This window comes from the organism of the source record quoted next, unplaced genomic scaffold, assembly GCF_019419815.1.
Source record: "Pyrus x bretschneideri cultivar Hongxiangsu unplaced genomic scaffold, Pyrus_bretschneideri_v1 Contig36, whole genome shotgun sequence".
Classification (NCBI taxonomy): Eukaryota; Viridiplantae; Streptophyta; class Magnoliopsida; order Rosales; family Rosaceae; genus Pyrus; species Pyrus x bretschneideri.
This window is the reverse complement of record NW_025999679.1, coordinates 15,561-78,838: the sequence shown is the minus strand read 5'-3', so window position 1 is coordinate 78,838 and position 63,278 is coordinate 15,561. Positions and strand designations below refer to the sequence as shown.

The 63,278-nt window shown below is 36.9% G+C and overlaps 9 protein-coding genes and 1 long non-coding RNA gene across 11 annotated transcripts; 5 read left to right on the top strand and 5 right to left on the bottom strand.

The window, feature by feature from the left end:
- The first annotated feature begins 9,206 nt into the window (after nucleotides 1–9,206).
- Nucleotides 9,207–11,623, top strand: LOC103948668 (eukaryotic translation initiation factor). The gene is made up of 5 exons (XM_048591890.1): nucleotides 9,207–9,535; nucleotides 10,096–10,264; nucleotides 10,632–10,757; nucleotides 11,143–11,208; nucleotides 11,280–11,623. The coding sequence occupies exons 1-5, from the start codon at nucleotides 9,303–9,305 to the stop codon at nucleotides 11,325–11,327; spliced, it is 642 nt and encodes a 213-aa protein (XP_048447847.1). The 5' UTR covers nucleotides 9,207–9,302; the 3' UTR covers nucleotides 11,328–11,623.
- Nucleotides 11,624–12,083: 460 nt separating this feature from the next.
- Nucleotides 12,084–13,424, bottom strand: LOC103948669 (protein PROTON GRADIENT REGULATION 5, chloroplastic-like). Its single transcript, XM_009359713.3, has 2 exons — nucleotides 13,028–13,424; nucleotides 12,084–12,381 (listed from the first exon to the last, which is right to left on the bottom strand). The coding sequence occupies exons 1-2, from the start codon at nucleotides 13,289–13,291 to the stop codon at nucleotides 12,277–12,279; spliced, it is 369 nt and encodes a 122-aa protein (XP_009357988.1). The 5' UTR covers nucleotides 13,292–13,424; the 3' UTR covers nucleotides 12,084–12,276.
- Nucleotides 13,425–14,400: 976 nt separating this feature from the next.
- Nucleotides 14,401–17,810, bottom strand: LOC103948671 (pentatricopeptide repeat-containing protein At1g80550, mitochondrial). The gene is made up of 2 exons (XM_048591889.1): nucleotides 15,650–17,810; nucleotides 14,401–15,217 (listed from the first exon to the last, which is right to left on the bottom strand). Exon 1 carries the CDS (start codon nucleotides 17,660–17,662, stop codon nucleotides 16,301–16,303), a length of 1,362 nt encoding a protein of 453 aa, XP_048447846.1. The 5' UTR covers nucleotides 17,663–17,810; the 3' UTR covers nucleotides 14,401–15,217; nucleotides 15,650–16,300.
- Nucleotides 17,811–19,064: 1,254 nt separating this feature from the next.
- On the top strand, nucleotides 19,065–19,931 carry LOC125468043. Its single transcript, XM_048591922.1, has one exon. The coding sequence runs from the start codon at nucleotides 19,065–19,067 to the stop codon at nucleotides 19,929–19,931; it is 867 nt and encodes a 288-aa protein (XP_048447879.1).
- A 1,676-nt stretch (nucleotides 19,932–21,607) lies between these two features.
- Nucleotides 21,608–25,477, bottom strand: LOC103948672 (actin-related protein 2/3 complex subunit 2B). The gene is given in 11 exon segments (XM_048592027.1): nucleotides 21,608–21,966; nucleotides 21,968–22,053; nucleotides 22,353–22,431; nucleotides 22,577–22,633; nucleotides 22,755–22,846; nucleotides 23,022–23,154; nucleotides 23,354–23,431; nucleotides 23,536–23,702; nucleotides 24,118–24,325; nucleotides 24,476–24,542; nucleotides 25,322–25,477. Coding segments are annotated over 11 exon segments (1,122 nt in total). The 5' UTR covers nucleotides 25,411–25,477; the 3' UTR covers nucleotides 21,608–21,900.
- On the top strand, nucleotides 23,696–25,177 carry LOC103948673. The gene is made up of 3 exons (XR_007261085.1): nucleotides 23,696–23,996; nucleotides 24,181–24,392; nucleotides 24,776–25,177. It is a non-coding gene; the product is annotated as an uncharacterized LOC103948673 (long non-coding RNA).
- A 6,674-nt stretch (nucleotides 25,478–32,151) lies between the features above and the next one.
- Nucleotides 32,152–35,401, top strand: LOC103948674. 2 transcript variants are annotated; one of them, XM_048591907.1, is made up of 2 exons: nucleotides 32,152–32,795; nucleotides 34,294–34,909. In XM_048591907.1, the coding sequence occupies exons 1-2, from the start codon at nucleotides 32,554–32,556 to the stop codon at nucleotides 34,301–34,303; spliced, it is 252 nt and encodes an 83-aa protein (XP_048447864.1). In that variant the 5' UTR covers nucleotides 32,152–32,553; the 3' UTR covers nucleotides 34,304–34,909. The 2 variants fall into 2 exon arrangements, with proteins under 2 accessions (XP_048447864.1, XP_009357995.2); XM_009359720.3 differs by lacking the exon at nucleotides 34,294–34,909 and adding an exon at nucleotides 34,917–35,401 and having other exon boundaries at nucleotides 32,160–32,795.
- Nucleotides 35,402–35,799: 398 nt separating this feature from the next.
- On the bottom strand, nucleotides 35,800–37,323 carry LOC103948675 (histone-lysine N-methyltransferase SETD1B). The gene is made up of 3 exons (XM_009359721.3): nucleotides 37,083–37,323; nucleotides 36,867–36,955; nucleotides 35,800–36,766 (listed from the first exon to the last, which is right to left on the bottom strand). The coding sequence occupies exons 1-3, from the start codon at nucleotides 37,164–37,166 to the stop codon at nucleotides 36,112–36,114; spliced, it is 828 nt and encodes a 275-aa protein (XP_009357996.2). The 5' UTR covers nucleotides 37,167–37,323; the 3' UTR covers nucleotides 35,800–36,111.
- A 10,621-nt stretch (nucleotides 37,324–47,944) lies between these two features.
- LOC103948677 (heterogeneous nuclear ribonucleoprotein 1) lies at nucleotides 47,945–50,848 on the top strand. Its single transcript, XM_009359728.3, is given in 4 exon segments — nucleotides 47,945–48,281; nucleotides 49,323–49,818; nucleotides 49,821–50,198; nucleotides 50,201–50,848. Coding segments are annotated over 4 exon segments (1,398 nt in total). The 5' UTR covers nucleotides 47,945–48,059; the 3' UTR covers nucleotides 50,503–50,848.
- Nucleotides 50,849–52,171: 1,323 nt separating this feature from the next.
- On the bottom strand, nucleotides 52,172–60,048 carry LOC103948676. Its single transcript, XM_048591893.1, is given in 26 exon segments — nucleotides 52,172–52,349; nucleotides 52,432–52,537; nucleotides 52,639–52,719; nucleotides 52,814–52,950; nucleotides 53,060–53,153; nucleotides 53,231–53,301; nucleotides 53,406–53,567; nucleotides 53,655–53,714; nucleotides 53,813–53,875; nucleotides 54,002–54,125; nucleotides 54,232–54,287; nucleotides 54,373–54,468; nucleotides 54,603–54,705; nucleotides 54,821–54,969; nucleotides 55,161–55,189; nucleotides 55,471–55,651; nucleotides 55,818–55,865; nucleotides 55,867–55,942; nucleotides 56,116–56,263; nucleotides 56,683–56,761; nucleotides 56,861–56,920; nucleotides 57,271–57,372; nucleotides 57,690–57,795; nucleotides 58,059–58,276; nucleotides 59,228–59,435; nucleotides 59,799–60,048. Coding segments are annotated over 25 exon segments (2,589 nt in total). The 5' UTR covers nucleotides 59,402–59,435; nucleotides 59,799–60,048; the 3' UTR covers nucleotides 52,172–52,283.
- Between the last annotated feature and the right edge of the window lie 3,230 nt (nucleotides 60,049–63,278).

Below are 63,278 nucleotides of genomic sequence, written 5' to 3'. Positions count from 1 at the left end.
TTGTATTCCAAATTATGTTATGACAATTAATGAATTTAGTAAATATATTAAAGTGAGTATAATAACAAAAAAGTTTAATATGAAAGGGGAATATAAAAATTTGTGTATTAGCTTAATGTATATTGGTAAAGTGTTTGATACATATAATCATAAGTTTAATTTAGAATTTTAAAATTTAATTCAAACATTTGGTAGTAAACATATAAATATGATAGAGGTAAAACCCGTAGATAATAGTTTTTTAAAAGGAACTCAGTGGGCATGACCTAATTTACAAGTAGCAAAAAATAGACAACTAGATAAAGTATAAATATATTAAACTAGTATAGGTCAAGCAACAATTAGGTTTAGTAATTACAAGCAACTAGAAAAAAAATAGAAGAGGATGAAAGTAAGATCGAAAATGAGAGTATTCATATGGCTTTTGATAATTTAGATATTAATTTAGTTGAGCAAAATTTCGATCATATTTTAGATAAACTTATAGAAGATATTGATCATTTAGATGAAGAGTAATACTTAAAAAAAAATATATATAATACATATGATTTAGTACTACATAGAATTTCAGATGAAGAGATGAAAATTTTAATTTTAGAAATAGGAGTATAACATATTTTAGGATCAAAAGAATATAATAATTTATTAGAATTGAGAGCAAAATGCAAAGTAGAATGTAATCCAGCAGAAGAAAGTAGTACATCAAGAGTAGAAAATCCAAATCCAGGACACGCAAGTAGAATTGGCCAACAATTTTTTAGACCAACAAATGAACACTATAATGAAGGAGCACGAGTAGACCACATAGAAGAAAGCATGATAAAACCTAGAAAAAAAAATAAGATTCCTTTGAGAGGTTTAGAACAAATTAATATAGCATGTAATATATTAAATTTAGATAATGTAGATCCACAAGATTGGAAAAGAACGATTGAGAGATGGGAAAAAGGTTGAGTACATGCAACATTAATGTTAGATTTTAGTAATTCACAAAATATGTTAAATTATTTTGAGCATACTTTAGATGATTTAGTTTTTTATTATTTCCAGTCATAGAAAGTCCAAAATCCAGAACAGCATCAAGCGGCTAAAACACATTTTAATATTGATGGTTTTGTTACTTTGATTAAATAAGAATTTTTAGATCATAATAGGTTAGATTGCAGAAGTGAACAAGAACAAAAAAGAGCAATTAGAAATTTAGAACAATTACAAATTTGTGGTTTACAGTATATAGCTGAATATACCACATATTTCTTTAAATATTTAGGAAGAACAGGTAGAATTAGTGATATTAATTTATTAGACACTTATTTGACAAAAATAAAAGGATCAATAGGTGAAAAGATTTGGAATGAATGGTAAAAGCACCCAAAGAAAAATGATATTGCAATAGGATCTAGAATTCAACATGTATATGGTATATTTAGACAAGAGTGTAGTCAAATAAAAGCTAAAAGACAAATTAGGAAACAATTTTACATGAGTTGTAAAAATATAGATTTACCACAAAAGTATCATTGTCATAAGAAGAATAAGCATAAGAAAACATACAAAAAGAAATATAAATCATACAAACCATACAAACAACATAAGAGTTTTAGCATAAGACCTTCATGAACATATAGGAAGAGAAAATATATTCCAAAATAATTTAGGAAAATGAGTGGTAGAGCTTGGATTAGAAAATATAAAGTACCAAAGGATAAAAGTAGCTGTAAATGTTATTCATGTGGAGAAGCTGGACACATTAGATCTAAATGTCCAAAATTAGGTAAACAGCCGAGAGAAAAAGTATATTTAATGGAGTTGTTTAAGTTAGAAGAAGATGAAGACATACAGTTAATAAATAGTTTAAATGATTTGAGTGATAATGAGAGTATTTATAGTATAGAAAGTATAAATATGATAGATTCAGACTCGGAAGATTCAAGTAGCACAAATGGTGATTTAGAATAGTATATGTGTGCATTCATAGAAGAACAACATGAAGTAGAATATAAATACATTAATTTAGGTTGGTCAGAAAAATGTTATAATTGTAGTAAATTGGTTGCAAATAAATACTATAATACATATTCAATATTGTGCGAAATGTCATATCCCGGCCCGGGTGGGACGACTTCCCGGGCCCGCTCCATTACCGTAGCACGATATTGTCCGCTTTGGGCTTACCATTCCCTCACGGTTTTGTTTTTGGGAACTCACGAGCAACTTCCCAGAGGGTCACCCATCCTGGGAGTGCTCGAGCCCTCTTCTCGCTTAACTTCGGAGTTCCTACGGAACCCGAAGCCAGTGAGCTCCCAAAAGGCCTTGTGCTAGGTAGAGATGGAATATACATATAAGGATCAGTCCCCTGGGCGATGTGGGATGTCACAATCCACCCCCCTTAGGGGCCCGACGTCCTCGTCGGCACATTTCCGGCCAGGGATAGGCTCTGATACCAATTGTCATATCCCGGCCCGGGTGGGACGACTTCCCGGGCCCGCTCCATTACCGTAGCACGATATTGTCCGCTTTGGGCTTACCATTCCCTCACGGTTTTGTTTTTGGGAACTCACGAGCAACTTCCCAGAGGGTCACCCATCCTGGGAGTGCTCTAGCCCTCTTCTCGCTTAACTTCGGAGTTCCTATGGAACCCGAAGCCAGTGAGCTCCCAAAAGGCCTCGTGCTAGGTAGAGATGGAATATACATATAAGGATCAGTCCCCTGGGCGATGTGGGATGTCTGATACCAATGTCACATCCCGGCCCGGGCCCCCACCACAACCCGGGCCCGCTCCACCACCGTAGCACGATATTGTCCGCTTTGGGCTTACCATTCCTTCACAGTTTTGTTTTTGGGAACTCACGAGCAACTTCCCAGTGGGTCACCCATCCTGAGAGTGCTCTAGCCCCTTCTCGCTTAACTTCGGAGTTCCTACGGAACCCGAAGCCAGTGAGCTCCCAAAAGGCCTCGCGCTAGGTAGAGATGGAATATACATATAAGGATCAGTCCCCTGGGCGATGTGGGATGTCACACGAAAAATGTTATAAAAATAAGTTATTATAAATTAATTCAGCATAATCACAAGAAAATACTGAAATATTAGGAAACATTGTTTATAGTATAAAAAAACGAAAAAATAGTTCCTTAATTACCATAAATTGTGAAATAGAATTAGCAAAAGAACATAAAATACAAACGACAGCTATGATAGGTACAGAGAGTACAATGAGTGTCATAAGAGAAGAATTAGTACCATAAAAATATAGACAAAAATTAGCAAAACCAGTGAGAATAACACAATTTGATGAGAGGTCAGTTTACTTAACACATTGTATTAATAATGAGTCTATTAAAATAGAAAAACAACAATTTAATTTACCATTAACATTTGTTTCGCCAGTAGGATCATACCCATGCATTTTAGATTTGAATTTTTTGAAAAGTTTACAAGGTTTTTTATTTATGAATCCTAGCATAACATTTTTCAAAAGAAGTATTACAATAACAGACCAAAGTAATACTGTAGAAGCATATAAAAATATAAGTATAGAAGAACCTAATAGTCAAGATGGTTATTATTTAGAAAACTCAAAAGAAAATGATGAGCATAATAATATAGAAGAGTTTGATGAAGAAATATTTGAACATGAATATCCGATTTTAGAAGAAAAAACTCGTATAGAAATATTACTGTTAGATAGACCAAAGAGTTTAGAAGAATTATTACAATTAGCAGAACAAACTAGAATTATAGGAGAAGACCCTTAATTGCATTGGAATAAAAATAAAATATTAGCAAAATTAGATATCAATCAAGATTTAACCATTAAGACAGCTGATATGCCTTATAGCTTATTAGATAAACAAGAGTTTGAGCAGCAAATAAAAGAGTTGTTAGATTTAAAAGTAATTAGACCTTCCAAGTCTAGACATAGATCAGCAGTACTTATTGTGAGAAAACATTCAGAATTAAAGAGAGGTAAGGCTATAATAGTTTATAATTACAAGAGATTAAATGATAATACATATGAAGATAGTTATAAGTTACCAAATAAGGATGAGCTCATAAATAAAATTCAAGAGAGTAAATATTTTAGCAAATTTGACTGTAAATTAAGATTATGGCATATACAATTAGCAAAATAATCAATTGAGTGGACAACTTTTACTTGTCTAGAAGGACATTTTGAGCGGCTTGTTATTCCATTTGGACTTAAAAATGCTCCATCAATCTTTCAAAGAAAGATGGACCAAATTTTCAAGAAATATGATAAATTTTGTAGTGTTTATGTAGATGATATTTTAGTATATAGTAAAAGTAGAAATGAACATATGAAGCACTTAGAGATAGTTTTACAAGAATTTATTGAAAATGGAATTGTAATTAGCAAAAATAAAATAGTATTAGAAAAGCAAGATATAGAGTTTTTAGGAATGTATATCAAGTCAGGTACAATACAATCATAAGATCATATAATTAAAAAGGTCTTAGAATTTCCAAATAAGTTAGAAGACAAAAAACAGTTACAAGCATTTTTAGGATTGTTAAATTATGCAAGAAATTTTATCCCTGATTTTGGAAGAAAAAATAGCAGTATTACAAAGTAAAACTAGCAAAACTGAAAAAAAGTATTTTAATAGTGAAGATATTAAATTAGTTAAAAATATAAGGGAAGAAATTATTCAACTTAAGCCATTAACATTATCATTAGATGATAGTTACAAAATAGTTGAAACAGATGCTTCATCATTAAGATGGGTAGGTATACTATACCAGAACAAGCATAAGGATTCACCAAAATCTGATGATCAATTTTGTAGATATTCATCAAGAAAATTTAGTGATGTACAGTCAAAATTACCATCAACAGACTTAGAAATTTTAGGAATAATTAACTCACTTGAAGCATTCTCTTTATTTTTACATAATGAAGTTTTTACGATTAAAACAGATTGTCAAAATATAGTTTCTCATTATAACAAAATACATGCTAATAAACATGCAGCCCGAAGATGGACTAATTTTGTTGATTCAATTACAGAAAATGGTTTTAAACCAATTTTTGAACATATAAAAGGTAATGACAATACATTAGCTGATATCTTATCAAAATTAATTCTTTGAACAGAAATGGAATATCGTGAACCATCATCCTCAAATAGCACAAGATCACAAGGTAGAAGAGCACCTCTCAATAGCATAATGATGCACCATGGACCTCCACCATACATTGGATTCCAAAATAGCATAAGCAGACTAACATCACCACCAATAGCCACTTTCAATTTTAATGGCAATATTGTTGAAGGAATCATAAATCCAACTCTGAGATATAGGACAAGGGTACCAAAACTCTCTGATAAGCAACAGGTTCTCTTAGATAATTTTTGGAACATCCAAATCAAATAGCCAAGTATGAGGTTAGGTCATAAAAAACTAATTAGAGCCTTAGAACAAGAGTTTGATCATTTTAATTTCAATTTCCATCAAAACCAGCATTATATTCATTCCCTTGAGCACAACTTTCAAGTCATTTCTAGAGATCATGAGTCATTACTTAGTAAGTTTACCAAAATGAACCAAGAACTCCAATCTCTTAGAATGCAACAAAAGGCAAGTGACACCCTGAAAAGAGAATTGAAAATAGGTTTGAAAACAACTGATCAGCATAAGAATAAAGAAAAAGAGATTATTGAACCCATAAGACAAGAGGCTAATGAGTCCATAGAAGAGATTAAGATTGAGCTCTTAGAAGAAGACATTGAAATGAATCAGCATCAAAATAATAAGCAGCATTAGCATCTGAGTAACAAAGAAAAACAAGAAAAATATGAAAGTTTTCTTAGGAATTTACCTTTAGACTTAATATTAGATGATAGTTTATTAGAAGAAATTTCAAAAGCAAAACTAAGAATAATACCACCAAACATGCAAAATGAAATCCTGAGTAGAGCATCACAGTGCATGAAAGAATTACAATTACAATTACAATGTGCTTTGTATCAGTCAATCTTTGATCCAAAATCAGGGATGAACATTATTACAAATATGTATCCATCATGTCTTTGTGATAGTACAGAGAATTGTATTTGTAAACCAGAGATTAGCATAGATGTGACCAGGATTAACATGAGAGATTTTAGACCATGACATTTTAGTTATGAGCATCAGAAAAAGCATAATGTAGTAAAAGTTACCTCTGATTTACTATTAGAGTTTGGCTATCTTGATAAAATATTCATTAATCATATTTTCTAACTAGAATAATTTCTTGAAAAACTTATGAAAGTAGCAGAAGATTATCTGGAAAAGTGGAAAGAAATTTGCATAAGTTTTATTAGTAGTCATCCAGATTGGTATGTATATATGCATAAGAAGAAAGTTAGGCATATAACCATGATTAATGAAGAGTCCTTTAGACTATACCCTATCACTCCACACAGGTGGACTCCTTCATACAACAATATTCTAAAATTTCGAGGGATCCAAATGTTTGCCTTAGATGAGTTTGAAGATTTTAGGTATGATATGATATTAGTAGCAAGAAGAAATGCATATTTACAGCAAGTCAAAAATCTATCATTAGCCATACTGGAAGCCTCAAAATTTCAAAAGAGAAACAAAAGATATGTAGTACAAGGTGAAAGAAAATAGAGAAAGAGACGCAGAGCTAGTAGAAGGTGATGAATAGTACTGGAACAATTTGACAGAAAAAGAGCTGCATAACATCAACAATATGATGGAAGCATGAAAAGTTAGCAGCAAATTAGCATAAGTTGAATAGCATCATGTAAAATAATGTATTTCCAAACAGAAATGTCAACATTATTGTGGACCGCTTTTAATGGCATAAGAGTAAATAAAGAAAAGAGATTGATCCATTATAGACTTTTCATACACAAAATGTCCTTTTGATTAAGAATGAATAGTGTCAAGCCATTTTCGTTAAAACTCCCAAGATAAAAAGAAGAGATAAAAAAAAAAGATAAAAAAAGTTACCATCTTCTTTCCCATGCACGCCAACTTTGCAACAAAAACATTTTCAAATTCTGGCATTCTCCACAAACGCTCCCCTAGCATCTACCCAACCCTGTCCAGACTTGCATAGCTCCATCTAGAACAATGGCCGCATAATTGCAACAACAATCTAGCAGAGAAGCGAATTCTCGCTCTTGGAGTCAATTTTCAATGACCTAAGGTATGGTCGCACTTCCTTGCACCAAGTAATATAAAGGTGAGGAAATAAAAGATGGTGGGACCATTTTAAGTGTAAGAAAAGGGATACGAGATTAGTTAAAGATAAAAAATAAAAATAAAAGAACTGTTATTAACATTCCAAAAATTTCGTTCTACATTCTTTACAAGTGTATTTTTCTTTCTAATTACAGAAAGTTTGGAGTGTAAAATGAGATTTTTGAAGTGTTAATAACAATTCCCAAAAAAAAGGATATCATCTTCTTTCTTACGCACGCCAGCTTTGCAACAAAAACATTTTCACATTCTGGCTTCTCTACATACCCCCTAGTGCCCGTCCAACCTTGTCTAGACCTGCATAGCTTAGCCTAGAACAATGGTCGCATAAGCCCAACAACAGTCCAGCATAGGGGCGAATTCTTGCTCTTAAGGTCAATTTTTGATGAAATGTGTGCTCAAAACAATGGTCGCATGAGCACAACAATAGTCTAGCAGAAGGGCAAATTCTCTCTCTTAAGGTCAATTTTTGACGAAATGTGTACTCACACCTCCTTGCATCTCAGTAGCTTCACCACTGCTCACCATTATGCTATCCTAATAACTAAATAGTATATATTTTCGAATGGGCATTTTAATTTTTTATGGTCAGAAAGCTCTTAGTGGTGGAATATAAATTATTCATTTTCGCCCAAAGATGTAAATAAAAATTTATGTTTGCATGTTCTTCTACGGTGATGGTTTTGATGATCAGAACAAGTTGCCATGTTTTTCTCTTTGAAGATGAGTTGTTGGTGATTTCCTTCTCGGCTTAGTTGAAGTTTGTGTTTATTTGTGCCACCCAAAGGTTGTGTGGCCTCATTTTCGTGATGGTTTTGTGTATTCCTCGATTTGGGATTTGTCACTACTGATCTATTGCGGAAGATTTACACCGCTAGTTCTTCTGTATTGTGCTGTTTGTGGTGGTTATGTAGAGAATGTACTTATGTTTGTTTGTTGTGCTTTGCTCTTTTCAGATCAAGGATTTGATCATTGAAAAAATACACCCAGTTTAACGTACACCCAGATGAATGTACTTTCTAAAATCATGTTTTAATCCTTAATGAAATATCTTTGGATAAAAAAAAAACCCCAATTTTCTCATTCAGTAACATGGACGAATGTCATCACCATTAAACGTCAACACCACACTAAGTGACAGACACCTCATCTATTCATAAACAAAAGAGAAGAAAAAAAGACTCTATGCGAGTCACGATCGTCCAATACTATGGCCATCACACTGCATCCAACACCTGCCACCAGATGCAAAGTGGGTTTGATTTGAATGGGGTCAATAACCATTGAACGATGAACGTTGATTAAGTGAGAGGGTTATGTGATGAGGATGAAAATTTTCAACCGTGATAAGAATTGAGAGATTTAAGTGTCATTTTGCTCCAAGTGCCTTTAATCTAGAAATTTCATCAACTATCAAATTTATACTTCAATTTGCCTAGTATTTTTATGCCACGAATGTTTGATTAGCATCTTCTTAAAAGACAAATGCTAGGCAGATTGAGGCTTTAAGAAGATTCTAATCAAACAATTACGGCATATTAGGCATATTGAAGTACTAAATTTAAGAAAATATGATAATTTTTTTATTTAAAATTTGGCAAAAAGATTGTACATACATCATCTTCCAAGCTTCATTCACCCGCTCATTTTGTGAGAATTTAACTAAATCTCAACTGTTGCCGCGTTCCACTCTTTTAGGCTTTTGTTTGGGATAATAATCTTCTTTCTTTGTACTAAATTGTAAGATGTTGAGTTTGAATTTGATGATTTTGAGAGTAATTTATGGGTACGTTACTACAGCGACATTTTGCATAATAATACAATGACGTGTGTTAAAAATTTCTTCAAACAACATTGCATTGTTGTCGACCCACCTAGTTGGGCTCATGCGAGCCTACCCATCGGGTCAGACCAGGGGCACATAACATAACAATGGCCCCGCGGATCCTCCAAATATAAGGACCCGATTCCAAAACCGTGTGCTCTCTCCTTTCTCCTCCTCCTTCCAATCAACAAAACCCAGACGCACAGACGGCTCAAAAGGTTTTCACAAGTGACAACAATGGCGACAGAGGTAGCAGCAGCGGTGCCGCGAACAGAGGTGGACACACAGGAGAATATTGCGGCTGAGGCGGCGGCCTCTGATACCAAGATACAGGCAAGCAGCGGTCCCCACAAGCTGGAGAGAAAGTGGACCTTTTGGTTCGATAACCAATCCAAGCCCAAGCAAGGTGCTGCGTGGGGCTCCTCGCTCCGCAAAGCCTACACCTTCGAAACCGTCCAGGAGTTTTGGTGGTAAGAATTAGATTACATGAGCTAAACCTAATGCCCCATTTCTTCCCCTTTGTTAATTTGGGATTTTCAATTATTGGGTTTGAATATTGAATTAATTTTATTTCTCTGTATTTTTTTCCATTCGGTTTTTGTTTTCGTATTTATGATATGTGGGTGTTTGCTGACTTTTGCTAGTTTGTTTATTGGTATGTGATTTGTAATTAGATCGTGTTTGGTTGATGAGAAAATTTAGTGGAATTTTTCTGTAAATCCAAGTAATGTACCAGAGTATTTGGTCTTTTTGTTTCAAAAAATTGAGCTTTAACGTTTCTAACTTTGTAATTAGATTATGCTTGGCTGATGAGAAAATTTAGTGGAGAATTTTTTTAAGTCTAGACAATTAAGCTACCCAGCTGCATTTAGTTAATTTTTTAATATTTTCGGTTCTTCTCCATCCGAATTATAGTTTCATTGTGGACCTACAAACTCTGATTATATGCAACTTCACTTGAATCAAGTTCTGAATTTTAATCTGATTCCAATCCGGAAATTTGACGTTGAGATGCAAAATCTGTTTGCAGTCTGTATGATCACGTATTCAAGCCCAGCAAGTTGACAGTTAATGCAGACTTCCACTTGTTCCGGGCTGGGGTTGAACCAAAGTGGGAGGATCCTGAGTGTGCTAATGGAGGGAAGTGGACTGTCACCAGCAGCAGGAAGGCTAACCTTGATACCATGTGGCTAGAGACTGTGAGATTTCGATTTCCTTATAGTTAAACATTATACTGATTCACGCGCACTTACACAATACACACACATATAGAGGAATCATAGTTTAGGATACTTCTTTCCAGACATTGAATCAAGACATACAATTAGACTTGATTTCACCTAATTAACGGTTTTGATTGATATTGCCAAATAGCATGCTAAACTATATGGACACTGAATATTGCTCTGTATATAATCTTGATCTCCTCAGCAGTGAGAATGGTTGGTTCTTGCTCACTGTGGCAGAAGATTATTGTATGCATTGGGCTAGTCACTTAGGTTGATTCATGTTACGTTAGGGTTTACTTGAAAATTGATACTAAGGGGTTTCTATTTTATTGGATAGTTGATGGCACTGATTGGAGAGCAATTTGATGAGGCTGATGAGATATGCGGAGTGGTAGCAAGTGTGCGCCTGAGGCAGGACAAACTTGCACTATGGACTAGGAATGCCGCAAACGAGGCTGCACAGGTGTCATTCAAACTTTCACTTTAAATAGGATGTTTTAAGCATTGTGGGTTTGCTTGATCTGTATTCCTGTTTGGGTGAATTTTAATCTGCTCTGATGTTAACAATGATATAGTTAAAGCCCCAGCTTATCTGTGAACTATGATATAGATCTCTGCATATCCTAAGAAGCGAAACCATCCATGAAAAATTGCTGATCTTTATTAATCAACTGAAATATGATTCTTAATACGAATTTGATTTTATATTATATACTCGATTGACCTCTGCCCTATTAGCAATAGGTGGATCCATTAATTGTTGATTCTATTTCCTTGAATTTTTGCATGTGATCTGTTGCAACTTTAAGATGTGGGCAAGTGGCTGAATTTTTTATCTTGTCATGCAGATGAGCATTGGGAGAAAGTGGAAGGAGATAATCGATGTTACCGATAAGATCACCTACAGCTTCCATGTAAGTTTCAGTTGGTATTATTTGTGTTGGAGTTATCTTAATTCTACTTCTCACTTCTTCTGTCATTGCAGGACGATTCTAAAAGGGAAAGATCAGCAAAGCCTCGATACTATGTGTAATTGATTTGGTGCCAGGTCTTCACTCTTCATTACCAAAGTTGTGAACACCATCACAAATTTTCTGTTGAGAAAAGCTAGAGGAGATGTTTGTCTACATATATTTATTACCATAGTATGATCTTGTTCTTTATGTTATGATTTGGAAAAATTTTCAAGTAGGCAGAAACTAAGATTTGTTTGTAACATTCAAAATTTCTCAGAGTACACCTAAAATTAAGTTTTGTTTGTAATACACCCATGCTTTACTTGAGTTGACAATCAAATGATTCAAATCTGCATGATTGCTAGATTTCTTATTTCTCGCTCTTGTAGATGGATATTGTGTATCTGATTAGCCATAGCGTTTGATTTCACGAATGGTTAATCGAGGTTCAATTACAAGGTTAACTTGCAGATTTATAGCAGTTTCAGTTTGGGAAGATGTTACTTGTAGGGTTCTGTTATTGTTCCAGGTTCTATCCAATAGGCCAGGCAGATACTATTGGGGTGGATGTCTTGACTGCCAATTTCCGATACTGGTGGTATCGGTGGCTGCCAGTTTTAATGTTGAGGTTTGTAGTTGCCCTTCCTTCCGCTTTCTTTATATTTCAAATCGATGTTGTAGGAAATCCGGCATTTATGCTCTATTGAAGGCCGATATTGGGGAAATTTCGAGGATACGGGTGAAGAACTTTGGTTTACAGGGGCGGACACACGATCCTAGCCAACCGGCCCAGCTCAGGTTTAGTAATGAAACAGTGGAACTTGACTGAAGAATGATCATGAAAAGTGCATATGTTATGGAGAGCAGACATCAAATTATACATTGTGGTGATGTTGAAGGAATCCCAGCTGGTGGGGAGTATATGCATGTGGAAGTCGTTTTGGAATGAAGTATGAAAATTACACTATAACATCAAATTTCTACTTGTGACAACAAAATGGAGGTGTCCATGCTCTACTGATTCGATCATGCCAGGAACCCCAGCCGTTCTCCGTTCTTCTTCGCCAGCCGGATCAGTCCTTGCCTTTGTTTCGCGTCTGCTCCGATCGATTTGCAGAATTCGGTAATCACCTGCAGGGAATATAGAGTTTCTTAATAATTCAAGAACATCTATATAATACCACCCCTTTTCTTTTGGTTCGAATGAAGGCTAAGATCTTGGAGAGGGAAAACTTTATATGCTTATAAAGGTATACAATTCCATAATTCCATAATTTGAGGGAACCGAACGTGAAACTATCACAATCTTAACTCGTTACCATACTCTGTCTCTCTCACCACTTGGTTTTGTGAGGTAAAAAGAGAAGGTGAACAAAAAGAACATAATTGAAATTACCTTCAAACAAAAACCCTCATTTTTTCAACTATTCGTCTTTTTACCTACCAATTATGTTTTCATCTTAAACAATTGAAAACCAAACTGAAAATTTGATATTAACAAAAAAGAAAAACTGAAAATTTGATGGTTACCAATTTAAAGCATTTTCAAAGTGGTATATGTGACTTTTTTTCTCTTGTTTTGAACAGTATTCTAATTATTTTTAAAGTAAACTATGAGAAAGGGTTTTCAAACTTGAGTTCGTATAGAGACGCACGCTGATATAACTAACTATACCCAGAATTGATCATCGACAATACTAATGGTTGATCAAGAATGACACATTACTTAACCAAAGTTTAATCTTAGACACAAGGGGAAGATTTACTTATTAATTACCTGCGAGTGCAAGGCAATAGCTTTGCCTCTAATCTGATTGAACCTCTTCTTGCCAACAATGTTACGTGTGACAACAACAAGAGGTGCAAAGACACCCTTGCCTTCATTGACGTTCTTCATCATCGGCTGCGCTCTCACTGCCTTCCCAACTCTCACTTGGCTCGGGACCGCCTTCACCAGCGTCCCATAATCTTCTCCGACAACCGAACTCCCCCAACTTCCATGGAACGACGAACTCAAACTTGCAGAAACTGAGGTTGCCATTGAACCAATACAAAAGAAACAGAAAACCGGGGCTCTAGTTTCTGAGAAAGTTGCGGACTTTAATGTTTTTGTGACTCAACTTGTGATAGTTGTTGTGTAATTTCGAGAGCCTTTGGTTTATTGTATTGGATAGCAGTTAGGAGCCACATATATTTATGGCCTTAGATTTTTGTTCAATTTTTTTTTTTTTAACTTTCCACAAATATGTGTATTATTTGCAGTCTTTTATGGCACTGACGGTCCCTATTTGTTTGGAGGATCTGAATCTGAATTGGGTTTGGTCCACTTGTCACCTTCTTGGAAGCCACTCTGTCATGCGTGGGATGATCCTAGCGGTTGGTTTGAGAAACCCTTTTTTGAAACTTTTCAAACAGGGACATTATAGAAAGCAAACTTTGAATTAAACAGAATGGTGCATAATAACCACGAGCTTCATCGGTTTGAACTAGACCGTTGAAATATGTACAGGTAGGTGAAGGGTTGGCGCGGACAATGCGTCCGGCTCCAACACTCAAGTTCGGATTTCCTTCTTCATTATGTAGAGTAGGTTAGATTACTGTGTTGTTAAAAAGAACTAGTCTGTTGAAATTGAAAGGAAAAAAACTTGGCTACTGACACGTAAGAAGTTGTATTCCAACACGCAAATTGACATACAGCACAAGATTTTTGTTGGTTTTGTGATTCAATGAGATGTTTTTGCCCGTGACTGATTGACTCTCCTTACATATAAAGAATGAGATGGTGTTTATTGCAAAATTGCATGTCAACAATTCAACTAGTTCCTAGTAGGTGCATGTGAAGAGCATGAATTTTCAACCTTCGATGGTTGAAGTCATAAGAATAAGAAGATTCTGGAGAAAGGTTTCAAATTTGCTTCCTGCGGACGGTGCTTGAAGCACATCAGAAGTGTCGCTATAGGTAAAAAGTGGCAAAAGCTTTAACAATGAGGAAAATTAGAATTTGGAAGCCATAAACAAAAACAGCATGATTCAAAAACTGCGAAAAGTATTTCTTCCACGCATGTTTTTCTTCGATTAAAATGATGTTTCGGAAGCCTAGCTCCCTAATTTCGATTCTTCGAAACAAGAAAATCTACAAGCAAAGAAGAATTTCTAGAACAGTTGGTCATGACATGAGTTTCTATTATTTCTTTTAGGAACTCTAATTGTATGCCTGAAAGGCTGAAAAGAGAAGAAAAGGACTGAAGAAGAAATTAGACTTGCAGGAAGGAGAATCAAGAAAATTGAACAGTTCGAATAAAGACCACTTCAGGCATGAGATGAACACTGAATTTCTGGAACTCGGTAAACCATGGAAGATATAACCGATGGCATTTCACAAGATGAGTTCTTCCAGCTCGTCCTGCATGTTGAAGAACATGTACCGATCATATGTATCTACAGTCACTAGAATTCAGTTTGCAACCAAAGATAATCTCAGGGGATAACACCACAAAGACATGATATCTTGCCCATCTCTTTAGAACGGACACGCAATGGTTTAAAGTTATCACTAGTTCTTTAGGTGAGAACTATACATTTTGGTAGCTGAAGCTGCTAATACTGATTGCTTCTGATAGCTGGTTCATTTGAAAATTGTAGTGTTAAAAACAATAAAACAGAACACACAACAAGTGAAGAAACCCAGCAAACATCAGTTTCCAAGTCCTTTTCCCGCACGAGTTAAAAGGATCAAGATTCAAATTATAAGTGCAGGGTTGAACAAACTGCAGCATAGTACACCTCAGGGTGATAGCAGCTGTAGAGTATGAGATGTGTGAATAAAGAAGAGGAATGAATATCCTTTGAGAAAGCATAGCAACATATGTTCTTTTACATACTCGTCAAACTGTTCCACCACAATTGCACCCAACACTACGTGCAGCAGCAAAGTTTAAGAATGCATATGATGACTGAACCTGTCTAGCTAAAAGAACATGACGACAAGAGTCAATGGTAACCTGCAACTGCTAAATAACATCAAGGGAATATATGCCAGTTGATGGGTTTTTGTTTACTACCGTGACTAACTATTTTGAAGTCTTCCACTATGGCATAAACTAGTGTGATTGAACTTTTGAATCATATATAGGAAGACACAACGATGTAGCAAAGATGTTTTCTTCAAAAATTATATTTGCCAATATTAGCGTTGCTTACATGGAATCATGTGGCAAACAATCAAGAAAACCTCATGTTTTATAAAAAGAAACATAGAAAGAAAATATAAGACAGAATGATGTAATATCAAGGCATCATCAATAGTACCAACAATCCCTAAAACTTTCAGCAACGCTTTTGGGCCAATACCACCAATGAATCTCCAACAATTTGGAAGTTGGGGGCTAAATACACTTACCTGTATGGCATTTCCCAAGATCAACCACACCACTCCCCGAAATTACATCTCCATTACAAAAATCTTTGATTGCCTGCATTTCAAGCTGCAATGAACCATGAAGTGGAAGGGTAATACCGTAATAGCATTGATACAAGACTCTTCTTCAAGGATTCCAACTCTTCCTAACTCGTGTATATGATCATTGTAAAATAACACTTCTTTAAGTCAACAGAAGCATTGTCTGGACTCTGGACAACCAATACAATCAACATTTTCAACTAACAGGCAGCGGTCACAGGTGCATTGGATGCATGCAATGTCCTAAATCAAAAAGGTCTTCAACATTTAATTTTCATATGAGCAGGAAATAGGTGTCCATTCCATATCAAGCCCAGCACAAAAGGTCATCAAGTGATATGCAGTTACCACCCCAAACTCTTTCCTCAACGGCTAATGTTCTCGACTGCACATCTTCATAGTATCATCTGTGAGCCATATATACTATATACTTTGGTACAGAGTGCGCTTTTCAGGTGGTATTCCTTAGCTTCCATTTGCATTTCAATAGAAAGATGCAGGTGGAAAATTGTGTATTCCAGATACTCATGTCAGTAATTTAGATGATGTAGAAATCATATTGGGATTGCTGGTGTGGAAATCATATTGCAACTACCCATCATCACTGGTCACAAGTTTCGTTCCCAACTCCTTCCTTGGCTTAGCTGAAAGCCCCCTTGCTAGCATTTCTTCCTCATAATGCCTAGCCATGTCTAACATACCTTTGTCCACGAGAGCATCAATTAAAGCATTGTAAGCAGACCCATCAGGACTACACCCAAGTTTAACCATCCTATCCCACACAAGAAACATTGGTCTGAGGAATCCCCATCTCCCAAACTTCCTCATAAGCATCACAAAAGTGTCCATCCTTGGTTGAACCCCACTTTCAATCATCCTGTCAAACAGTCTAAGAATCTCATTTGGCTTCTCTAGATGCTTAAAAATGCAATGATAAGTGATCACGTCCGGAACACAACCCAACTTAGGCATTTGATAAAGCATCAAGAACGCCTCCTTATATCTCCCATTCTCGCACAAAAGCTTTACAATTGTATTATACGTCCCAACATTGGGTTCACACCCCAGTTCCTTCATCTCCCTCAACAGCCGCTTTGAAAAATCAACACCGTCAGAAAGACCAATGGCACGAATAACTGTATTATACGCCACCACATCCAGTTTGATCCCTTTGCTCTTCATCTCCTTATACAACTTCACAGCCTTCCACGGCTTTCCACTCTTGCACAATATATCCATATATACTGAATACGAATGCAAATCTTTACGCACACCTCTCCGATCCATCTCCTCCCAAAAGTCCCTACACTTGCGCCACCACCCCATTCGAAACCACCCGCGAAGAAGTAAATTATGTATCTTAGTACTCTTATCAAAACCCAAATCTTTGTTCTTCCAAAAACACAATTCTTGGGCCTCAATCACATGCTTATACTCGCAAAGCGCATCAATAAGATTACAATAAGAAGTCTCATCCTTCAAACCAAACTCTTCCAATCTATTATAAACATCTATAGCTTCATTCACAAGGTGGGCAGACACATATCTCTTAAACAATACACGAAATGTAGTATAACTCGGAACAGTTTCTGGGTTGTGCTTCATTTTGTTAATCAAGTTCCATGAAAGCTCGAATTCGAAGAACTTACCGAGAATGTCGAGCATCCGATTGTATGTCTCGGTGGTGTGCTGGAAGTGGCAGTCAGTTTCCAGCCAGGTGAAGAAGTCCAGGGCTTTCTTCCAGTCGTTGCAGTAGGAAGAAAGCGTCTCGCGGACGGCGGTGTGGTCGTATATAGTGGGTTTTGATTGCGGTTCCGGGTCGGTGGGGGTGTGATTTGAAAAGGGTTTGGAGGAAACAGGGTGAGGAACTGAGGAATGCAAGAGGATTTGAGCTTGGCGGAGACGGAGGAGAAGGAAAGGTCTCAGGCGTCGAGAGGTTGCTGAAGAGAGCATTTCTGTAGTTTTCGGCTCCAAAGGTCCGAACTTTGTAGAGGGATTTGAATGGGAAAAAAAAATTTCAGGGTTTTAGGAAATTTTGAGCTGTTTGTTCGTCAGGGAAAAGAGTGAGCCGGAGTGAGAAATTGCAGACTGACTTGGGGTTGACGATGAGTATGTGGGCCGAACATGGGCTTTTATGTTGATATTGTCATAATGATGAGTAAGTGGGCTGTATATGAGCTTCGAATTGGTTCGGTTTGATTTGGTTTGATTTGAAACGGTTTTAATATAGAACCAATAATATTATTGGCTGAACCATTTCAATACGATTTGGTTCAGTGCCAAGACGGTTCGACTTTGTAGTTTGATGCGCACCTTTAATGTAATTTCGCGAGAGGGAGCAATGGAGTAACAAACTTCATTTGCTATGTCACTTAAAGTAAAACTCTCTCCAACTTGAAGTAGCAATTAGATTATACTCGATTGGAGATGTTTATGTAAATTTATGTAAAAACACTCTATGTATAAACGCTTTTATCGAAAGCACAAGAAAAATTTATCAAAAACCCAAGAGAGTACTTTTATAATTAAAAGCACTTCTTTTTCTACTAAAGCATTTTTAGTTATGTAAAGAATTTCAAGCTCTTTTGGTAAGTAGTTTCAACTTTGAAGTCAGTAATACATTGTCGTCTTATGTAGTATTGAAGCTGTATGAGGAGGAACATTAATTGGACATCGATTTTGGTGAGATATTAAATAATAGGCACTTCCAATTCAACAAAAAAAAAATACAGAAAATGATGAGAGGTCTTTCTCAAAAATGGGACTCTCTATAGACTCTATGTCACCTCATGCTTTTGACACAATGTTTTCTAATGTTGGCACATGAACTGACGTTAAACTGCAAGGTGGTAGAGAATCCCACTTTCTAATGTATAACTAAAAGGTAATTAAATTTTTAGTTTTGGGTGCTAGTAGAGTATACTTGACATGAGTAGAAGTGAGAATATTAAAATGAGAAGTTTAGTGAGAAAGTTGATAGCACTCTCCTTCAATATAAACCAACTTTCATTGAAATAAAGGAAACTAGGAAAGCTAAAGTGAAAAGTGTTATTTGGCAGCGTGATTTATTAAGACGCAACTTTAATTTTTGATATTTACGTTTAAATTTTAGATTGTTGGAACTTGGATGGTTTAATAAAGAATCCAATTGAATTAAAAAAAAAGAAAAAAAAATTCTTCTGTGAGAGTAAAGGATAAGGGGTAAAAGATGTGTATCTGAATTTCACAGCTTTCCTCACAAGTTCACAAGAATCACAACGTCAACGAACGGAACGAAACGAAACGAAAAAAGGCACGAAAAGCAGAAACAAACACATACCAGAAGAAGCAAACATCAGAAAATTCATAAATTCAAATGGCATCACTAGCAACCCATTTCTCCGCCTTCGCCCTCCTCTTCCCCATAGGCCTTCGCCGCCTCATCTGCTCCTCCGCCCTCTACCTCAAGAACCCATCTCTCTACCGATCCAAAGCTTGGTACTTCTCAGAACCCAAATGGAAAAACTTCGATTTGTACTCTCTCACCATCGCTCTCCCCATCGCCTCCTTCTCCGAAATCTTCATATTTCTGGCCTTTTCCGGCCACCCCACCTACCGCTTCGCCTTCTTCCAGCAATCAGCCGCCATTTTTATGTTCTGGGCACTCGTCCTTCTGATCATCTTCCGTGAAAACATCGACCCTTTGAATTTCAATGAAGGGTTCGTCTTCGTTTTCGCAGCGGTTTCCTTTTTCGTTGAGTACTCTGTGATCGGCAAGGGAATTTCGGGTCTTGGTGGCGCTGTGTATGATATGCTAGCTGCATTGACTCTAATTTGTGCATTTTCTTGCCTGTATTTGTCGATTAGGCCATGTTCGTTTTTCGCCGAGTTTTTCTTGTCCTCTGGATTGGTTTTTAAGGGCACTTGGATTTTGCAACTGGGGTTGTCCTTGTACACTGATGCATTTGGGTTAAACGGGTGTAAGAAAATGTCAGTGTGGCCTAACCAGGACAATGCTGAGTGGAAATGTGACCTTGAGGAGGACGGCTTAAGGGGTGTTGCTGTGATGATGCTCTTGTTCATCGGCCATGCGATTGCGGTCTTGGTATTGAGTTTTGTGTTGTTTGCTTTGCTGGCAAGTAACTGGAACTTGCAGGGTGGCGAGGGCAGTGGTCCGTTGCTAGCACAGCTAGATTCGGAGCATGTGTTGATGCCTCCTGGCGGTGAGATTGACCTTGAATGAAATGCTTGTTCTGTTTTCGTTAACTGTCAATTTTGGTACAAAGTTTCAGATATAATGGAGATTTTATTCTTTTGTTCATTCTTTCACTTCAGTTTGTAGTGTTTTCCTCTTTTTTCTAATGGCATGCCGTCATTTGGTTTTTAGATTGTCTCCAGTTGAGATTAATTATTATAAGGAGAACTTGGTTTTTTTCGATGTATCAGTAATCCTCATAAAGAGTTTACGACCTGTATTTGTGTGCATTTTCACAAATTAGCGCTAGTTGTGCAGCTACAACTCTATGGTTCACTTACTTTTGATATCCCTTTTATCTTCATCATTTTGAACCACCTTCAAGATCTTCCTTTCTGCAAGTGCCAATTGCAGTGTACAAATTGGTTTTTCTCTTTGGTGTTTGGAAATAAAACTGCTTCAATTTAAGAGCATGATCTAAGTGAATTCATTGATGACAGCTACCTCTTGTTCCATTTATCAAATTTGAATTGGTTTTTCAAAACAACATATCAAGCTTTTGCAGTGTTTGGATATTCACACTCAGGCTGCAATTTTTAAGTAACAGAGAACCAAACAGAAATATTTTGTCAACTGAGGACCAGATAAAAGTGAAGATCTCACATTTGTTCAATGATAAGGGAATAGTATCAGTCTATTTTGTATTATTCCACATCCATAAAAAATGAGATTTCCTCGATTCTGGTTGCATCGTCTATTTATCAGTTCAACATACCATGTTTTGGTTGATCTTCAAGCTTTAGGAATTAGGATCTAGAAGAAAAGGATAGGTGAAGGCTAAAAACAGAAAAAAGTAAGACTCTAATGGTTATCTTCTGAAAGTTAACAATTGGAGAGCTCAATGACAATGGCGTCAAATGGATTTAAAACAGCAGCTTTTCAGAAACATAACAAGCACTGTAATCTGTCTTGTTGATACTGTTCACCTTGTGGCTTCAATTTTGTTTGCTTCTCTTTATAAGGTAGCTTACCAAGACATGTTTTAGTATGAAATAAGTATTGGCAATGCATTTGGTGGACTGGTTGCCTAATGTTTGACTTTTAGAATCTGTACTGTTGCATCTTGGCTACATATGTGCCTTGGTACAGAAATCAGTTGTTTCCATAGTTTATCAATAATTTACTATCCACATACAATGTTCTTTCCCTCCTTCAAAATGTACAGTGAACCACATGCATTTTAAGGGAGGAGAATGAAAGTTGAAATTTGAAAGGATTCCTTAGAAGTTGGAGATGCTATTAACAACTGCCAGTTTAAAGGCCTCCTATGATCAGGATTCATTGTGGAAGCTGGTAAATTCCCTGGTAAGTCAATCCTCAACCTTTCAATAGTATCTCAGTAATCCAGCACAAAATAAGGTATTACTATTTTTTTGCTATTTATTTTCACATCTTTCTGTTTAAATGTTCAGAACACACAAATTACTTATTTCCGCAGCAAGTAAACCAGCTACACCAAACTTCTCTAGCTATCATCTCACTTGTTGATTCTAATTTTCAAATTTATGACTATACTATTGATGTTTCAAGTTTCGAATTTATACATAACTGCTGTCTTGGTGCTCGTTGCTTATTTTTCCTTTCATGGATGTTGCCATAACTTTGTACAGAAAATGTCTGTGAGTACTGTCTTATTTTCTTAAATTTTAAAACAAACTGAATCATTTGATTGTTTTGGACAACATGTTATCAATCTGGTCTGTTTATCTGACTTTCACAGAATTACATATTAAGACATACAAATTAAGCTACGATATAGTTCCAGTTTAAAACACATGAAGGTTTATAAACAGTACTCACTTGGTATCTACAGTCTTTGTATTGTTTCTGCATAAGTACCATTATAGGGGGCATTGTTCATTATTCTAACTGCTGTCATAAATAGCTAACATATAAGGTAGGGAAATAACTTATTCTAATCTGATATATCCCTTTGAAGAAGAAAACTTTGGCATTTTCAACCATCGACGACGAAAACGCCCAAATCCATGGATTTTAATCCGCCAACGGATTCTCTTGATTTTCGTGCTCAAGTCATCATACCTTCGCTGTAGGACTTTAGGTTTTGATATCTTGATCAGTTTTCTCATGTTCATGCATCCTGCATTTGCTTGAAAGCAAGCAATGAGAGAGTTATAACCAGGAATCAAGAAAATATGAATTGTTGTTGGTCTGAAATAGTTTGCTTACAGAAGTTAATAAGAATAATGTAATGACCAGTCACTTTATCATTGTAAAGCTTCTATTTTGAGAACTTTCTAAAATACTCCATTCCATGGATTGCATGGAATCTGTTGTATGAATTTGTGAGTTTGTGAAATTAGTGAGTGGTAATGAAATTAGCTAAGTTCTTTTTATATACTTATAGTAGTTGGTGAGTTTGTCAAAGTATACAGGCTTAAAGCACACCTGGAACCTTGTGGTTTCCCTCTTTTTCTTCTTCCTCGTCTTTTTCTTTTTCTTCTGTGTTTCTTCGCTTACCCAGGACCTGCAAGCATGTAAAGAATATTAGTTTTCTCATCTTGTTGGGGTATTCCTCCAAAATGACTTTTGCATATGAGAGAAGGGAAATAGATTGTTTACTGGTAAAAATTATTCTTGAGTTGATTTGGTATTTCAGGGTTTACTTTTACCTCAACTAGTCCTTCAAGATGCTTTCTCATCCTTCTCTGAATAAAACTTCTGGTGCTCTGCTTGAACAAACTTGTTAACTAAATATGTAACCATGCATTGGTTGAAAATTTCTAGAATAAGGCGAGAATTTTCTCAACAAGGAAAAGTAGAAACCCGATAAAATAGTAGAGTTTTTACCTTTACATGGTATTTAACATAGGCATAGAAATTCAGTAAACTCCATACTGTCTTGTCTAGTCTTTTACCTTTGACATGACGTGAAGAAATCTCTGTATATAAGTCAATACCAAATGTGTTAGACTGAGTCTAGCTGATGTTCATCTCATATGTGGAAAACCAACCATAAGCTAAGTAAGCAGCTTCGTTACTGGAAATTTTAAAATCTACAGTGATTAAGAGGAAAGTTTATACTTTGAGTACTTAGATTGGAGTCTAAGACGATACCAAAAGAGACAAATCCTCCATTCGTACTCAAATCTTCAAAAGTTTCTCCTCTTAACTCTGGAGGTGGAATGGGTGACCAGCAACAAGGAGGCGCTTTCCTCCATTTTTCAGAACTTCCGACATCCATAAGCTCCTGTCTCCATTCCCCAGAAGGAGAACAAAATAGAAAATCAAGAAAAATAAAATGTAAACCAGTTATTGTAAGGAATAGCAGGAAGGGTGAGATCATTGACTGTACTAATAAGAATCTTTACATTAGCAGGAATAGTATGATTTCATTGACTACTAATAAGAAAATCTTTACTTCACTGCATCAGTCATCAGTCACAAACCTGAAAGAATGCCGTTGCAATAATGACATCTGTTTTGTCTTTGAAACGTATCGGGAATACTGCTATGATTTTCTGTGGCTGTTAAACATGAATATCTTCATTGTACATTAGAACTATAGAGTAAATTAATTAGAATAAGTTCAGTTGAATCAGCACTCTTCTTAATTTTGCTAATGATTTACCTGTCTAATAATAAAGAAAGGCTCTCTTGGGTGATATTCGAGTTTGAGTGGCTTATAGATTCCTTGCGATGTATCTTGAGGGTTAACATTCATCAACATTTCTTTCAGCTGAGAACTTAAGATTACTGCTTGCACAGCAGCAATGTCTGCAATTACCTTCACAGAATCTAGAGAGAGAAAAATGCATGCATAATTACAATGTTAGCATCAACAGTACCGTACGAAAATGGTTTTACTATCATACTGATTAAATATGCAGGACGTAGCTGCTTTCCATACTATTCAGACTTGTTTTGAGACGTTCACTGCAGCTCGTGGTGTGTTGCCGTATTGACAAGTTATGTCATCTTTATTTATAGGGATGGGAGGAAAAAGAAGCTTGGAATTCAAGAAAGCATTGTTAGCGTAATGGGTTACGGAGTTTCATTATTTTGTTTCTTTTTGTTCCTTTGGCTATCAAGGTGAGCAGTCATCTAAACAAAATGAAATTTGCAAGCATCTTGGTAACAAGCTATGTTTGACATATATGATATGACTAAATTTTTGTATATTATCGGGATGATGTATGAAAGAATATCGAACCTTTTCCATTTGGAATCTCAGAAAAATCAAGTCTTAAAGTAAGCTGGTATCCTTCTTTTGCAGGTTCAACAATCTCCACAACGCCAGGACGAATTCCCTTTACCATCTGTTTAGTATATTGCGAAATCCCATACGGATGCATGACTCCCTGGGAAAGGAGCGGGGTTGACACTGACAAGTAGATATAATGTGTATCTGATGCTGAAGACTGTTTTATTACACGAAAATCATCAGAAGAGATATCAAATTACCTGCTTGAAAAACCATATGATGAGGTATTTTCCACCCACACATTATTACTAGCTTCACATCTTGGCTACAATGTTTTAAATTCAATCTGTACACACTGAGGACTCACCTGGATATGGTATTCAACAGAACCGAATTCGTATAAGTGATGATCAATCTCCATCAAATTGCTGTCACTGTTATGAAAGCAACAATACTAATTATCAGAGTGTGTTTTCGTTTCTAAAATACTGACAGCTTCAACCATCTTCGAGCTGGGAAAAAGCTTTTAGTAATTTATCATTCCATTATTAATTAAACACCGCAGAAACAGCGCTGTTTAGGAATTCTTCTATTCAACCAGCTTCGAGTTTAGACGATAAGATGGTGAACGTGACATTTCTCTTCAATTTGGTGAAATATGTCGCAGGTACAGGTTTTAGTGGGAGAACCATATATACAGGTTTGTGCTACCCACAACTCATTGCTGGACACATAATGCTTATCTACCTGGAAACCACAGCTCCCTGTCACCAAATTCCTACCATTTATACATTTTTGTAATAATTTCTGTCTACGACATTTTTCCGTTCCATTGTCAATAATCTTGTTAAATCTCTTGTATTTGCTCTATTTTTTCACTGAAGAAGTTTACAATGTCAAATTTTCTTCCCGTATTTCTCGGTCTTAGTTTTCGCTCTTTTAGCTTTTACGCTTTGTAAAACATCGCCGGATGATGGCTTGCTTGACACTGATGGATGAAGATAATGCTGCCTTACATGCACACTGATTATAACTGATTAACAGCAGTAACAGTTTACTGTTTCAACTCTTTTCAGGAATGCAGACATCTAAATTTCTATATGATTATTGCTAAGCAGCTCTTTCTAATCTGTGAAGAACATAACGTAACAAATTTGCTACAATACGTATCTCGAATCAAGGATTGTAAGCACGAAAACTCGAATGTACTTACCGGTACCGTTTGAGCAGAATTCCCTTCAAAGCTGGGGATGCCCTCTCTAAGCATGCCATCCTGACTCCCGGAAATTTTCTACCCCTCATATCTCCTCCTAATTTCAAATGGGTGGGTGGGATGTAAATATATACAATGTCACAGCCAACAACTGCTTTTGGACAAATTGAAATTGGAGTAAAAATTAAGTTCAATGTTGCAATCAAGTTTAGCAACTTCTGAAGCAACTTGCCTACTCACTCTTCTTTGCTGCTAACTTGTCAGTGAATAAAATACAAAGCAAAAGCACTTTTCTGTCACTGTGCTCATTTCTTGGTGGATTTATTTAAGTTGTACCTTTGCATGCAATCCAAGTCACTGAAGAAACATAGTAAAGTAATACCTTCTATGTTAAATCCTCGATGCAATCCTCATTGTCTCATAAAAACTTTGTTGTGGGTAAAAATAAGTGTTTGTTTACATTTAAAAAAATACATAATTGTATCAAGATACATAAATTGTAAAATAAAATGACATATAGATTAATTTACTGCGTATATTATAAAATATGAGTATATATGTAAAATTTTAGGATGCTTTCTCTTAGTTTTGTAACATTTTTTCTAAGCCTATATATTTTAATAATTAATGGGCCTCGTTTTTCATTCAAAAAAGGATTGAGCCTCGTTTTCACATCAAATAAATAATATAATTTAGTCCCTAATCTTAAAAGACATCAGCTAATTTAAAATCCCTAACTCTAACCCTAGTCAACACAACCTTTGCGCCGTCTCACTTTTTCTTCTCTGCAATTTCAATTTTATAGAGGTCTCTCGCATTAAATGTTTTATGCCGACTCCTCTTCTACGCACGCAGGAGGGGACACGATGCAAGACACGATGAAAACGCAACAAGAAGCGGAGATGCACAACCTTTGCAGCCATAACTTTTTATTTTTTTTAAGTTACAAAACCGGCCGGAGGCCGCCTAGCCCTCCCATTCGGCCATCTAGGCGCCGACTAATTGAACGCTTTTGATATAATCGCAATGGTGGTTCGCCGTAAACAGCTACTTAAGTCGATTTTTAGAACATTACTTTTGGTTGAATGCAGGGCGTGCCAACTCGACAATCGAGCTTGGTCAGTGAGTAAATGATGTGGTGGTGGTGGTGTCAAACGCGTTGCTGACTTCTTATCTGAGTGCTTACGAGGAAAGAACTCGTCTCAACCTTTGGGTCCTAGAGCCTGAAGACAAGGCTGCTAGTCACTGCGAAGTTCACGAATCATTTGCACCAGGCTCGATTGCTTTAATTATATTTGTGCAAATATAAGTGCGCCAAATAGATACTAGACTGTATGGACATAAATACTCGAAAGATATAAGTGTCTGGATTGTAAATGTGGTTCAGCCATTGGAATGCAGAACTCTGAAGTGCACTTATGAGTATCTAATTGTAAAATGGGTTCGGCTTTCATTGTGCCGAACAATGTAACTCGGTAACACCTCACTCCACCGAGAAAGCTAATGAAGTGACATCTTCCAACAAGGACTCAAATAACCATTGTTGACAAAGACTTGGATAGGTAGTCAATCGAACTTGGAGTAGAGTTGTTTACACAAACTATGAGATGCTCCTCGGTCGCCTGACTCAACGACTCTAGGGTTGTTTAACATAAACTAGAGATGTTGCCGGTTGTCAGTCATAAAGCTATTTAACACAAATTGAGAGGTATGCTTGACGAAGTTAGGGAGGTCAGTTGTATTCTCAAAAGCAAGAGCGTTCTCATAGAGCGAGAAATTGCGCAGGGCAAATTTATGTATTGATTTAAAAGTCCCTTCAAATTGACTGTCGTGTTGTACTTATAGGAGCGGATACCTTCGATGATAGGTTGTATGATGTATTTCGATTCTATCATGCCTCTTGGAATTTATCTCATCATTTCCCTTTTGATAATTATGTGGCTATCCTCGATATAATCTCGACCACTGCTGCTATCCAAGTCACCATATCATATTTGCGGACCAAGATTGTGTCCCCTCCTACTTTTCATCCTTTTCCATCCCCTCCTACCTTATCAGCTGTTCATTCCATGACAAGTTAGTTTAAGACTCCAGATTTAGCCACGTCACCAATAACACTCAAGTTTCTTTAAAACCCAATTTTTCTGGCTTTTCTGCTGCATTTCCCTCCCACTCCAATTTTCCTACCATAAAACCACTCTTGCTTTTGTCTGAGTAACAATATTTGAGGATTTTCAAGAACAATATAGGGAATCCCTTGATTTAAGAATAAAAAGTACCATTGATGATGGTGAGGATGTTGTGTGCACAATTTTGCACCTTATGGCACTTTTATGGAATGACAAATGAGGAGGAAGAAAGATTCAAAGCACTCATACTGTTGGTTTCTGCAAAACAAATATTTTTTGTGAAATTTTGAATCTGCCGTTTTTGGTGCTACAGTCCAAGTGTTTAATTTTGAATCTGCAGAGTTTGATGCTACAATCCAGGCTTATTAGTTTTGAATATGCATTCCAGGCTTATGAAATTTTGTTTCCCAGCAAAAGCATTCTTACTTTTGTATTAGCAACAAAAACATAGTATATAACAAAACAAATATATAAAGAGAGCTACTAGACCCACTCCGTTGTCTTATTTTTTCATCCACGTTATAATCTCACCCACCTTAAAAAGTTCAAAAATTAAAATGTTATTTCCCCACCCACTATTATTCTCAAAATAACCTTTAATATATACATACATATGAAATTATAAAATTGTCCCTTAAAAAAATATAAACAAAAAATAATATGTAAATGAAAACCACTAAGGTCTACAAATTCAAATGGAAATGAAAGAGGTATCCAAATCCAAAAGAATTTGATGAAAATTTCAAAAATACGATAGACAAATTCAAATGATCCACACACAAATTATTCTTCTACCTTTTCAATGGAAATATAATCTTCTACCTCTTCCGTAGAAGCGTCATCTTCCACCTCTTCAATGAAAAAGTCATTTTCTAAGTCCATTGATATATTTTTTTACTTTCTCTGAATGAAAGAAGATGAAAATATGAGTTAAGGTTTAAGGTAGACAAATCGCCTCCCACGCCCAACCCTTTTTTTTTTTTTTTTTTTTTTTTAAATTAAGCAAAACAAGATAACTAATGTTCTTATCAATCTTTTTACAAATGGACAACTTTGTAATTAAAAAACTCATTAAAAGGTGAGTGGGAAGATAAGATATTGGGATAAAAATAACATCACTCTGTATAAAAGGTTTTAGAAACACAGGCAATGCCTATGGCAGATTGGAGGGGGCGGGAATGGCAGCATAAGAGTTAGGAAAATTGGGCTTAAAGAAACTTGAGTGTTGTTGGTGACGTGGCGTAATCTGGAGCCTTAAATTACCTTGGCAAGGAATGGACGGCTATAAAGTAGGAGAGGATAGAAAGTAGGAGAAGAGACAATCTTAGGGCTGGTTTGGTATTACTATGCGTTGAAAAAAAAACTGTTTGTTGTGCTGTGAGAATAAGCCGTTTCTGTTATGCTGTGAGAATAAGCTAATTTTTGTTGCTTCACATTTTTAGTTTATTTTTTTTTTCACACAAAACTGTGAAAAATAAGCTGTTTTTAAGTGTTTACCAAATATCTTTTTAAGCTTAGTTTTTTTTTTATTTTTTTATATCTACATTTTATAAAATCACCTTAGTTGTGACATCCCACATCGCCCAGGGGAGTGATCCTTATATGTATATTCTCATCCCTACCTAGCACGAGACCTTTTGGGAGCTCACTGGCTTCGGGTTCCATGGGAACTCCGAAGTTAAGCGAGTAGTGCGCGAGAGCATTCCCAGGATGGGTGACCCATCGGGAAGTTCTCGTGTGAGTTCCCAGAAACAAAACCGTGAGGGCGTGGTCGGGGACCAAAGCGGATAATATCGTGCTACGGTGGTGGAGCAGGCCATGGAAGTGATTTGCCCCGGGCCGAGATGTGATAATTTGGTATCAGAGCCTAACCCTGGTTGCGTGTGTGCCGACGAGGACGTCGGGCCCCTAAGGGGGGTGGGTTGTGACATCCCACATCGCCCAGGGGAGTGATCCTTATATGTATATTCCCATCCCTACCTAGCACGAGACCTTTTGGGAGCTCACTGGCTTCGGGTTCCATGGGAACTCCGAAGTTAAGTGAGTAGTGCGTGAGAGCATTCCCAGGATGGGTGACCCATCGGGAAGTTCTCGTGTGAGTTCGCAGAAACAAAACCATGAGGACGTGGTTGGGGCCCAAAGCGGACAATATCGTGCTACGGTGGTGGAGCGGGCCCGGAAAGTAATCCGCCCCAGGCTGGGATGTGACATTAGTACCAAACTAGTATTTAGTTCATTTTTTTTAATGCAAAATTATGCTCTTGTGTCTTCCTCTTCCCTCTGAAAGAACATGTAGAATGGTCCCCATCAAGATTCCTTTAAAAATAAAAAGTCTGACACATGAAATTAGCTCCAGTACTATGAGGTCAATTATCATGTTATCTCTTATTTGATGGTATGAGTTTTATTCAAATTCAGCCAGTGTAAATATTCATTTGATCTCTATATACAAGATTTAACCATTATTTTTCAAATCACACAATAATATATATCATATTACGTTTTATTTAATGGTATGAGTTTTATTCAAATTCAACCGGTGTAAATATTCATTAGATCTCTATATACAAGATTTAACCGTTATCTTTCAAACCACGCAATAACACATATTATGAAAAAATTCGGAGTGAATTAGCAAACTTATGTAGGAGAATAAGACAACGTTAATATTGCTAAGTTGGTGTGCCTAACCATTTCAAAATTTGACAGGCATTGAAAGGCAAGCCATTGTCTTTTCTACTAGCCTCTTGCCACGAGATAATTGACTATTTGGTATTTAATATATTTTTTGTTGGATTTTTAATTCTTAAGAAAAAAACTTTTTACAATTTTTTATTTGTGACAAATTCATGAAAAAGGCCACTAACTTTTTTATGTGGGTGAGGTTGTTTCTTCTGAATTTTTTATTTAAAAACTATTTTCGACTTTGCACTTATTTAATTCATTTTTTATTTTGATTTTTAAAAGCTGAAAGAAGAAAAAGCATTTTTGGCATTATGAATGGTATTGTTATACAATGGCACCAATTATAAAGAAAAAAAGTTTGATGATATATATAGCTCAATTAATTTAGGCTGTCCTGATCAAAGTTCAATATTGTCCACATTTCCCCTAAAGATTGTAAATAAATAAAATGTGGATCGTGCTTGTACGTATTCTTAGCATTTCAAGGAATACTTGGTTCTGTTGTTTAATGATATTTTTTTCATTTATAAGTGAAATTCTTAAATATAAATTTTGTTAATGACGAGTTTGATTCAATTCATTCCTCCCATCTCTTAGTATAAATATATTTCATATACAAAAAATGAATATCACACATTTCAAAAAGTAAAGCTAAAAAAATAAGATAATATTATCCATACGCCTATTTTTCTTTCTCACGCACCCTTTTCAATTTTGAGTTGTTGGATCAAACAAATTAAAGAAAATTAATTGACAAAAATGAACAAGAATGCGTCAATAACACTATCCAAAAAAAAAAACAAACAAAAAAAAAAGGTAAACTGCTGATTTCTCCTTGAACTCTCACTTAACTTTCGATTTACCCCCTAAACTTTTTAATTGGAAAATCAAGGACTTAAACTAATTTTTGGCCGATTGCCCCTTACCATGAGTTTTCCATAGATTTCATCCAAATTAACGCTAACTCTAAAACATCACTTCATTAGATCTTTAGACACAAAAGTTATAGAATCACACAGATTTGCATAGGTCGATATTTTAGCCTAGGGTTTTCAATTATTTTAAAGATCAAAGCAACTGAACTACTCTCACATATTATGCACATACTTTCATATAACAAAAATTTGGATGGAATGAATGAAAAACTTGCAAGGAAAATCAGCCAAAAAAAAAATTGGAATCCTTGATTTTAAAAAATGAAAACTAAATAAAAGTTCAAAAGAAATCAGCAATTTACTCAAATAAAAAATAAAAAATGTCATTATCTGATTAAAAAAAAAGGGGACTAAATTCCAAAATAGAGAAAAAGAAGATAAAACATGTCGGCTGTACAATTGTACCGTTTGGCTGTATTTCATAGTGTTGAGTGTTGACGCCGCCAACCCTCACTGTTACAACGACATTAACTACCACACACACATACCCTCATATCCTGCCACGTGTTAGCCCATAAAGAAATTAAACTCATGCAAATTATAAGTTGTTTACTTTTAGTGTCGCGTTCTCTCATCTCATCCGGCCCTTTCAAATCAAGCAAATAAGATTTTTATCGTAGGTGACAAAAGTAATATTATCAGGGTCGTTTTAAAAAAATATAAAAATGTAAAATAAATTGACACCGAAATATTTTAAATTGAATTTATGAAGTTCCTGAATCACACGATAATGATTGAAAAAGATTGAAACGTCTTTATTTTTGTGAGTCTTTCTGATCTTAAAAAAAAAAAAATTACTTTAACAAAGCCACCAGCTGGTTAATTTAAAAATAAATAATAAAGAAAACTATCGTATTATTTTTTAGTAGTTGGTTCAGAGGGGAAGATATTTCTCTGAATCTCTTCTACGAAGCTCACTATCAAATGATGTAAGTCTTTAAAATTTTATTCAATAAGCAAAAATTATTATGATTTTTAAAATCAAAACAAGTGAAACGTTGGATAATATTTCAAAAATCCGGATCCGTTGGTCCGGTGACCATGATGATTCTCGGTTCAGAGTCATTTATTAGACCACGTATTCCTATTCATGCAAAGGGGTCTATTAAGAAAAAGAAACTGTACATTTTTCGTCACTTTCTGGGGAAAATGTCAGGATTTTCCCGGTGAAATATTTTCCTACTTTTTAATAATTGCCAGGCTTTCCTTCTTCTCTCTTTCGATTTCGTCGCCTTTTCCATTTCATCCCATTGCTGTTTGAAACCGTGCGTCGAGGATGGGCGTTGACTTTTCGCGGAAATGGCGATTCACGTCCACTACGACCTGCAAGATTTGAACTTCAGGGGATAGTTTTGCGAATTTATCCAAATCAGGGATTTGGATCAAATGGGTTTTTGATAAATTTCAGAAATTGGAAGGGTTTCTGGTTGAATTTGGATTCTTTTGGGGTGCGATTTTGTTGGGTCGGGCTGTGAATTTGTTGATGGATACGGATGCTAAGGATGCTAGTACTGCTAATGGGTGTAAAACTGAGACGACGTCGGATACCGGAGACTCTCAGAAAGTTGAGGAAAATGTTAATGGAGATGAAGACAGTGAGTCTAATTCTTTGTTGCCTCCTCGGAGAGGGGGCATGTCGAGGAAAACGAATAAGACTCGGCGAAAAGTGCAGTGGAATGATAGGAATGGGAATAAGCTTGTTGAGGTCCTGGAATTCGAACCGAGGTAATGCATTTGCTGAATTCTATCTCCTTACATGTGCATTCTTTTGATCAAATTGTTGCAATTTTTTTTTTTTTTTTTTTGCTTTGTTTAGTTATCGTTGTCGTCGTTGTGATCTGGTTGTTGGAATTTTGATTGACTGTTGGCCAATATCTTTGTCTCTTAATTTCATGTTGCTGTTATACTCTTCGTATTGACTTTGATTCAGGCGTCATTTCTGCCACGGTTAGCTTTAGAATTTACTGTCTTCGTCTCTAATTTATTTGTCCCTTCCGTCTGTGATGACACTTTCCAATTCTGCTATCCCACATTATCTATATACAGGGCCCGGCTTTCTAGTTTACTTTTTGTAATTACCGTTACCAGCCAGCTGCACTTCTTTGCGGTTTGGGTTTCTCCGCTGTCCCATAGGCATCTGCCGTCGACCAAGCCTGCAGCCACCCGTTTTGTTTACAATGTTGTAGTCCTTCTTAGCTTGGTTGCCTGACAGCATAGGTTACATGGTTTTTCGAGAAAGATATTTGGCATCATTTTGGATAGACTACAGAAGTGAATTTAGCTTGTGATTCTACTAATTAGTTAATTACTTGACTTCTATTGCCACAAAAGTGAGTTGAAGTGATTATCAACTCTTCCTACCCTTGTAACCTATTTGATTTTGAGGCATGAGACTTTAAGAGTCGATAAATTCAGGTTCCATTCTACTACGGTGAACGAGTGTTTATTGTTATATCGTTAGAGTAGGTTTGGTTAGTTGAATATTTGAGGTTTTGTTTAATTTTCTGTATATGAGCTCTGGAAAAGTTTCCATTATATCCATCTTTGTCAAGTCACAATCTTCGTTCAGTTTTTGTTTGGGAGCTGTTATTGGCACTCCAAAATAGACATCGTGCACTCCTCAATATGAAATGTTAAGGGAGGAATGATTGTAAGATTACTATTTTGGAGTGCTAAAAACCTTGTAATTCACCCTTTTAGTGTCAATTCAGTTAGATGAATAGATCTGCTTTCATCTTATCGAGAATCTTACCTTAATAATGTAAGGCACCTGCTCTGATCCTCTCTGCCTAGATTTCTTGTTGTGAACTTAAGTTAATACAAAACAAGGCATTTGATGAATTGTTTTTCTTTGTTTTATGTGTGTGTGTGTATATATATAGTATATGAATAATATTGCCAAACATGGCGAGGCAGATGAAATGCCTAAGCCAAGTTTGCATGGGCTACAAATTCCTGATGATCTGGGTCATTTTTTGCAATGTTTTCTGGTCCATGATTCTAAAGCAATGTTTTGCGCTTGTTAAATAACGGGAAAGTATGTTGGAGGCATTTGGTCTCTGCCTTTGTTAAGTTAGATTTATTAAATTTAATAAATTATAGGCATTTTAGTGGTCTTTATCACGAGTGGGGTTGACTAGTATGACTATTAGTACATTATCTAATCTTGACTATGAATTGTGATACTTTAGTAGATGACATCCATTTTTGTGTGGATATGCAGATGTGCGTGACTAAACGCTTGAATGTGCTCTTGACGTCAAGTTCTTTTGACTTTATCGTGATATATTTACTTTTTTTCTTTTGCCCTAAATGATCGTAAAGTTGATTAATCGTTACTCCACAACTTTTTGGCCTGTTATGGAACTGCTGAGAATGGATACCTTCATGTCTCTGGTCTGTTATGAACATGGTAACCTTCATTTTCGTGCTATCGATACTGAAATATCCTTTTATCTAGCGCTCAATTGTCTGCATAAACATAATGGCTCTCTGCAATTCACATAGGAAGTAGCTTCTCACCGGTGTCTTAGTACGTGAGTGTGTGCGCGTGCACGTCTGCACTCAAGGAATTGGAAAACAAATTATCACAAAGTGTTGTTTTAGCACATCTTTTATTGATTGCTCAAATGAAAATATATACACTCTGCTTTGCTACATTTTGCTAGATTGAAGTAAGAAATCTCTCATGGCGTACCTATGTGCTTGTAATCCGGTTAAAGTTGGAAAACAAAATTACTAATGGAGTAGTAACTATTTATGATGGTATTTGCACCCGTATGAAATTACTGTTACATTTATTTTCGACTTACTAGTTTCTGACCCTGTCTCATTGTTCGTCTGCAGCGATGTTAGTGATTCTGATGATGAGGATGCAGATTCTTGCATATGTGCCATCATGTAGATATCATTCGGTACACCGTTTATCAGGATACGTTTGCTGGGTAATTCAATTAGGAATTTTCTCGAAGCTGATTGTTATGAATTTGACTGCCTCTATTAGAACACACTGTGTCAAGGATGGACCAAAGGTCCTGAGACCAAAGCAAGACAGCCAGTCTCCCATGTCTTGCATCCAAGTATAGTACCATTTTTGGGGTTAAGTTTCCATGACTGCCGTTATAACCAGATGCAAACTGAGTGGACCATCTTCCGGGGACGAAAGCAGACACAGATAACGGCAATTTGGCTTCCACATTATGTAATATATCAAACACAGTCGAGAATTATTTTGTTTTACGATATGCATAATTTGTACTTTGTATGTAATTAGAACTACAGCATACTTTGATAACCATATCATGTTAAATAAACGTGCTTCGATTCTGTTTGTTCCTTTTCTTCTCTATTCCTTCAGCACTTGACAGAAAGGAGAAAAGACATCATCCATCTTGCATCCGTGCATTATTTGGTAGAGTGAATTTTAAAACTCATCCCACCAACTTGGCCCACTCAGCTTCGGTCTTATGACCGGTTGTATATTCTCTTATGTCTCTTTTCACATGACATAGAGAGAGACATACACAAGGTTAACCGGACCTTTTGGGGTGAGAAAAAGTTTATCCGTACTATTCTGCTTATTTTAGGTTTTGTTTAGTGTGGTAGCGCTAACTCACGTACTTTACTAAGATACTCCAAATGTAAGGTAAAAAATTAGGTAGCCCACCCCCTCGAAAATTCCTGACTCTGCAAATCCAAGATTTGCCAAGACCAAAATACCCATCAAATCTTTTGCGGCAAACCATTGTTCAGTAATCTGGATTCTCATACATTTCTCTGCCAGAATTACAGTCAATTTCTTACACAAACAACCAAGCCCCCCAATAGGAGCACAAATCTATCAAACATCCTCTTTTACAAGAATCAAGACACTCAGAAACAAATGCACAAACACATCCAACAAATCCCCCAAAAAATCACACCTTTTGTATCAACTTCTCTTTTTTGCCATGAATGAAATGTAATCTGTCCAATGCACTAATTTCCGGTTACAGAAACTGTGCAACTATTGACGATCAAGATTCAATCCGGTCTCCTCCGACTAATTAGTACTTTGCGAATTTAACCAACTCGAAAGACTGGCATGAACTGGGATTTGTTGCAATAGAGGTTTCGTGGACCGGTTAACATTCGACCTGCTGCTATAAGGCATCTGGGGTTGTTGAAATAATGCAATATTCTCCTTTTGGTGCTTTTGTGGTGCTGCTGTTTTCGCTTTCGCTGCTTTCCACTGTATGAGATTCTCTACTGGACTCAGTACAGAATGTACATACTTATAATCCCTAGCATTTGGATACTCCGATTCTCCATTTCTAGAGGCAGAACACAGTTCCTCCGAAAACCCTTCTCGGCTTGTTCGTTGTTCATCGAAATCACTCTCTTCATCGTCATCATAGTAGTCATCCTCATCATCAACGTCGACATCATTGTCATCTGAATCGCCTTCCTCTTCTTCGTAGCTGTCCCGTACATTTTGGTACCTGTAGTTTGAGGGAAACAGTCCCAATCTCAAAGTAGTTGAATCCCTTTTAGATGCTGAAGTGGAAAAGCTTTTGACATTCTTTTCTTCCAAGTCTTCCTCCTCATGGCTCTCCAAGGAACGGTAATCGGTCGAAATAGGCTCATAGGTCTGCACATTCGGATTGAAGCTAACTTTCTTTCGGGTTTTCAACCTTGTCTGCTCCTTTGCCTTGTCTCTGAAACAACAAAATATTCAACGAAAACGAATGCCGGTAAAATAATCGTTCCAAAGATCAAATCTCAATACAAAGTCGGAGTTTAAAAGCAAGAACTGACCTGCATAGTTCAGATTTCGAACATTCTTTTGCACCATCAACACCAATAATTGTGACAGATGAATCGAGTGGTACATAACTCACACGTCTCTACAGCAACATCATTAAATAAAAAATCAAACATCCCGACTTTGGGTTAATATTGTGACACCAACACATCAAAACACAAAAACTGAAACTTGAAAGCATGGATTGAGGTTAAGATAAAGAAATGTACATGGTCACCACCGGCGGCTTTAGTAGCAGGTTTTCGCCGCTTTTTCTTCTTAGAGAAACCGAAACAGGCAAGAAAACACCCCATAGTAGAAGTCCCCCAGCTACCAGCTCCTCATTAGTTTTCGCAGCAGTGAGGAATGTGGTTTGATATAGGCAGACAGATAGAAGGAAAAGGGGGTTAGGAGGTGACGGTGGACATGGGAAGTTTTTAAATCCGTTTGGCTCCAAGTCCAAAGGGTTTTTGAAAATAGTAACGTTGGGGAGTCGAATGATTATGAAAGGGATGTGGTGGGTGCACGAGTTTAATAAAGCAGGGAGGCAGAGACAACAAACGAAGCTTTTTGGTTTATTATTTGTTTGCCTTTTTGATTCATGGGAATTTATGGAAGGAGTCATGTTTCTTTGGTAATTTGGACAAGGAATCCGTTGCCTTGTACGAAATTCAAATCTACTTTATTGGAAGTTGACCGTTGAGAGATGTTAAATTTACTTGACATCTTAAAATGTTTTTCTTCTCGAGACTGCTCGTCTATATACCACCACATAATAGTATATGAATTATTGAGTCCTGATCAAATGAATCATATGACATGTGATCTATGGCAAATTATTTGTTCACTCTTATAGTGGGTGGTGTGAATAGTGACAACAATTTGTTCAAGCTTTCAAGGCTGGTGGTGATAAAACGGTGAAGCAAAAAAGTGAAATTTGGTTATGGCACAAGACACTAACATAATTTGGATCCCTTAGGAAATTACTTTTGTCCTTATTTTCTCATATTTGTGGAGTTGATTTAAGTGTGATATCGATGTTATTGGAAAGCTTTTAAGGCCGTGTCTCTACCTTATTAACCACATTCCCTCCAATATCTTAAACTTTCGAACTCCTATTCAACTCTCCTCCAACACTTCGAAGTTCACCACGTCTTAATCCTCAAGCACCAAAAAGTAACTTGGACTCACGTGTCGCGAAGCGTATATTTATAGAATATGTTCATGATCAAACAGGGTAGTATTGCTATGATCCAAGAGCAGCACCAGCCCATTTCCCAAAAAATTGAAAAAATCATACTCCAACCCAGCCCTGAAACTAAGGCAATTGGTGAGCCCAGTTGTGCCGCACTACCCACCCAGTCAATTCATGCCCGACTGTGTACCCTAGTGGATCTGTGTTATGGTGATGTTAGCCACGTTCAAATTTTTATATGATGTGTTGAATAAGGCGGCATCGTCGTCTTCATCGAAGAGGAAGTCGAAGGAAAGGCCAAGGCTCGATGAGATTGGGAGAACAAACCCGAGTGTTACAGAAGATGGCTCGGCAATCCAGATTGCCTATCAGTGATTAGGCCGAACGCTTCCCAACAAAGTACTTTCCAATCCTCGAAAGACAAATTGGTGAACTGACAGCTTTACAACACAAAGTCCTAGGAATAGAGGGCAATGCCTACTCAGACGTCAATTCTAGGTCGTGCGGCAGCTATCTAAGAGAACATAAGCCTATGAAGGGACATAACAGCTAATAAATAGGGCACTCGGGTGCGGGTTCCCACCAACTCCAAAGTTGAGCAAGGCGCTCTTCATGTGCTGTCCTCCTAAGAAAGCATGCAAGTGGATCTACACAAATGTCACTTCATTGCCACGTGTTGGCCAAAGAGTGAATTGACTGTTAGAGACAATCAAATGTTAAGTATTATATATTATACAACAATTGCACAGTTTATTTCGAATAGTAATTTCACAAGGAAACAATATATATATATATATATATATATATATCTATATATCTCACAATATAAACAATTACAAAACTGAATTAATGAATCACAAAACACTGACTTGGTTAAGAAGATAGAGGCTTGCAGTAGCAATCTCCTAAGACAGAAATACGTCCCTACACCAGTGCAGTAGTTCAAATGGACGTCTATCTTGCAGGATACAACTATCTAATCCAAGTTCTTGCACTCAAACTTGGATTCTTGGCGAATTGGTTGTGTGGTTCTCAGCGAAATATGGAGGAATGAATATGGAAAAACTTGATTCTGGTTTCTGATTTTTATTGCCATATATATAATGGCATAATTTGAACTTCTCCAACCGTTCAGGCTTATCAGTTTTTGTAAAAAGAAAACCGAATGCAACTGTTCAATAAAAACTGAACGTAACTGTTCAATCAGTTTTATCCTTTCGGAAAAAACTGAATCCAAAAAATCAAAAACGTAACTTGTGTTTTTCGTCCATCCGAGCCCAAGAGCCCCAAGGCCCAAGGCCCATCTTTGACATTTAATATATACACCCAAACTCTCCAATTCTAAGGCCCAAGGTCCATGGCTTTGGCCCAATTCTTTTCAAACTATAAGTGAGTGAACTCACTTATAAAGACTTAATATGAAAGGTGTTTGGGCGATGTGGGACTCCAAGTCCCACAGAAAACACAAGTTCCAACAATACCCCACATTTTCTATTCAAACTTTAGCAATACCCCACATTTGAATTGAAAATAAGATACTAGCTATATTAGTAATGTACTTCCAGAGAACTTAGATATGATACGCATCGGGATAGGTGTCTTTTGGACTTGAACCTTCTCTAGTGAGTACTTATCGGTTTTACCTAATGACGCAGTGAATTTACTATCTTGAACTGATCATTCTTTGTAGTAAAATCGAAACAATAAGTATCACACATATCACATCTGAACACACGTCAATTCATACGGTTGAGTTCATTTTGGTCCTGAACATATCCTGATTTCATGAGACCTTTAGAGAATTGTAGCCATACCAATTCTCAAAGATGCGATCCCACATCAATCTCATATAGGTAATGCTAATAAGGAATATCTTGTTCTATTCATCTTAATCATAAGATATTAGCATTATTAAGAATAGATATTCACCCTTTTCGTCTTACAGGCAACACATAGTTTTCCATCATAAGAATGAGCAAAGATATTGTGTTGTTTACGTTGAGTTTTCCTCAACTAGTTTGCCTATTGAATCTAGACCATGGGATCTCCAATTAGCTAGGTTAGGTTTCCGTCAAGTTATAACTCATTGAGTTGGCTTTAAACCCATTCCCCTCGATGTAAATGCCACTTGATCCTTGGATAGGCCTTTTGTCAAAGGATCGGCAATATTCTCCTTAGATTTAATATAATCAATGGAAATAGTTCCATTCTTGAGTAGTTGTCTAATGGTTTTATGTCGTCGCCTTATATGTCTCGACTTCCCATTATATTCAGCGTTTTTGGCTCGACCTTGTGCAGCCATGCTGTCACAATGTATACATATTGCAGTCACAGGCTTGGACCAGAATGGAATATCTTCCAGAAAATGTTTAAGCCATTCAGCTTCATCAGCAGCTGTATCTAAGGCTATAAACTCTGATTCCATTGTCGAACGTGCTATACATGTTTGCTTGGATGATTTCCATGACACAGCTGCTCCACCAAGTGTAAATACATATCTACTTGTGGATTTACTGTCTGTGCTCCCTGAAATCCAATTTGCATCACTATATCCTTCTAATACTGGGGGATATTGAGTGTAATGCAAACCATAGTGCATTGTATGCTTTAAGTATCTTAATACCCTTATTAAAGCATTCCAATGATCTCTTCCAGGATTACTTGAATACCTACTTAGTCGGCTTATTGAATAAGCAAGATCAGGTCTTGTACAATTCATAATGTACATCAAGCAACCTATAACTTGGGTATACTTCAATTGAGATACGCTCTCTTCTTCGTTTTTAGTAAGTTTATGAATGGGATCAAAAGGAGTTACTGCAGGTTTACAATCATAATGTCCAAACCTTTTTAGAACCTTTTCCACATGATGTGATTGAGTTAGGACATATCCATCTGAATTCCTTAGAATTCGAACTCCAAGAATCACATCAGCTAATCCCATATCTTTCATGTCAAAACTAGAATTTAGCATTTTCTTTGTGGAGTTAATCACATCTTTGTTTGTTCCCATTATAAGCATGTCATCAACATATAGACATACAATAACACAAGCATTTTTCGTTTTCTTAACATAAATGCATTTATCACTTTCATTGATTACAAATCCATTTGTAATCATATTATGATCGAATTTTTCATGCCATTGCTTAGGCGCTTGTTTGAGTCCATATAATGACTTAATCAACTTGCAAACTTTCTTTTCTTGACCTTTGACAATGAAACCTTCAGGTTGATCCATATATATTTCTTCGTCTAATTCACCATTTAGAAATGCAGTCTTGACATCCATTTGATGTATCTCAAGATTGTACACAGACGCTATAACTATTAATAACCTTATAGATGTTATTCTAGCTACTGGTGAATAAGTGTCAAAATAGTCAAGTCCTTCTTTTTGACGATACCCTTTGGCAACTAAACGAGCCTTATACTTGTCTATGGTACCATCCGGTCTCAATTTCCTCTTGAAAATCCATTTGTGTCCTATTGGTTTATTTCCAGGAGGCAAATTAACCAATTCCCATGTATTATTTTGCATGATGGATTCTATTTCACTTTGAATAGCTTCTTTCCAATAAGGTGCTTCAGACGATTCTAATGCAGCCTTATAAGTTTGAGGGTCCTCTTCGGTCACAAAAGTGAGGAAATCAGGACCAAAATCCTTTGCAATTTTTGCCCTTGGATTTGAACTCTCGAAGTTGAGGCATGATTATCGTCATCATTTCTTGTAGTAACCTCATGTACTCTTTTGTGTCAAAACATATGACCTATCTTTGTAAGGAAAAATTTCCTCAAAGAACTCAACTTATGCAGATTCAAGTATAGTGTTTATATGAATGTCTGCAATTTCAGATTTATGAACCAAAAATCTATATGCCGAACTATTATGGGCATGACCAATAAATATACAATCCACTGTTTTTGGTCCAAGTTTTTGTCTCTTCGGAAGAGGCACTTGAACTTTTGCAAGACAACCCCACACTTTCAAGGTTTTATATGTAGGTAACCTACCTTTCCAGATTTCATAAGGAGATTGATTAGTCTTCTTATGTGGAATTCGGTTCAAAATCGTATTTGCAGCAAGGAGTGCCTCTCCCCATAAATTATGTGGTGCACCAGAACTGTTCAACATGGAATTAATCATATCCTTCAATGTACGATTTTTCCGTTCAGCCACTCCATTTTGTTGAGGAGTATATGGTGCTGTTGTTTGATGTATTATTCCATGTGTTGAACAAAATTCTGCAAAGTCATTAGATTCGTATTCACTACCTCTATCCGATCTTAAGACCTTTATTCTTTTGTCTAGTTGATTTTCGACTTCGGCTTTAAATGTCTTAAACATGTTTAAAGCTTCATCTTTACTATGAATCAAATAGACATAACAATACTTGCTGCAAACATCAATGAAGGAAATATAATAGTTCTTTCCTCCACGAGTTGGTGTGGATTTGAAATCACAAAGATCACTATGGATTAAACCAAGTATTTCGTTGGATTTTTCCACTGATTTATATGAGTGTCTTGCATATTTAGATTCTGTGCATATCTCACATTTAGATACTTTGTTCATGGAACATTTTGGCAATAGGCCTAAGTTAACCATTCTTTGAAGAGAACGAAAATTAACATGACCTAATCTTGCATGCCATAATGTAGAGGACTCAATCAAGTAAGCAGAAGAAGCACTTGGCTTGTTATTATTATTCATAGCATTAACAGAAAGTACATTCATTTTGAAGAGCCCCTCAGCCAGGTAGCCCTTTCCTACATACATCCCACCTTTGGTGATTACAAACTTGTCAGATTCAAACACAATTTTGAAACCTTTGTTACTCAGAAGTGATCCAGAAATCAGGTTCTTACGAATATCTGGAACATGCAGAACATTGGTAAGTGAAAGCTCTTTTCCGGAAGTGAGTTTGAGCGTCACTTTTCCCTTCCCTGCAACGGCAGACGCAGTTGCATTTCCCATGTACATATTTTCTCCACCATCAACAGATTGGTAAGTAACAAATAAATTTCGATCAGCACACACATGCCTTGTTGCTCCTGTATCAACAAACTAGTCATTTGAATTAGTCAATAAATTGACTTCAGAGACAACAGCAACAAATGTGGCTTCTGCAACATTTGCTTGATTGGAACTTCCAGAATTCTAATCCTTCTTATGGCGGCAGTCCTTTGCCCTATGACCTGTCTTTCCACAAACCCAGCAACCTCCCTTGATTTTCTTGAAGGTTTTCCCTTTCACAGCAGTCATTGCTTTCTTTGCAACATCCTTGCCTTTGTTTTTCTGATGGTGCCTTGCCTTGTGTGAGTCACCTCCTTCCACAACATTGGCCTTTGCCTCCAGCGATGAGACATCATACTTCTCATTTTTTCGATGATCCTCCTCCACACGCAGTTTGAGAATCAACTGATCCATGCTCATGTCTTCAGTTAGATGCTTCAGATAAATCTTGAAGTCCTTCCAATTCGAAGGCAGTTTCTCTATGATAGAGCCAACCACAAAACCTTCTTTCAGACCAAGATTTTCTTCATCTAACTCATGAACAATCACTTGGAGTTCTTCAACTTGATTGACAACAGACTTGGTGTCACTCATCTTGTAATTCAGAAATTTTCCAATTACAAACTTCTTGGAACTTGCCACTTCAGACTTGTACTTCTTATCCAGAGACTCCCACAGATCTTTCGCTGTCTTATATGATGAATAAACATCATACAGAGAGTCATCTAGAGCATTCAGAATGTAGTTCCTGCATAGAAATTCACTGTGAGTCCATGCCTCTATAGCCTGCAGAATTTCGGCAGGAATGTCTCCCTCTTCTGGTGCTTTGGGGGACTCAGAAGTAATCACATGACTCAAGTTCAGAGTTGTTAAGTAGAACAACATCTTCTGTTGCCAACGTTTGAAATCAACTCCCTTGAACTTCTTAGGTTTCTCAACGTGTTGCTTGACGACACCAACATTTGATTGATCCATGGTTCTGTCTTAGAATGTTAGAGACAATCAAATGTTAAGTATTATATATTATACAACAATTGCACAGTTTATTTCGAATAGTAATTTCACAAGGAAACAATATATATATATATATATATATATCTATATATCTCACAATATAAACAATTACAAAACTGAATTAATGAATCACAAAACACTGACTTGGTTAAGAAGATAGAGGCTTGCAGTAGCAATCTCCTAAGACAAAAATACGCCCCTACACCAGTGCAGTAGTTCAAATGGACGTCTATCTTGCAGGATACAACTATCTAATCCAAGTTCTTGCACTCGAACTTGGATTCTTGGCGAATTGGTTGTGTGGTTCTCAGCGAAATATGGAGGAATGAATATGGAAAAACTTGATTCTGGTTTCTGATTTTTATTGCCATATATATAATGGCATAATTCGAACTTCTCCAACCGTTCAGGCTTATCAGTTTTTGTAAAAAGAAAACCGAATGCAACTGTTCAATAAAAACTGAACGTAACTGTTCAATCAGTTTTATCCTTTCGGAAAAAACTGAATCAAAAAAATCAAAAACGTAACTTGTGTTTTTCGTCCATCCGAGCCCAAGAGCCCCAAGGCCCAAAGCCCATCTTTGACATTTAATATATACACCCAAACTCTCCAATTCTAAGGCCCAAGGTCCATGGCTTTGGCCCAATTCTTTTCAAACTATAAGTGAGTGAACTCACTTATAAAGACTTAATATGAAAGGTGTTTGGGCGATGTGGGACTCCAAGTCCCACAGAAAACACAAGTTCCAACATTGACAACTAGCATGTCAAATCTATGCATTTTTCTTATTAAATGGAAATGAGGTAAAATGTTTGACCTTGGGAAATAGGAGCTCATTGAGAGCCTATTTGTAACCTTGTATTCAATATATTTCAGAGACTCAGAGGACATAGCCCAATTTTTAGGAGTAAACCACTTAATCATTGTTGTTGTTGTTCAGTTGTTACTATCCTAAATCATGAGCCCACCAAGGGCCGACATAAGATCATTATGGTCTTTGTTAGCCTCACCAGTTTTGAGCGTTAATAGTCACCAGAATATCTTCGTCATCAAACCAGACAATGCAGCAAACGGAAATGCTCTGCCGTTGCAATTAATGTTGAAGAACACAAATATTGACGAGACCCAAGTGAAGTAACTAGAGATTTTGGCAATTGCAAGCCCTTTGAACCGGATCTAGATTAGATCCATGAATACTCAAATGACACAGACTCTGATTTTGTTAAAATTTGACATAGTGGCGCCAAAGACGACATGGGAGAAGATGTCGTTGTGACGGGAGTCGAGGTGGGATAGGCAGTTGGTATAGTATGAGAGGGATTGAAAGGGGAATGATGATGAGTTGGAGTTAGGCGGTGGTGGGTTGCCAAAAGGTGTAGAGGTTTGTGAAGTTGGAGAAGAATGGGAGATGAGAGAGAGATTAAAAGTGATGAAGTGTGAGAAAGATATTCCTAGCCATCTTTTTGTTTTTGTTTGATGTGTTGGATACGTAGGTCATCTTTTGTTAATTTTTTAATACCAATTGTTCGAGAAAATCATTTGCCTATTACGTAATTGCTTGGACAATTATTTCCTTAAAGGGTGGAATTGCTCTACGACCTCTCAACACTCCCTAATCCTACTCTAATTAATATACCATCATAATCGAACAATTACCTCCTCAAGATTCTCTTTCTGATGAAGACAACATTTGAGTACACATTTATGTTGAAATTATGATGGAACCCCAACTTCCTTCACCTATTGTTCATAATAGATATAGTCTTGATTGTCTCCAATGCCCCTGCGCCCCGGGGGGGGGGGGGGGAGAAACTAAAAAAAAACCTAAAATTTGGGGCAAATGGGATTTTGAGTTTGGGGGTGGGAATTTGGGTCTGCAACCCCCTTAGATGGATAAGGGAAGCAAGTGGGCTAACGGCCCCAGGCCCCTTAGCTTGTAGTTGCATCATGTGAAGACAAGACAAGGGCGAGCCCCGCGTGTCAAATGCAATATGTCAAATAGATTGTCTGCAGGGGAGTGCACGATAAGCATCCTTTCTACCAGTTGATGTCGCCTACGGAATTTAGAAGGTTCAAAAGTAGGGCGAAGAATGAAGTAGTCGTTCAGAAGGTTCTCATGCCAAATTTATCTTTCACGATGAACAACTTCATGACCAGCAACCCAAACCGCCATGTTTCGCCTATCATGAGCCTCCAACAATGCTTGGTGACGAGCAACAACAACAACGTTTTGATGGTTATCTTCTTCTATATCAAATGCTTCTAGTATATGAATTCGCTTCTCACGACTGAACCCATTGAAAAATGAAAGTGCTTAAGCAAAAGTATGAGATTTAAGAAAGAGGTGTGTGTTTGCCTAGAATTCCTTCTTCTTATAAAGAAAGAATTGAAGATAGCAAATGTGTAGGAAATCTGATAAATAGTATGTAGGACATCCAAACAAATAGTTCACATTATGTGAAAAATAGTTGTCATATTGAATCCAATGATGTCCAACTCAAAAGTATCTGAACAAATTTTTTTGAATTTGAATTTGAATTTGAATTTTTTTACATATCAAAATGTTCGTAAAAACAAGATAAATTATACAAAAACTACTAGCAAAAACAAGATCAAAGAAATACAAAAGTTCAACAAATTATCAAGTTGAGGATGGAATTATAGGTCCCTTACCTTGTAGGAAAAAACTGACTAACCTTATACGTATTGCTGAATAGTTGAAAATATGGGGCTAAATGTTGAAAATTCTCACCCTTGAGTTGGAAATAGCCTTACAAGTTCACAAAATAAAACATAAAATTCATTTCAATTATTTTCTTTTTAAAAGAGGGACCAGTTGGTGGCTTCGCCATAGCAGTCCACCCTTCAGGGGCTACGAAGACTCACAGAGGTATTTTTGCCTCCTTTTGGTCACCATCGTGCAATTCACATACACTAATATGAGCAAATTTCTCACCCTTGAGTTGGAGATAGCCTTATAAGTTCACAAAACAAAACCTAAATTCATTTTAATTATTTTATATTTAAAAAGGGGACCAGCTGGTGGCGTAACCACGACATCCACCCTTCCAAGGGCGGGGAATACTCACAGAGGCATTTCAACCTCTCTTGGCCACCATCGTGCGATTCACAAGCACCAGAAATTGAACCAAAGACGTGTCGTGTGGAATATAGGTCTGTAATTCGTCCCAACCACTAAGCCACCCCATGATGGTTATTTTAATTTATTAGGTTTCATAGCACAAACCATTGGACAGGAAACAATTGAACTAATTTTGGTGCATAGGATGATACTTCCTCTCTAACTTGACATTATTTTACCTTAAAATATTATAATCAAAATCATTTAGTTTCTTTATTATCATCTAAAACTCATTTAAAAAAAAATTCTTTCGCTTTAAAGAACATTTATAATCATTCACTTGTGTAAAACAAATTAATGATTACAATAACAAACATCATCCTAATGATGAACCGTCAGTTTCTTTAATTTATATGAATAATTAAACAGTCCTTAAATTAATTGAATTTTTTTTTTCTAAAACAATTATTAGATGATGCTAAAAAAACAAACAATTTGGAAATGAAATGATGTCATGTTAGTGTGACGATTTTCCCAGTTACTGTGAATGTCTCTGTGCATCTCACGTGACAATGAGCCAACTCACTGGCGGATTTCGACTTACATCAAATCCAAACCGTACAAAACATCAAAGTCTTCCCGACCAACCAATGCAGAAAATCTCATCCGTCCAAACGCGTACTTCCATCTCCCAAGTCCCAAACTCCCCCCAATCTCGAAGCATACATACGCACTCGACCCGTTCTCTCTCTCCTTAGTCGGCCACAAACCCTTCCTTTCTCTCCCAAATCCCAAACCCCCAAAATCCAAAAACACACCTCCGAAATTACATAAAGATCGAAGCTTTCATTCTCACACGCAGTCAGTGAGAAGGAGAGGCAGTGAAGTGAAAACCCGCATGGATTCAGATCAGGGGAAGCTTTTTATTGGTGGGATTTCATGGGAGACCTCGGAGGATAAGCTTAAAGAGTACTTCAGCAACTACGGCGACGTTTTGCAGACGGTGGTTATGAGGGACAAGGTCTCCGGCCGCCCCAGGGGTTTTGGGTTTGTGGTTTTTGTAGATCCTGCTGTTCTCGATAGGGTTCTTCAGGATAAGCACACCATCGATGGTAGAACGGTGAGATTTAGATTCCCATTTTTTATTTGTTTTTTTATTTTTAGTGGGTTTTTGTTTAATTTGGTGTTAAGCTAATTGGGCCTCTATTTTTTAGTGCGCTTTAGCTGGTCATTGTTAATTTTATTTGATTTTTTGAGATTTAGTTTCTAGGTTTTGTAATTCTGCTAGTCTGGTTGTGAATGTATTCGTTCTCGTGTCCAGCTTTATTTTATTTGACATTGAAGTATGTATAGTTGCAGTTTTTCTGGTTTGCTGGTTGCTACTATGTTTGCAAGTAAGACTTTAATTGAATTTGTAAAACTACGGCTTGGCTGCTAAATATAACGTAACGTTTGCTTGTTAAGAGCTTTAGTCTTTGATTAATTGTGTTCACTGTATTTATACCAAGGAGCAAGAGTCAAAAACATTTGTATTGGAAGCTTCTAATGTGTTTTTCTAAGCTGATGGTATACATGTTGTTCTGTTGTACTTCTGTGGGTTTGCAGTAGTGAGCAATAAGTTATTCTTGTGAACAAATGTCTGGATGTGTATTTATTTACATGCTATGAAATCATTCTTTGTTATGTCTGTGACTGGGTTAAGGGTTTAGGGTTTACGACTGGTTTGCATGTCAAGTGTTTTACATCCCACAATGATAATGATGCTAACATTTTAGCTTGTAACAGTTCTGGAAACTTTTCTATGGATTGTATAGAAAATCGTGTAGAAAGAGAAATTGTACCATACTTCAGTGTGTTAGGCTTCCAAAGAGGATTTATATATCTAAAGTGGTTCTTGTATGAGCCATGCCACTATAAGTCACCTTTTAACCATTTTGTACTGGCTGCACATGTTCGGGTCGGTAACTGATTTAAAAAATGGTCCTTACGGACAATATTTTCTTGTCAGTGTTGCTTATGATACCCATTGATATATGGACACCATTGAAGCTTTGAGTATTATTTCTATAAAGTTGCTTTGGCTCTTGCTTGTTATTTAAGATCCACATCCGTGACACACAAGGTATTTTTCTGCTGCATAATCACAAGTTTGAATTTTCAGGTTGAGGCTAAGAGGGCCCTATCAAGAGAGGAGCAGCAAACTTCTGGAAGAGTTGGAAATGCTAATCCTACTAGAAGTGCTGGAAGTGGGGGAAATGTTAGGACCAAGAAGATATTTGTTGGAGGGTTGCCCCCCACTCTTAGTGAGGAAGGATTCCGTGAGTATTTTGAATCTTATGGCCATGTAACTGATGTAGTAGTAATGTATGACCAAAGTACTGGACGTCCTCGTGGTTTTGGGTTTATTTCATTTGACACTGAAGAAGCTGTTGATAGGGTTTTGCACAAGACATTTCATGATCTAAATGGTAAGCAAGTGGAAGTTAAGCGGGCTCTTCCCAAAGATGCCAACCCTGGTGGGGGTAGCCGTAGCATGGGCGGCGGTCAAGGTGGTGGCGGTGCTGGTGGTGGTGGTTATCAAGGCTATGGGGTATCTACTGGCAACCCAAATTCATATGATGTCCGAATGGACTCCAATAGGTACATGCAATCCCAGAGTGTGGAGGTGGGTTTCCACCTTATGGTTCTTCTGGGTATAGTGCACCCAGTTACGGGTATGGTCCTACCAGTAATGGAATTGGCTATGGCAGTTACGGAAGTTATGGAGGTACCAATACTGGTTATGGAGGGCCAGCAGCTGCTGCATATGGAAACCCTAATGCCCCAAATGCCGGTTATGCTAGTGGTCCGCCAGGTGCCCCTAGAAGTGCGTGGAGCTCTCAAGCTCCCTCTGGATATGGTGCTATGGGTTATGGGAATACTGCTCCTTGGGGTGTTTCAAGCGGCAGTGCAGGTACAGGCAGTGGTGGCCCCGGTTCTGCACCTGCTGGTCAATCACCTAGTGCAGCGGCTGGGTATGGAACTCAAGGTTATGGTTATGTGGGTACAGTGGAACGGATGCGTCCTATGCAAATCCGTCTGGATATGGAGCTGTTGGAGGACGTTCGGGGAGTGTCCCAAATAACAATGTTGGTGCTCCAGGTGGGGAGCAAGGTAGTACTGGTGGCTACGGTGGAAGTGGCTATGGCGATTCAAATGGAAATGCAGGTTATGGAAATGCTGGTTGGAGATCTGATCCATCACAAGCTTCTGGAAATTATGGTGGTCAGGCAAATGGTGGACAAGTTGGTTATGGTGGTGGGTATGGAAGTGCTCAGGCACGACAATCCCAGCAGCAGTAATTTTGATGGTTGACTGTTTCAATTGAAATTGCATCCTATTTTATGGATCTGTATCTCTTTATGCATGAGCTAGTAATGGTTTCTCTTGACGAGCGGCAGTAGCAAGAACAGCTCAAGTTGGATGACAATGCTTTGGGACTGGTTGGATTGCTTAAGTTCTAGTAGTTTGCAGTTTCTATTTTGGTAGCCTATAATAAATAGTATTTTAGTGCGCACTAGATGCTCCTATTTAATTTTTGCTTCTGAGTGGTGTTAAATTTGGCGTGCTTATAATTGTCTACAAGCTGCTAGTGGCATTTACCTTTTTGGCCGTAGTGTTAAAGCTAAAGTATTCTGTTGTTTGAAATCTTATCATTGCTTTATTTTCCAGTTTATTTTTTTGCTGAAGATTAGATGCTTTAGGAAGTTTGTCCACTAGGTGCTATGCTTGATTTGATATGACAAGTAGGAATTACAAAGATGTAGTGAGGGTAGTTCTCTGATAGCAATGGAGCTATGGGCTGTTCACTTCATAATGGGTAGCGATAGTCGTAGTGGTAGTTGACACTTTGACGATGGCATAATCATTTTCCCCCTGTATTTGGCCTTGTGTTGTACAGGAGGAAGTGCACGAGTTGTAAAGTGAAGTGTCCATCATGGCTGAAGACGAGCTTCATGGTGGGGCATGTTCATTGGGGGTATGTTCGAGATGGAATGAAATTTTGGGAAGTTTGTTCACTTGAAATTAATCAGGTCATTCTCCAGTCAGGCCATGCCAACACTGTCAAATTCTGCAGAGTCCTCGAGCTCACATCATTGGTATCGTAAACGTCACTCAGGTTTGTGGTTGCATGACAGATTGTGAGGTGAACAGCCTTGGCCTACGGTATGTTGACTTGAGCAGCTTACCCAGTATCACTATTTGATTGTGGAAGTCTGTTGATCGTAGGATAATTAGAGAAGCAGAAAGGAGGCGTCTGTTAAAAATAGTTGTGTAGAACTTTAGAATGAAGTAGAAGAGCCATTGCTTTTTTATTTATTTATTTATCCAAATTCGAGATCACGGTAGATTTTGTTATGCAGTATTTGAGTAAGAATCATGACTGTTGTAACAGTACAGGCTGTTTTGTTTTTCTCCTGTCCTTGTTTTAGAGTACCCTGCCCTATTTCTTGCCCTGTTCCATGTCTTGTTACTTTGTCTTCTTTCTTGTGTTGTGGTGAGCGTTTTGTGCTTCGAAAAGCCGGAGGTAGCGCGGTGAGGGAGATGTCTTATCTTGTTTCTATGTACAACTGTTCTTCCTATGTTTTAGATTCCTTCAAATTGGGCAAAGGAAAAGATGGTAACTGCCTAGTTGTTTCAGTTGTGTTTACTTGATCACTATATTGGCGCAAACTTGTGCACTTAACGTGATCGAGTTGGATTTAATGGCACAACCTCACCAACAGAGTTTTGATACATTGCTTTAGTATCTTCAAAAGATGTAGGCGATGGTTCTCATCCTTTCGATCACAAACCAAGGCAGATAGGTTTTTGTTTTCAATCTTTGCCGTGAAGGTGCAAACTTGCGCCACTCATTTAAGGACTACCATGCATCGGGGACGTGCGTGATTGGGCTCGATGCACCTCCCGTTGCACCCCCGTTCCAAGTAAGCTTCTTTAAGAAACAAGGCGGCCTTGATGCCGTATAAATAAATAAAAGAAAACAGTTTTATTATGAAAAATAATAATTAAAATTAAAGCAAGTCAGCTTGAGCTTGATTGTGAGAAATTAAAATTAAAGCAAGGAAAAATAAAAGGAAAATCAGCAACACTTGCCTTCGTACGGATTGCTGAATGCCGGAACATTGCCGGGGCGTGAAAACACCATCTGCATCGCATATCTGTACTTTTAGCTGTGCTTGTAGCTTCAAACAGCATTCATCAATGTGTTTCAAAGTGTAGAAATGTACCTGGTAATTTCCAAGAGTACACGTCCTAAAACCGGCCGCGCAATAATCAAAATAATACTCCCACGTCCGGATGAACTTTTCATCGAATCCAAGAGCGAGTATTTCACTACACATCCAAAGTATTTCATCAACATTTACAATGTCTAAATCATGCTTACTCTAAAATGCCTTTGGGGAGGATTCAGAGTTTAGATCAAATCTTCTTACCTTTGTCTCTCCAAGAAATTTTTTCTCCAATATCTGAGTGTTTGGAAGTAATGGATTCCAATGTTTTCCAGGTGCTCCACACTGCAGGAATGAAGTTTGCAAAAGTCAAAACAAAAATCGCATACCACCAGGTTAAACCAAACGATGGATTTGTTCCCGTGATAACAGATCATACCAGAGTCTGGAAGAAGCAGCCATTGCCGATGTTACCCTACTTAACGAAGGTAGACATCCACCCGGAAAAATATATTCCTTTATGAAGTCTGAACTTTGCCTGTACTCATCGTAGCGCTGATCTGGTATTGATATGAACTGTAAGGAAAGATAAACCACCCTTAACTATTAGCGACATATTGGATGTCACAGTTTATAGGAGTTGCAATTTATCAGTCAATGAACTAACAACTTGTTGCAATGTTACCTGTAGAACAAGAAGGCCATTTTCTGCTAGCACAGATTCGCAGCACGAAAAGAATTCGTCCATAAATTCATGCCCCACGCTTTCTAGCATCTCGCTGCAAAATTCCACCACGGATCAAGTTATTTCCAGGAGTATTATTCATGAACTAAACTTGGTCGGAGCAACACTAACCAAGATATAATTCTGTCATATTTGTTGTTAGCAAGCTGGCGGTAATCGCACAGAAGAAATTTGATGCGGTCCTGGTAGAATTCAACCGAAATTACATATAGTTCGCGTACGTGCACATGCATTCAAAACCCTTGATATATGCTTATATAAACATGCTATTCACAACATTTGATACCTGAAGGCCAGCCTCTTTCACTTTCTCTTGTGCATATTTCAGTTGTTCCTCGGACAGTGTGATCCCGGTGTATTTGCAACCTGTTTGTTTGACGACTTTAATAGCTAAGCTTCCCCAACCACATCCAATCTCCAGAACTTCATGGTTCTTTTCAATTCTAGCCTGAATTATCGGAAGGAAAAACAAATTGAAATAGCACAGAAAGAAGGACAACCACCTGACGGAGTTGTTAATATAAAAGAGACTTGCCTTTTCAATCAGAATGGAGATTTTCCTCAGCTGAGCAACCTTTAAATCTTCATTTTCTGTCTATAGAACGATTTAACATAGAAACCGAGATATAAGTTAAAACTACAGTGTACTTTCTTTCATGCAGTGTAAACTGATTGGAAACCAATTATTCTGACCTTAAATACAGCACTGGAATACGTCATTGTCTCGTCCAAGAACAGCGAGAATAGTTCATTACTCTAGAACACACAGAAAGCTAATAGTGAGCTGTGACGAGATCCTTGCCTCCGTTCCAAATACCTTTAAGATACTCAATGGGAAAAGATAGAAAGTAATAATGAATTTCAAGGTCATAATTTGTATACCAGGTCATAATGACGAGAGATGTTCCTGCGAGCCTGAGTGAGAGTATTTTGCCTCGAAACATGCTGGAAAAAATATTTTGCTGATGCTATACTAGCTGTGAATAACAATGGCGTCCACCATCCCCTACAGCGAAAATAGGTGAGTCCGGATTGTATTGAGATTTCATTAACTACTAGATAAGAGCTATATCATTATTCAAGTTTAAGCTAGTAACCAAGTCTCATCACACCTTTTCTTGGTCAGTTTTGAGTCCGAAGAATTTGCGTCTCTGTTGGCGATGAGAATCTGGAAAATGAATTAGCAAGATGATTACTTCTGTGAATCTGCAAAGTACACAAATGATTTTGCACCGGACACTGAATTATCTTACCATTATAAGATTTAAAAGACCTTTGTCTTTGTCAACGAATGAAAAATCCCCATTGATATATGCATCTGCTAGGCCTAAATCAGCCTGTGTCATCACCTGCCAAACAAATCGTACTGCTTATCAGTGAAAGTGATTTCTTGCTTTCACAATGAGATCATTTCCCTTGACGTTAATTTCGTGCAGCACATAATTCACACAAAAAGTGTCAAAATCATAGTAACAATACATACCTTCCAGTAAAACTGAGGATTATGAACTTTAATAACACATTTCAGAGAACACCCTTTTCCGGTTCCCTCAAAGGTGAAAATTGTTCCTCCTTCCTCTAAGAAACTATTCGACGACAATGATATATTAATTATCTTGATTAAGTACATAACTTATTCGACACAATAAAAGAAAGGATGCAATAACTGGAAGATTCTTATGAAACACAAGTACTACTCACATCAAACATCCGGTGGAGATAAAATGTGTAAGAAATCTAGTAACAAAAAGGCGTGCCCCTGTTTCTGTCAGCGACGGAACCATGTGTTTTGGGTTGTCCAAGAGGGCACAACCTTTTCCAAGCAAACCATGTGCTGCAGCCATTCCAGCCTGCAAAGTAGTACACTTCACTGTTAAGCTGAAATCCACCAATTTGATAGATTCTTAGGCAGCACTATATCACTTAACCAAAAACGAATAAATGTGTAGGATGTCAATCAATTTTGAATCTTTTTACATAACATGTTGAATTGGTTAATACAGTAAAATGATCTTTAAGAACTTATGTTGTCATACCGTACCTTTAGTCCATCCTCATGGAAGCCATACCCTGAAGAGAAAACAAAATGTAACATTAGACGCTCAGATGATTCGGAACACAAAAATATCAGCTCTGAGCCATGAAAATTAAGGTAATCCTGAATATGGTAGTCATCTAGTTAATTCATTAGCAAGAAACATGTTTTCATACTTGAGTAGCAAGATATTCATCTAAACACATTTTTGGTCAATATGAAGGAGTAATGACATTCAATTGTGTCTTTATTCAAGATAGCGAAAATATTTGATAGCTGAAAAACTGTCAACTTCTCCTGAGCAGGTAAAACTCACCATTATATGCTCCACAAAACCAAATTCCTCTTTTTCCTTGAATACGAGGAAGCTCAAGCGAAGCCTTCGATGCAGCAACAGATGGGACTGGATGGCTTGTCGACCACTTAAGCAAGGTATGTTTTGGTGTGTGTTCTGGATTCAGGGTCACAAGAAATGGAAGACCGGTTTCATCAATGTTCTGCACATTCCGAAATTCCAGAGACTGGTTAAATCGTTGAACAGCAAAGTGATCAATCTTTTCGAGTTCCACAACTTCCTCCAAATCTTAACCACACAAGGAACAATATAGAACATATTAGATCAAAGTCCATGTTTCTAATGTTAAGTCTAACACACTATTTTACCTGGAGCACATTGAGCCAGTATGTCAAACAAACTTTGTTGCCATTACTTTCCGCGAAAATTCCACGCACTCCATGCTGCTGGGTTGCGGGGCATTAAATTTTTGTCACGATGCAGAAAAATGTCACTGCCAATAGAGAGTTCAACAATGATAGTGTATTGAGTGAATTAGCTCCAGGAGCAGCAATTGCCATCCTCCAGCAGAATGACAATTATCCAATAGTTATTAGGATAGTCACTTGGAAACTGAAATTAATTGTCACTGCAAATGATAATTCAGTGGGGGGAAACAAAGTGTACCTGTACACATATTGGAAAGCACCAAGAACTCTCAACTCATCCGATGTGGCCTGGTCGCCTAGAATTCTCACGGCATCAGGAGCGTGGACAGCCATTATGCATCCATTGAATACTTCCTCCAAACCATCACCAGAGATTACAGTGCAACCTGATATATCTCATATAAACTCTGTTAATACTTAAGTTTTAAGAAATCCACACAAAAATAAGCCATACCAAGTTTCTACTAACAAGTTAAACCAAGAAAAATTGTAGTACTGCAAGAACTCATACAAGATCAAATCAAGAAATGGAAACAAACAGACATGAAGTTGGATAGTGCAATTAAAGTGTTTGAATTGTATACCCTCCGACAATGTATAGAAAGAGAAATCTTAATTCCGCAGGAGGAATCTGGTTGCCCCTGATTCTGTTATATTATGTAGAGCAACGGCTAGCCCCAAAGCTAAACCCGTCAAGGGAATGGGGCAGCAATGTATATCAAGCCAACAAATGAGTCATCACATGAGAAACAAGTTCATATATAAGGAAGAAAATGGAGTCTCAGCTATCAGTGTCACTACCGACCCTCATCAGATGTGGAAACCCTATGTACTTCAGAGCTAGTTCTTATGTGACAGCCTTTACTCTCCAGAACTTCTCTGACCTGAAATGTAATCCAAATTACTTTAAATTAGAACGCTAAGACTATGGAAACAAGGCAAGCAATGTATATATGTTATTCCCAGAAGCAACAAATTAGCACCTTCTTCACATAACAATGTGAACGCCATCTGACAGTAAGCCACTGTGGACGCCCAAATAGCTGCAAATAAACGAGGGCAAAGCCAAAAGAGTAAGTACTTAGTTAGGTTCCAAACTCGCTATTCATGTGAGTCGAACCTAAGACCCTTCACTTACAAGTAAAGGCAAATATCACTAGACATAGTGCTACCTGACTCAGATTGGTTTTGATTTAGATCTCACATTCTAGCTAAACCATGTTATCATAGGAGATACTTTTTCTTGATCACTTGTCGAGAGGGGATTTGAACCTAAAACTTCTTCCAACATCGAAAGAGAAAACCACTAGTTTCTAAAAGAGTTCATATGTTATGCTACATTTTAAAATAGTCTTTTGGGCGTTAACTGAAGGGGAGAAATATATGAATGTACCTGAAGTAGATGATGATTGCGACAAAATGAAAGAACAGAGAAGGCTGAGAAGCTCATAACTCCTTCTGAAGGACAAGACCAGATTGACCCACATACTGGAACCTGCACTTACAATAATGAATGTCATTGCCATTGCAATGCCCATCAAGTAACTGAATAAACTTAACTCGCACATGCAAGTAATTTCTTTCGTTTTTTAAGTTCAAAAGGCATGGGCAACGTCTGTGTGGTAGTGAAACATGATTGATTGTTATGGTAAATATAAGTAGATATTTATTGATATTGTACTGTAAAATGAAGATATGATCAATCACGTTGTATACTGGTATTTTACCATGTAACTATATTTCAGTACTGCAAAATAATTTTTCGAAAAAAGTGAACCGAAAGGCTCAAATTTGCTTAAGTAGTAGTCTCACAAGATAAGCCTTCTGAAACAATTCAGAGTAGCCACGTGACTTGATAAACTGCCCCAAGGTTTCACTGCGATCAATGTCCTGGTTGTTCTCAAGCTCCCCAAGATAACTGCAACAAAAAGCATCAAAATCATATTTCATCATTTTGATGTAACTGCAATAAAACAATCTTTGTTTTTTGTTTTACTTGCCTAAGATACTTATGCCGTTAAACTCTGAATTTAGATCATTCGTGATACTTGTCATTATCTAAATGTGTGGATTAGATTCACAATGTATATGACAAGATAAACATATTCTAGTACGAGAAAATTACCCTAATATATAAATTATAATGTGACGGTGAAAGATGACCATTTAGTTGTTACTTACTTGATTGCATCATGTTTAAACTTTGTTATTTCTCGAAGCATTTGCCAGAAGTATGGATTGATCAAGTTGGTCTTTTGTGCGAACAAGCCCGACAAACCATTTCTGCTGCCCCATTCACACCCCCGTCCATTGTCTAAGCTCGCTGAGAAGGACATGTCAGATGTCTCCATATCAACCCCAAGGCTCTCAAAGAACTCCATCATATTTGGATAAGTGACCTGCAGTCCAGTTTTCAAATATACAGGAATATATAGCCACACATCAGAAATTCTAAGCCTTGCATCATACTATATAAGCTCCTTGACGTCTGTATTATTTTCAATTGATTTTGAGTTAAATGCTCTAGTTTGAACACGTTACATAGCTAATGTTGTTGTATGGCTTGATACAAGTCAAGGATTGAGAACAAAATCTGATATGAGAAATTCTTAGTAATCTACAAGTTATTGTTCTGCTACTAATAGCACCAAAACCTTTTAACATGAAACCCAACGCTGGCCTGACTAAACGCCAAGGTATTAGATCTAAGTTGTGGACAATATCATATCTTAAAATTAAATTAATATTAATTGTTAGGTAACAAAATGAAAGGATATAAAATGCACAAGCGACCATATTAATCATTTAGCTCCTTATTGTGCATTTTTTTTTCTACATTCAATGTTATTTTCCATTACCATTAATTGTAGGGCCGGTCCAAAGATTTTTAAGATCCAGGGGACGCCAAAAAAAATGCTCTAACTTTATATAAGAAAATTATTTATTTACACACGTAAGACATCAATAAAATTATACTTAGAAAATCACTTCAAACTTAATAATTTAGAAACATAGAAAGATTAATTTATTTTGTATCGAGAGAAGGAAACAAAAAAACTCCGGCCTTACAACCAGATAGATGATGATTTTTGTTTTCCATCTGAACTTTGAAAGTATTTTTGTATAAATCGTGAGGCGTTTTTCTTATTTACCAACCTTGTCAATATGGGACTCAAAAAGTAATGATGTCAGTCTTTAAATGATATGTATTAGTAATGAATAGTGACTAAATTAAACCTTTTGATGACACATCATATAATTTGCAAATTTGCTCTAAAAATTTGTTTTATGTATTACTCATCGTTGAAGATTAGACTTGAATTGAAACAAGAAAATAAGAAAATACTTACACGATTGAAGACCATGAAACCAAGGTCCAAATCAACACCATCAAATGTGACAGTCCTGGCATGGCCGCCCAAGTAGTCATCCTTCTCATACACCACCACTTCCACCCCTTCCTTTGCAAGAACATAGGCAGACACCAACCCACTAATCCCAGCACCAATCACTGCCACTCTCATCTTTTCACTCAGTTTTTCACTTCAAATAATCCTCCTGCGGAAAAAATTAACCCAGAAAAAATGCGAAGCTGCTTTAAAGAAGCAAAGAGAAAATTTGTAAAAATGAGCACGAAAAAAAATAAGAAAACGATTCCCGCACTCCTTTTTATCTTCTGCACAAAAACATATACGAGTAGAAATCACTTCCATAAATAAAAAAGAACTTGAATGAAAGACCTAAATTCACCCACATTAACCTTCCAATGCTTTCATTTTCATGGACTCAAAACACATAAATTCCACCATTTTTCCTCAAATGTAAACACTTCGTACTGATGGGAAAATTTTGACAGCAATGTCCTTAAACTAGTTCACTAGAATCCCGTGAGGAAGAGAAGTTTAAAACAGTAAATGTTACCACAATGTTAAGAGCTTCCGAGTTTTTGAAACTGATAAGATGGAAGCAGAAAGGTCACCGTTAAGTTTGCAACTTTACCCTCTCATCCTCAGTCCCAGAAAAAAACAGTAAACAGATAAGCCAAGTAAGGTCTAGGTCCATATAATACTGACAATGCGCCATGCTGGTCCATTTATACTTGCGATGAGATAATTAATTATTTAGAGTGTTAGGACTATTTATTAAATTAACTAATTACTTCATCATCTCATTACTTCACAAATATTGCATCTGCAACTAACAAGGAATCAGAACATTTTGTGTGCGTGTATTAGAGAAAAATATTAATGGAATAAACAAGTTCTTAAGATATAATTTTAAAAAAGATGGAGCATGGACAGTCGTAGTTGTCTTCTGCCAGCTTTGTCTCAAAGCCATAAAGATTCTAAATAATTTGTTACCGTCCACACATTTTGGTAGCTAGGTTTTTGCCAAGTTTCCATGAAACTTGGTCAATTAGACACCATATGTACAAGTCCTAATCCAAATCGGCCTCTCCCCAATCAAACGTTTTACGTTTAATTTTCTTCCTTCAAGAAAATCGTGCATGTGTTTGGAAATGGGAAGAAATAGTTAGATATAAGTTTGGAGTGCATAATGAAAATTTTAAAGTGCAAATAATAATTTCTCAAAATTTAAATTCATTTGAAATTATTAAGTATCAGTTTAAACCGGTTCCGCTATTGTTGGTCATCCTTATCCTCAATATTGTAATGATTCAATAATTTGTCAGTTATTTCTAGATTAAATTTTGACATGTATGATTTTAAACTCCTTCAAGAATTTTCGTTATAATTTATGTTTGCATCCAACCCATTGTAGCTTTTTGATTTTGTGGGCATAAAAACCGCTGAACCGTGAAAAAAAAAAAAAAAACCTGTAAAAAAATGCGTTGACCAAAAAGGTCAAATCGAAACAAAAAGCGAATCGAACCATCTCAAATCAGTTTCGATTTCGGTTTGGAAATATTAGGAACTGGAGGAACCAAACCGAACCTCTTTTATTTTATATTATTGTTTAATTATTATTTTTATATAAATAAGACATTTTTTCAAAAAGGCCATATGCATAACCCCACTAGTTTTTTTCACTTCTCTAGTTCTACTTTGTTGTTTTATGACTTCTCTCCCCCTACTTTACTTTTCTCCGTTCTTTACAAGTATATTATGCTATGTATAGTTTAGTTTTAGTTTAAGATACATACTTTAGCCTTGATCTGAGGCTTTCTATTTTTTGATTTATATTTACACTACTACAAAAAACACTTTGGGTGATGAAATAAGTTTGTTGCGCAAAGTATGATTTCGTCACTCAAAACCTTGTGTGACGAAATTTTGGTCGTGCATGGTTCGTCAAAGCTCGTGAAGATAGGGTTTGCGTGACAAAAATTAATCTTCGTCGAGCAAAGTTTTTTTGGTTTTTAAGTTTTTAATTTAATTAAATTAATTTAATATTTTGCATGACTAAATATTTTGTCACACAAGGTTTTTGACTTTTTCTTAATTATTTCTCTTATTTTAATTTAATTATATTAATTGTTTGCACGAAGAAACATTTGGTAGCGCAAGATTTTTCGAACTTTTACTTTTTAATTTAATTAATTGTGTGACTTTATTTTTTAAATTACTTTAATTTAAATTGACATATCAAAATAAAACTACATATGAAAAATAGTGATCAAATTATCTAATATATATATATATATATATATAATATTTAAAATGTACTCATAAAATTTAAATTGACATATCAAAATAAAACTACATATGAAAAATAGTGATCAAATTATCTAATATATATATATATATATATAATATTTAAAATGTACTCATAAATTAACAAAGTACAATAATAAAATCCTAATACAAGTATATTGTGGTGGTAGTGGCGAGGGATATGGTCCGATAGCTTCCAAATCCTCAACTTTCGCCTTCAAAGTCCCACAATTTCCTACGAAAAAACAAACATGGTCAAATAACCAAAAACACAACATAAAATAATACCAAAAAATCGGCATAATCTCCCCTAAAATTGGCAACCCCAAATCCCACCCCAAACCCAAAACTAACTCCAAAAACACATATTAATGAAAAAATAAATTAAAATTTTGGGAGAAAATACCTTTTGGCAAGATTGAGAGTGAGTGAGAAAGGGAGAGAGGAGTGAGTATGAGAGAGTTAGAGAAGATAGTGAGAGAGAGATGAGAGAGTGAGTGAGAGTGAGAGATAGAAAAAGCAGAGAGAGATGAGAGATTGAGTGAGAGGAGTAAGTGTGAGAGAGAAAGTGTTGGATTTGGGGAGAGGGAAAGAAGGAGGAGAGGTAAAAGAATAGAGAGACATTGAGAAAATTGTGGAGGAGTTATTTTGGTTTTAAAAACCGTATCACTTTGCATGACGAAGGAAAAGACTTTACTTGACGAATATTGGTCGTGCAAAGTCATAATTTAAAAAAAAAAAAAAAATTCATGTGCCCCTCTCCCCCCCCCCCCCAAAAATTTTTTTTTAGGGTTTTGTTGCGCGACGAAGAATTGGTTGCACTGAAGTCTTAAAAAAAAAAAAAATTCTTGCTTCCCTTTTTTGGCACCCGGACTTGTTCCGCCGTAGCATAATATTGTCCGCTTTGGGCCTCGACCATGTCCTCATGGTTTTGTTTATGGGAACTCACACGAGAACTTCCCAGAAACAAAACTGTGAGGCCGTGGTCGGGGCCCAAAGCAGACAATATTATGCTACAGCGGAGCCGGTCTGTGGTGTGACAAAATGGTATCAAAGCCACGCTGTAGTGTGGTGTGAGTGTGCGCCCTTAAGGGGGGTGGATTGTAACATCCCACATCGACCAACGGAAAGGGGGTGATGTGCCTTATATGTACATGCCCACCTCCATATAGCACGATGCCTTTTGGGGACTCACTGGCTTCGGATTCCATCAAAACTCCAAAGTTAAGCGAGTTCGGGCGAGAGCATTCCCAAGATGGGTGACCCGTTGGGAAGTTCTTGTGTGAGTTCCCAGAAACAAAACTGTGAGGGAATGGTAAGCCCAGAGCGGACAATATCGTGCTACGGCAGAGCCGGTCTAGGATGTAACTTAGTCGATGTGGGATGTTACAATCCCCCCTTAGGGGCTCGATGTCCTCGTCGGCACACTCGCACCACACGACAGAGTGGCTTTGATACCATTCAGTCACATCCTAGATCGGCTTCGCCGTAGCACGATATTGTCCGCTCTAGGCTTACCATTCCCTCACGGTTTTGTTTTTGCGAACTCACACGAGAACTTCCCAGTGGGTCACCTATCCTGGGAATGCTCTCACCCGAACTCACTTAATTTTGAAGTTCCAATGGAATCCGAAGATAGTGAGTACCCAAAAGGCCTCGTGCTATATGGAGGTAGGCATGTACATATAAGGCACATCACCCCCTTTCTGTTGGTCGATGTGGGATG

Coding starts and splice junctions, on each gene's coding strand:
- LOC103948668 (XM_048591890.1), top strand. CDS start 9,303: ATGGCGACAGAGGTAGCAGCAGCGGTGCCGCGAACAGAGGTGGACACA. Junction 10,265..10,631: donor ATACCATGTGGCTAGAGACT/GTGAGATTTCGA, acceptor TTTATTGGATAG/TTGATGGCACTGATTGGAGA. Junction 10,758..11,142: donor CCGCAAACGAGGCTGCACAG/GTGTCATTCAAA, acceptor CTTGTCATGCAG/ATGAGCATTGGGAGAAAGTG.
- LOC103948669 (XM_009359713.3), bottom strand. CDS start 13,291: ATGGCAACCTCAGTTTCTGCAAGTTTGAGTTCGTCGTTCCATGGAAGT. Junction 12,382..13,027: donor CTATTGCCTTGCACTCGCAG/GTAATTAATAAG, acceptor TATTCCCTGCAG/GTGATTACCGAATTCTGCAA.
- LOC103948671 (XM_048591889.1), bottom strand. CDS start 17,662: ATGCTCTCTTCAGCAACCTCTCGACGCCTGAGACCTTTCCTTCTCCTC.
- LOC125468043 (XM_048591922.1), top strand. CDS start 19,065: ATGGCATCACTAGCAACCCATTTCTCCGCCTTCGCCCTCCTCTTCCCC.
- LOC103948674 (XM_009359720.3), top strand. CDS start 32,554: ATGGATACGGATGCTAAGGATGCTAGTACTGCTAATGGGTGTAAAACT. Junction 32,796..34,916: donor GTCCTGGAATTCGAACCGAG/GTAATGCATTTG, acceptor GTTCGTCTGCAG/CGATGTTAGTGATTCTGATG.
- LOC103948675 (XM_009359721.3), bottom strand. CDS start 37,166: ATGGGGTGTTTTCTTGCCTGTTTCGGTTTCTCTAAGAAGAAAAAGCGG. Junction 36,956..37,082: donor AAGCCGCCGGTGGTGACCAT/GTACATTTCTTT, acceptor ATGTTGCTGTAG/AGACGTGTGAGTTATGTACC. Junction 36,767..36,866: donor TCGAAATCTGAACTATGCAG/GTCAGTTCTTGC, acceptor TTGTTGTTTCAG/AGACAAGGCAAAGGAGCAGA.